The sequence below is a fragment of the Sitophilus oryzae genome, unplaced genomic scaffold (genome assembly GCF_002938485.1).
Source record: "Sitophilus oryzae breed Bouriz unplaced genomic scaffold, Soryzae_2.0 scaffold_1067_pilon_pilon, whole genome shotgun sequence".
NCBI lineage: Eukaryota > Metazoa > Arthropoda > Insecta > Coleoptera > Curculionidae > Sitophilus > Sitophilus oryzae.
This window is the reverse complement of record NW_022145690.1, coordinates 1580020-1643588: the sequence shown is the minus strand read 5'-3', so window position 1 is coordinate 1643588 and position 63569 is coordinate 1580020. Positions and strand designations below refer to the sequence as shown.

Sequence of the window (63569 nt, the reverse complement as noted above, 5' to 3'; positions counted from 1 at the left end):
TTTTTTTCGATTTTTGTCCATGGGACGAAGCACTGTGCGACGTCCTGTTCGGATTCTTATTTTTACTATCCGAAACAGCGTTACATCACAAAAACCTCGTACATGAGTGTTTTATAGTTTCAATAACTACACTATTAAAAATTAAAATATTTAAATATTATGACAAAGCCAGGATTTTAATATTATTTCAACGCTATCAACATCGGAACTACGTAAAATACACAGTGAAAACTTCTGATTTCTGCCGATGGAGCGCTCTGGTCGGAATTTTTAAAATCAACTGAAATGCACCAAGCCTATAGCTACAAAAATTATTGTAGGAGGATACAATTTGACTGATAGATAAAATTTTCAATATTTCCAATGTCAAATTTAACGAGGAAACCAAAAATCGCAAAAATATTTTTGAACCTCTCTAGTATTTTTATTTCTCTGATCATTATACGTATAAAAATATGTATTATTAACAATTTTTACATTATATAGAGAACTAACCATCAAAGTGAATTATAATGTTATCAATAAATTAAAGTTATTTAGAAAAAATATACTGTAATTTCATTGACGTAAATTTAGCAAATTTAACAAAAATTATTTTGCTATATATTTTACTACCTATTTATTTTTAATTAGTAATAATGAGGTCGTAATGTTTATAGACCGTAGAAATTGTTTATTATTGTACTTGCTTCACGCTATACAAAAGGAAGGAAAGAGTTTTATTACAAACCGTGAGTTTCCTGACATTTTTAAATAACAATAGCTCGTTGTTAGAACCAGCAATCACCATAATAGTTAAAAAAAGCACCTGGTTTGGTGTAATTTACTTTACTTTATTGTAATGTAGAAATTTTTCAAAAAAAATATGAATAGGTATTATTTTAGTATTAATTTATAGTTAAAAACACCGATTGCGTTTTTTACATTTGAAATCTAAACAGCCTTTTGTAATTATTTACTTCTATTTAATCAGATATTTAACAATTTGGATAATAGAAACTAGAAACAGAAGTTACATGAGACGTTTTTGAGGATTTTTTGAACCCCCCTTGCACTGTTGAATCGTCGGCTGGGGTTTTCTCTCAGGGGTCGGCTAAGCGAGTGGCCAAGGAAGTATATATTACATTTCAGAAATCTGCCTGGCTTAGCCCGATCCTCTCGTGTTAAGCCACACCCAAAATTGCAAACACACGTGCTTTGATTAGGCTTGATTAAAGTTTGCAGAGCTTCAGCATTTGCCATAAAATAACGAGCAATTTGTTACAAAACCATATAAATTATATATTACTGTAATCACAAAAATTCAATCTATTTCCGTATTGTAACAGAATTTTAAATTATGTCTTTATTATCGAGTAAATTTAGTCCAAACATAAGGAATATTTTATTGATGTCTGGCCATCAAAATCTTAAAAATAAAGAAATTGTCTAAAAATGTGCTACCATACGGATATGTATAATCCTTAATCTTTAATTTCCTTCTTCATTTGTGTAAAAATACCTAGCCAGTTTTACATAAAACGTTAAATGCCGAAAGCTTATTTTGCTATTTTTCTTTGCTTTTATTTTATTTTGACTATTGAAATGGACTCTTAAGAAATGGTTCAAAAAAACTTCATGCAAATATTAATAACTTTATATCTATTCATGGATTTTAATATCTATCCAAATTTTTAATTATATCATGGATTTTAATATAAATCGTGTCAAAAATTGTGTCAGATTTTGACATATTTTGGTCTAGAAACATGTTTCGCTTTGAATTATTCTGATTTTCGCACATTTTTACACTATCTTTTGCCATAAAAATTACGTGATATTTTCCGAAATCCCCTCTTTCCCCTACGTGAGATTTAGTGAGAATCGCCTTGACCCCCTCTCCCAGTGATTCCCTGATGTAGTTAATGCACTTCCCCAATGACATAAAATTTAGAATGGAATGCCCGTCAAAATTTTATGTCGCGAAATTGTTTTGGGTCGCAACCGTTGCACGCGATCTGGCGCTGCTATAGCGGTTGCTAAGAACAACCGCAAACATAAACAGAAATAATTTTCTCTTGTCAAAGTCAGAATCTTCAAAAATTATAAAATCTTTCAAAATCTAAACCGCTATCGTTGAAAAAATTCCGAACAGTGTTTAAAGCGGCCATTTTCAAAGTAATTATTGCTATCTTGTGAGTTTAATTTAAGTTTTATTTACTCAAACCAGTGATAATTGTGAAAAAGTGGCATTAAAAACTTAAAAAGCTGTGTTGTGAATTGTGAACTGCAAAAGCCATCGTGGATCGTGGCATAACGTCGGTTTCCAATGTTTCATAGGTATTTCATACAAGTCCTTGTATAAAATAGAGTTTCTTGTATGCAACACACTCTATTTTTTTTATAAAATTAAAAGAAAATATTAATAAATTTGAACAAATAATATTTGGCGATATAACTCCGGAAAAAGCCGAACCACTCCGAAATTTTCGAAAGGTTTGGGTCGCGACCGTTGCAAGAATAGCGCCAAACAGTGTTTACATTGTTCTTATGGGCACTTTCCAATCTAAAGATCTAAATAAATGTTTATTAGATGTCATTGGACGCTTCCAAATTCTAAATAATAGAAATTTAGTAGATTTTTTTTTAAATCTGTTTTATAGATGAGAAACAAATTGTCGGATTTGTAAAAGTTTATAAATGTAGCAAATATTATAAAACATTAGTCACTCGATTATTTATATAGACAAATTAATATTTAATAATAGAACATATACTTTTTAATGATAAAATATTGATAAAAAAGGTTAGGTTAGGTAATCAGTTTTAGAAATAAGTCCTCTGACCAAAAACCACAATGCATTCGCGCTTCATGATTCAACAGAGATTTCATTGAACTTAATTTAAACCATGAATTTATCATGGACAATAGATAACTAATTACGTTCAATGGTAGTAAAAAACGGATGTTTTCTGTAATAGTATTTAACAGAATTTCCTTGACGCTATATATACGGTATGTACAAAAAATACTGGCCCCAAATGGAAAAAATAAGTATAAAATTATACCAACTTGTTAAGAAAAATATTTTTTACCTTGACGTGCTTCATGAGGTACTCCAAAATGACTTCTTTCTTGGAGTTTTTTTCATCTTCGTGACAAATACCAACGTTGAGACCCCTGACCAACATCCTCATCAATCCATTTTCAAAACTGTCCCATATGACTTTTGGTGTATAACAAGCCACGGCCTAGAGGTAGAAATAAATATAACATATTACTATTACTACAAGTCTTTCAATACTCTTGTTCAAATGGTATAGAAACTTATAGTCTAAGAGCTAGCAACGTTTTTGAGAAAGTATTTTAAGAGGTCTGGCTCCTTGATATATCTTTTACTATGCTCTCTGGAACAGCATGCGGCCCGTCTGGCTGCGTTGCATTCACCCGTTGCGTTCACTACTGCGCATCGGAAGAAGATCCTATATTTTTTTAATAATTTAGTCCTATAAATTCTAGTATTGAATACAAATCGAACATGTCTCCATAGCCGAGTGCGTTTCCGACTACGAACCGATGAGTTCGAATCCGGGTCAGGGCAAAGACTTTTTTATTTTATTTTCGTTTATATTCTGATAGTAAAGTATTAAATAAATCTGGTGATTCAAAAAAAACAAATATTTAATACTTTACTATCAGAATATAAACAAAAATAAAGTAAAAAAGTCTTTATCCTGGTCCGGATTCGAACTCTGAATCATCGGTTCGTGGTCGGAAACTCTACGCACTGTGCTATGGAGACATGTTCCATTTATATTCAATTCTAGAATTTAAAGGACTAATAAAAATATAGGATCTTCTTTCAATGCGCAGTAGGGAACGCAACGTTTACCGGCAGCCAGACGGGCCGCATGCTGTTCTAGAGAGCATAGTAAAAGATATATCAAAGAGCCAGACGTCTTAAAATACTTGTTTTTCCGACGGTGCTGGCTCTCATACTATTAGAAGTTTGAATTTTTGAGGGTAGGAACCATACTTAAAATTCTTTCGTAATAATAATTTAATTCTACTTCCTAATCCCAATATTACCGGGTGCGACAATTTGATTGGTGCGGTGGGACAATTTTTGACTCGAAAGTGTGTGGTACCAAATTATTTGTAAAATAATGCTTTTTCGAAATATGCTAATAAGCCGCTCTTGTTTCATTTGAAAAAAATGAGATATGATTAAAAATACAATTTGGTCATCATTTAACCGGTCGGGATCTATATTTTCAAGACTCCTTGATTAAAAATTAGTGTTTTTAACACAGCCATGGCACTATAGATTGAAATTTAAAATGCGATTTTTTTAAGATAATACGATTTTTTAAAATTTTAATATCTGCTACCCTTAAAAATTCAACATTCTTACGTTATTGAGATGTTTCGTCGAACACAGTCATTGAGACACTCAGTAAACATAATTTTAGTGTATCTATGTATTATAAGGTTTAGAAATATAGAAAAAAAATTGTACGAAAAAAATATTTTTAAAGAAAATAATCAAAATATGTATATATTTTAACAAATAATTTACTAATTTAGTGATACTATTATACAGGGTCCTCGGGTATATATTGGTCACTAAAACTTAGAGATTTCGTTTAAGTATAGACTTAAACTGTGTACTAGGATATATTTCAGGAAAATATGTTTACAGGGTGACACAACAAAAAACTGCCTTACCCATGTGAGGCTGGATTTTTGAGACAATGGAACATCCTATGTATTTTGGGTATCTACTATCACTGTACATAAACCTAGGTTATTATTAACCTTGTTTTAATAGTCCCAGAGAAATAAATTCATAAATAAAAAAAATATATGTATATTGCCGCATTTTTTACTTCAATTTTTACTTAACAAAACAAGTTTTCACTTAAACGAAGTCCATAACTTCTCTAATATAAGAGCATTAAGAGCTATGCCTGATACACAGTTGTGGGACCCTGTATTTTGTGCAAAACAAATGAAATGTTACGACAAAAATAATTATTTAAATGCCTTATTAATTACCTGGAAAAATAATACGAAGCAGACCCATTGGTAATAAGTGTAAAATTTTTGAGCATCTGTATCACTAAAATCATTTCCTAATCCTGGATGGGCTACCTCTGTCCCAACCTGAAAAAAAAACATTATACAGTGTTGGCTAAAATTTTAGGTGCATATATTATTCTACTTAAATTACAAATCTACATTTTTTACTGTATTTAGTGTAATTTTATATTACTTGAGGTATTACAATTTGAACTGAATGATTTAACACTCTGTAGACTTAAGGTGTTAAATCTTCATGCATTTTACTACGGAGCAATGACTTGTAAGACCTATTAACCTTTTAGAAAGCTTCATTTGATTAGGCAGATCGCTAATCAAATCAACTAAAGAAGAAAGGCATGCTGGACGCGCATAGGGTGATGTTTAAATTAAGGTCAATTACTATAAATGCACGGGTAAAAGAAAAGGTCTTAAGTCACTGACACTGTCAATAATCACCTAAATGTTTTTAAGCCATAAGAACCTCCCTCTTCTTCTTAGTAATGTAAATTATAAGTTTTTTGTTGACAATTAATTGTGTAAATGATTTAATAATTATCTACTGAAAATATGTTTCAACTTTAACCATTTAATGACGTCAAACATCAAATCTGAATGTTTCACATTAAAACATCTGGTAAACTTAACGATTTAGTGGAAACAAGTTCATAAAACAAATGTGGGACACATTTAAATTTAACCTTCACAGCTCTATCTGGATAAAAAGTGATACTCATTTGTACCAGCAATAGTCGAAAAGTTAACAAACCAGTGGAGTTATTAAAAAGAATATGCGGAACCAATTCATAGCCAATGACACAAAATAATGTGATATACAGTATGTCTCCGGATTAGGGTTTTCATACCAGTTTTTAAAAATTCCGAACAAGTGATCTCTGTAATCCGGACAAAAGCTGGACTACGTCGAAATATAAATTATGAATTTATACAAGGTGGCCCATTAGTGCGAGGAAGTCCAATATCGTCCTTGTTGTCGAAGATATGAAAAAAGCTTTATACTCTATGTTGCATGCCTTTTATAATGGTGCATATCCTAAAAATATTTTGTTGTATACAGGGTATCACAAAAAAATTATGATAAAATTTCAAGTTTTTTTTAAATTGTAATTGCACCCCCCATTTTTCTGTAGATAATTAGATTCGGCATAAAATTCTTTAGGAGGTTTCCTAAAATAGGAGGTAGTAGAAGTATCGAAAGCTGGAGAATATTAAGGTCCCTTCGAAAAGAGAAGACTGAAGATATCATCTCACCAATTACATTGCCAAAATGGGACGAATACTTTGCTAAACTGTTAACCGAAGAAAGGGCCGAATACCAACAAACATCGCAGCCACAATCCGACATTCAAATAAGAACCGCAGCTTCTCCACTGAGGATCAATACCAAAGAAGTAAAACAAATTTGCCAAACCCCGAAAAATAGAAAATCGCCTGGTCCAGGTGAAATTCCTCCAGAATTACTCAAGTACGGCACGGATAAATTATATAAGCAGCTCGCTAGTCTTTTCCAAAAGTGCCTTAATGGTGAAAATATACCGAAAGAATGGAAGACATCATATATAACAACAATACACAAGAAAGGAAGTAAAGACGATTGCGATAACTATCGAGGAATTTCCGTGCTGAGCTCTGTTTCAAGGGTCTATGGAAAATTGGTCAAAAAGAGAATTGAGGAAGAATACCGGGATATGGAGGCTGAAGAACAAGCGGGATTTAGAGCTGGTAGATCCACGGTCGACCGTTTATTTACACTGACACAGATAATTGAGAAAAAGATGGCAAGAAATCAAGAAATACATTTCCTCTACGTAGACCTCAAGAAAGCATATGATAGTGTACCCCAGTCTAAATTGTGGGAAGCCCTTGAGAAAACGAATATCAGCATAACATTAATTAAGGCTGTCCAAGAACTTTATAAGAACAACACTAGCCGAGTAAAGAAAGGACAAACAGTATCAAAGGGATTCAGCATAAACAAAGGTCTTAAACAGGGCTGCTGTCTATCGCCGACACTGTTTAAAATTTATTTGGAACAAGCTCTGAAAACGTGGAAAAGGAAGTGTGAACAGATGGGGATACCACTAAACGACTCGATACTTTACACTCTTTGTTTCGCTGATGATCAAATAATACTGGCTCAAGACTACGAGGATCTGGAATATATGACCCGCAAACTTTAAGGAGATAAACCTTAAGAAGACGGAATATATGTGTATCGGCGGCGAACAACAGAACATAATCCTAGAACAGCAACAGCAAGAAATAAAACACTGCCAAAAATATAAATATCTTGGCATGCACATTACCAACGATAGTAGCCTTGATGAAGAAATTAAGTACGGAAACAACCAGGGAAGACAAGCAATTAGACAACTGAATAGTATTTTATGGGATAAGGCCGTATCAAAAGAAAACAAACACAAAATCTATAACAGCCTAGTTAAAAGTATCATTAGTTATGGTAGTGAAGTGTGGCCTTTGAAAGAAAGAAACCTTAAGTTACTCGAAGCTACAGATTTGGACTTTTGGAGGCGCGCGGCCGGAAAATCGAAACTGGATAGAGTTAGAAATGAAAGAATTCAGAACATCATGGGCGTTAAACACAGAATATCAGAAGACATCAAAATTAACCAACTCAGGTGGTACGGGCACGTACAAAGAATGGAAGAGAGCAGAATCCCGAAAAAAATACTCAATTGGACACCACAAGGTACACGAAAGAGAGGGAGGCCTAGACGGAGTTGGAGAGAAGGAAGGAATAGACGGGGACATCAGAACAAGAGGAATAGACGAAAACCTCTGGACAGACAGAGACCAATGGAGACTGGAAATCAGAAGACGGCGAAGAACGTTATAAACTAATTTGTATATATATATATATATATATATAATTCTGCATATAGTACATTATTTTTATTTAAGGTACTACCTTTAACTTTATTAATACTTATAGCTATATTTACCTAAACACCAAGGATAACAGACTAAATCCGCGAAGAAAAATTTACATTATCCTATACTGGGTATATTTTTTATGGCGTCACCAAAATGGGAATATTTAAAATGCTATATTCCTATTTTTTAAATGCAACACCCTTAATGCCGACTTATTACAATTAATCCAAATGTTTATTAACAAACGTTATAAAACACATCGGACACGGCATTAAGGAGATATATTTTTGGTTTATTTACATTTTGACAGCTCTGACATCTTCACAATTACATAGACACCGATACTATTTCGTGTTATTTGGATAATATCAAATAATAAACACACATTGTCGGCAACCTCGAACATGCTGTAGACTGATTTTGGAACGTACATCTCTCAATTATCCACTTGACTTGATTGGTTATGTCCTTCGGAGTCGGACGAAGACTTCAGTTAAATGAGGATATTGAAATTATTTAGTATGCCTACTGTAGATAATTGGAAATATGAGAAAAATGTTTGTTCATAGAAGCAAAATTCAACTAATGATTTTTTTCTGAATATTAAGTGGCCGTTCTCTGCCGGAAACACTGCGACCTGTAAGGCCTATTGTGTTTACACTAGTGATGGGAAAAACCGATTAATTTCAATAATCGAATACTCGATTATTGAATCGAGCGAAACATAGCTCGTTTTTAAAAATACGGTTTTTCGCCCGCCGCTTGTTGCTTGTTGTACTCGTAACGCCAAGCAAGTAAGTTGCGTGCGCAGAGCACATATTCTTTCGGTGATGAATGGCAAGTACCAAGCGACGAGCGATTCGCTTGAGAAATTAATGTATGTAGAAAATTCGCTCGGCTATTTATCGAGTATATCACATTAAAATCGGATTTCAATTTATTTCATTCTAGGATCGCTTGCGTTTGTCGCTTGTCACTTGCATCGCTCGTTCATAATTGAGCGATGTCGGTTATTTCAATAATCGAGTACTCGAGTGAATTTTCGCTCGAGTTATCACTAGTTTGTACCCTTCCTATGTCTGCATCCACTCTTCTATCCCTGTATCCTGCACCAACTTCTGCAGGTCCTTGATAGGATGTGAGCATAGTTTCTCTGGTTCTAGCCTTGCTTTTTCAAATAGAAAATGTTTACAATACAGATCCTCGCAGAGACATATTATGTGCTCCGTTATTTCAAAATCTTTATCGCAGAGTCTGCAGCAAAGAGTTCCCTGATACATGTTGAGCTTGTTCAGGTTGCACTTGACAGCCAGATAATGTCCTGTCAAGAGACCTGTTTGAAATCTGCACTTTATTCCTGCTAAGCATTAGCATTAGCAGTTTTTGTGGTTTTAGAATTAGATCCTGTCTGTTTCTCCAGTGGAGATTCTGCTTTTCCCTAATCTAGAGTATTCGACTGATAATTACGTAAACTAAATTGGACGTATAAGCGATACCCCCCCCCCAATTAAACTTTTAGTTACTTACTCAAGGGCGCGATTTTTAAATTCATTGTTGCCAACCGTATTCGGCGCCGGGCTGACTAACTGAAATTGAAATTTCCCGCTGGGGATTCAGGTAGTAGATCTGCTGGAAAAAATGTCAAGTTGCCACATTTATTTATTTATTTTCTGACATTGTCATTCGTTTTGACACTTTAGTTTATATAATAATAGTGTTATGATACTTTAAGCTTAAAATTGTTTACTAGCAGACCTTGCAGTCGAACATTGTTTTTTTAGAACCTTTTTTAGTGCGAAGTACACAAGATAGCTTAATAGCCGTTGCAAAAAATTCATCGCAACCTTATATAGAATATTTTGAACGGGAAAACAGTAGTAATTGCACAGGTCATACAGATTATAAACTATGTTTTTTCTTTATAGTTTTTCGTGGTTCCAATTTTCGGAATCGGGCACTAGTTAGGATACTAGTTTGCGCACATAGCACGCCCACTTATGGCCTCTAAAATTGTGCACAGCGCCTGACCGGCACAGTTATTAGAGAGATATCGGAAAACCGAATAGCGTCATGCAGTATTTACGCGTACCTTATCATGGTTACGATATGCGCGAGTCAATTTTTAACGCAACACCCGCTAATAACGTTACCGCTTGACGTAATTTGCGGATCAATTACATCAAGCGCTATTTCTAAATAACGTTCAAAAATTGCTTAAATGGGCATGTGCGGGTACATTTGACAACCGGGGCCGGCCGGCTAGCGGCAAGATCTTTTATCTTAGGTTATGTTTGAATTGTTTTGAATTATACTTTAGTTTTATTAGGTAATTTGATATTTAAGTAGCTGGGATAAGTTTTAATTAAATAAATATGGCCCAAATTTTGGATTCCACCTCTTCCATTATTAAAGAACCTATAAAGAGGCTTAGGTTTACAGCAGATGACGCTTAGCCCTTCTAAGAGAATTTGTTGCTTGTTGCCCTAAACCCACTGTCAGACGTTGAACAATGAAGCACTGGAAATAAGCACATTAGCCCTTTAGTTTTAAAATACCCAGTAAACAAAACAATTTCAAAGTTTTAAATTCAAAGTTAGGTTAAGTTTAAATAGCGGACGCGACGAGAACAGAATTCTTTCCGATCCGATAACTATAAATGAAGAGAGTTAATACCACCTCACGTAAAGGAAATAATACCCTTATTAACGTCCATGCACGCTATTCGGTTTAGCGATATCTCTCTATTACGCTGTTTATTGTTATTTTACGCGAGTTTATTTTTGCGCACAGGAAATTTTACTCGTTTGCACATCGTCATAAAAAACAATTTTCGTACCACGAATTAGGGATAACATTTTTATCTGTATACATATAGTATACCTAATCTGTGGTAATAGTAATGGCCATTTATACCCCTTAAGTGCTGTTAAGGAGCTGAGTTTTGTTGATGTAAATAATAACTGTTTATATATTTATAATTAATAATAAATATGTAAATGTCTTTATTCCCAAATAAAAATAGAACTATTACAAAATAAAAAATAACAATTATTTCTAAATAAGGAGCGAAATTTAGAACTTGAACTCTGCTCTTCCATTTAATTCCTCATTTTTATTAAAAGAAAATATGTAAAAGTGGGCAACGCTGTGCCGGTCAAACTTCCGTGGCTAAAACTTTATTTGGTATGATCTATATGTATTGCTATATAATTGGCAATGGAACCAGAAAAATCAGCCTTTTGCGCTGGTGACAATAATGACAGATCTGTTTCAGGTTTCCCGTAATAATCTTTAATAATAAATAGTCTAAGAGAGAATAGTCGCAACGTTTTCGAGAAAGTGTTTTAAGACGTCTGGCTCTTTGATATATCTCTTACTATGCTCTCTGGAACCGTCTGGCTGCCGATACCCGTTGCGTTCACTACTGCGCATCGAAAGCAGATCCTATTTTTTTTTAATTTAGACCTATAAATTCTAGTATTGAATATAAATCGAACATGTCTCCATAGCGCAGTGCGTAGAGTTTCCGAATAGGAACCGAGGATTCAGAGTTCGAATCCGGGTCAGGGCAAAGACTTTTTTTATTTTATTTTCGTTTATATTCTGATAGTAAAGTATTAAATAATTCTGGTGATTCAAAAAAAACATATATTTAATACTTTACTACCAGAATATAAACGAAAATAAAATAAAAAAGTTTTTGCCCTGACTCGGATTCGAACTCTGACTCCTCGCTTGATAGGCGAAACCTCTACGCCCTGAGCTATGGAGACTCGGTCGGTTTATATTCAATACTAGAATTTAAAGGACTAATAAAAATATAGGATCTTCTTTCAATGCGCAGTAGGGAACGCAACGTTTACTGGCAGCCAGATGGGCCGCATGCTGTTCTAGAGAGCATAGTAAAATATATATCAAAGAGCCAGACATCTTAAAATACTTGTTTTTCCGACGTTGCTAGCTCTCGTACTAAAAAATTTCAGGCAAATCGTAGAAACGGAACAGAAAACCGTAATCAAGATAAACAAAACAGAATACTGCCTTAATAACAATGCACACCGACGTGTTCGTATCATCCAGGAGTAGGTAATTATAAATAAATATGCAATAACTATTTTTAATGTCGCATTTTGAATTGTTTTATCTATTTATTTAAGCTCCACATACCTATAATGACTGTACATTTAGCCACAATAAAACATTTTAGCCGCAATAAAGAAGCCACAATAAAACATTTTATTACCTTCAGATAATGAGAAAGCATTCGGAATATTGTTGTTTAAATAAACAAATTTCACGCCACTGAGATTGCAAATTTCCTTAGCGATTTTTATTGATTTATTTTTGCGTTTAATTATTCAAATGTTTGGCACTTAAAGGTACTTAAAAGACAATGAATAAAGAATGCCAATACCTATACCGGGTGTTTTTCAAAAGTGGCTCACCTCTATAACTCTTATATTTATTCAGATAGAACAAACGAGACTTCGTATATGACATATATCAGGATGGATTGACGTATTCAATTAGTTTCGGTCGACTTCCTGTTTCACCGAAAATGACTACAACTTTTGATTGCGACAGCTTTTTAATTTCATTTAAAATTAGTTATTTGGGTCATAAATGACCTAAATACAAAATAATTTCATGGTGTTTGTCTGTCTGTCCATCTGTCTGTAACACGATAACTCAAAAACCGCTAAACCGATTTTAACAAAATTTGGCACAAAAATACTGTGGCACCCGAGAATCTGGCCATTAGTATTTGGTGGGGGTGGGGGATTGGTAAGGGGTTTATGGGTTATGGAAGGGGGTTATGGAAGGGTGTTAAAAATTTTAAAAAATCGTAACGCCAAAATTACAGTACCTAGCGAAACGTGGTTTTCAATTTAAGATTAGGAATAATATTTATTTATTTTGACGATGAATGACGATGAAAGACCCTCACCTGATATCAATAACTCACTAACCGGCCCATCGATCACTAAAGATGAGATTGAAAAAGCCATACTTAATTCGAAAAATAACAAAGCGACTGGGCCAGATGAAATTCCTGCAGAAATACTTAAGCAGCTAGATGAAAGAGGCATTACAGCATTACATGAAGTATTCAATATTATATATGACAGGTCACTACCCCAAACAGTGGTTGCGTTCTACTTTTATACCCCTGCCTAAGAAGACCAACGCCAGAAAGTGTGAAGATCACAGACTTATCAGCCTGATGAGCCATACCCTAAAAATATTTCTGAAAATAATACACCAGAGAATTTACAAAAAATGTGAAAGGGACATAAGCGATTCGCAAATGGGGTTCAGACAGGGGTTAAAGGCACCAGGGAAGCGATAGTTGCAACACAGGTGCTTGTCCAGAACTGCTACGATTAGAGAAAGTATGTGTGCCTGTTTTTCATAGACTACGAAAAGGCATTCGATCGCGTAGAGCACCACAAATTAATGCAGCTCCTGAAAAGACTTGATATAGATCATATAGACATCCAATGCATTGAGAAGTTATACTGGAACCAAACAGCACAAATAAAATTATCCAATACCATGTCCAATCCCATACAAGTTAGAAGGGGGATGCGACAGGGTTGCGTGCTGTCTCCACTCCTATTTAATTTATACTCAGAAGCTATTTTCCAAGAGGCTCTGTAGGACGTGGAAATGGGGGTCAAAGTTAATGGAGTGTGGATTAATAATATCCGCTATGCCGACTATACGGTCTTAATTGCAGACAATATACACGACCTACAACAACTGGTCAACAAGGTAGGAGAACAGAGCAAAGCAATGGGTTTAAACATCAACATCAAGAAAACCAAATTTATAAACTCCATCCTAACATTTAACTCAAGGCCCATAGAAAGAGTAGATAAATTTAAGTACTGTGGGCATCTGGCTCTCCGAAGATTGGACATCAGACAAAGAAATTAAATGTCGCATCGAACAAGCTCGGCAGGCATTCTTGAGGTTTCGAAAAGTACTTGTCTATTCTGATTTTGACCTTAGCCATAGATTAAGATTCGTAAAGTGTTATGTGTGGTCGGTGCTCCTTTATGGTATGGAAGGTTGGACATTGAAAGCAGCTACCATCAACAAATTGGAGGCTTCTGAGATGTGGCTATATCGCAGAATCCTGAAGATACCTTGGACGGCTAGATTGACAAATGAGGAAGTTCTCAGACGCGTTGACAAAGAGCGTGAATTATTTGAATTGATTAAAAAGAAAAAGTATCAATTCTTGCATTTGTTGATAGAAGGCAAGATCGAAGGCCAGAGGGGTATCGGAAGAAAATGTCTTGGCTGAGGAATATTAGACAGTGGACAGGGCTACTCGATGTTCAGTCGTTAATACACACCGCCCGGAACAGAGAAGCAATGGAAAATGTTATCGCAAACATCCATTAATGGATCTGCACTAGAAGAAGAAGAATAATATTTGCAACAAAATTTGAAATAACATCAAAATCAGTCAAAGTCGCAGTTTTTGAGATAATTGAAACTAAAAGAACTGCCTACCAACTTTTTATTAACATATTTTAGTATGGGCGGTTATACGTGCCTCCCCGCTCGATTTTTTTTTTACTTTATTTGATTGAAAATTATATTCACAATAGAAAAATGAAATACATATTCTTTTAAGAAATATATGTCTATTAAGAAATATAAATTCTACATATCATATTATCTCAACTTTGACATTTTTAATAGCATTTTAAATTTCAATCTATAGAGTGCCACGGCTGTATTAAAATAATTAGTGGCTTGCTGTATTCGTAAGGACAATCAATCTCGTTTTTTATCTGAAAAAATAAAAAATAAATATATAGGGGCCACTTTTGAAAAACACCCGGTATACACATTTTCAAAGATAAAGGCCGAATTATGTGGGATTTCAGGGCCATATCCATATACTGATTGATTCATTGTTGGCAATCACCCTGTAGATAGAGAGACATTCTACTGATGGTACTAATTACAATTAAAAAAAGATTAGTACATTAAATTAACAGTTTTTTATTAGTTCTAATGGGTAGTGATTACGACGCTTATATCGACTAACAAAGACCAAGTGCTGTATTTATCTCTGTTATTTCACAGAATATTAACTGATATTAACTATGTAAACATTATTTCCTGAAGAAAGCATTTATAAACGTGTTTATAAATGAGATACCGGAGTTTTGTACATGTTTTACTGATAATGTCAATATTTTGTCACTATTTTTATGTCTGGCACCTGGTAAGTGATATAACTTCCTTATTTCCTTTTGACATGATTTACATCTTTATGAGGCGCTTTTTTATTGTATTTTTTTTATTATTATGATGCACTTTTAGAGCCGATGCACGTATTACATTTAATACAATAAAATTACCGAATATTTTAATAAACTATTATTGTATTTTAATAAACTGTGGTAAGATTTTAATTGTAAACTAATCCAAGCTTTGTCCAAGCCTAGCATAACTGGGCCTCTAGTCTTGAAACACCAACAAAAAATACTATATTCCTTCGATATTTTAAATCTCTCAACAAATTGTTGATAAATCAAACATAGAGATGAGATAAAAAAAGTTTGTTATACACGATGTTATACAAAATATCCTATTGACATACTATTGACATGCAAGTAAAAAGCACAATCAATCAGGTTTCAACAAGCAGGTTTCAATTAGCGTAGAAGTTTGTTCCTTTAATTTCAATGTAAGCATTCAGAACGTCAAAATTAGTGGTCGACATTTTTAATTAAGCTTTATTGAGAACCTCAGAATTAGTGGAATAAATTAGTGGTTTCATTTAGCCTAGATGTTTGTTCCTTTAATTTCAATGTAAGCATTCAGAACGTCAAAATTAGTGGTAGACATTTTTAATTAAGCTTTATTGAGAATCTCAGAATTAGTGGAATAAATTCGTGGTTTCAATTAGCGTTGAAGTTTGTTCCTTTAATTTCAATATAAGCATTCAGAACGTCAAAATTAGTGGTAGACATTTTTAATTAAGCTTTATTGAGAACCTCAGAATTAGTGGAATAAATTAGTGGTTTCATTTAGCCTAGATGTCTGTTCCTTTAATTTCAATGTAAGCATTCAGAACGTCAAAATTAGTGGTCGACATTTTTAATTAAGCTTTATTGAGAACCTCAGAATTAGTGGAATAAATTAGTGGTTTCATTTAGCCTAGATGTTTGTTCCTTTAATTTCAATGTAAGCATTCAGAACGTCAAAATTAGTGGTAGACATTTTTAACTAAGCTTTATTGAAAATCTCAGAATTAGTGGAATAAATTCGTGGTTTCAATTGGCGTTGAAGTTTGTTCCTTTAATTTCAATGTAAGCATTCAGAACGTCAAAATTAGTGGTAGACATTTTTAATTAAGCTTTATTGAGAACTTCAGAATTAGTGGAATAAATTAGTGGTTTCAATTAACGTAGAAGTTTGTTCCTTTAATTTCAATGTAAGCATTCAGAACGTCAAAATTAGTGGTAGATATTTTCAATTTGTAGAAAAAGTTATCAAACTTTTAACTTTTCCACTAATTATACTTCAAAATATGCGAGAAATGTCATTTTATATATATATATGTTATAAATCAAAACTTGATTGTTTTATAAGCTAAATATTAGGTTTTCTCTATGGATACCACTTACTAACGCAAGCTGTTGCTAAGAAGATATTCTATTAATTTTAATTGTGTTTTTTAAATATCGTGAATGATCGTAAACTGAAAAATATAAAGTATAATTGAAACCACTAATTTATTCTACTAATTGCGAGGTTCTGAATGAAGCTTAAAGATGTATTCACACATGAATTATTACATAAAGACTCATCAATTTCAATAGAAATGTAGTGACCATTAAAAGAATAATCCAAACATAGATTACAAATAATTAAAAGTTAACTTTTTCTTTAATTAAATTTAATAATTATATATGGCTTTCTGTTTAGTCATACGAATTTACTTTTATTAAAGAAAAAACTCCAATCGCTTTGACGGATCATCTGCCATCTGCCATACTGGGAAAAGTTAACGTTACGTGATAATAACTGCATTTAATTCCTTCGAATCATCAACAAAATTCTACAAATAAATGATGTAATCATATTGTTCTTAGTTATAGATATTTCATATTTTATATGTTTATTAATTCTGATTTATATCTTTAAAAATACAAAGGTCATGCAGCGATCATTATGATAAAACAATGTACAACTTTAATGAATTTAATGAATAAAATTCACAATGTCTCTTTTGTCTTTATTTTACTCCATTGACAACATACACAAAGAAAAGGCTACTAATAGATTAATTAGATATTGAAGAAATTTATTACAACCATTTAAGTCAGTTTTTAATTTGAACAAATTAATTTTTATATAGCTAGATCTAGATCACGTGGATGAAAGAGACAAATAGAAATATAAAAATATAACTAGCCATATAAAACTATAAAAAAGTTTGTGAATGAAATAATAGTATGGTGGAACAAATGATTATTTAATTATGTTAATAAAATTGTTCTCGAATTGCGTGTTCTCACAGAATTGAACTGAATATAAATGAACACAAAACAAACTATTTTTTTACAAGGTTGAAAGTTTGCTATAGTTCAATCGGATATGGTTGAACGCACACTATATCGTATAGTATATGTCTGTAAGTGCTTTAGCATGTGCACTAGTAATTTATTTTTATACAGAGTGCATGGGCAAATTAAATTGTCGAGGTAAATTATTGTACAAACATTTAAATACCTATACCTATATTTAAAGTACATTATTATTTGTGCTTAAAATTTAATGTTTTAATATATGTATATAGTCTGTGAAACGAATAACTTTGAATTTGGCAGTCCCCGCGGGCTTTTCTAGTGTTAATTTTATTAGGTTAGCAACTTGCGGTCATGCTGACGCAATGCCGTCTCTAATAGAATAGCCTCGGAGAGAGATTTATGACGTCAGGCTAGTTAGATACTACGGAATAATAAATATGTTGTAGAATACATGGAAAACATAATTATTCCTCGTATTTTTGGTTTGTATTTTGAAAATGATATAGTTTACATGAAATATACAGTTAATAAATACAATATATATACCTATTTATAGTAATAAATACTTTGGCAAATAAACCATGAACCATACAAATGCAGCAAATGTTTTACAATATACAAATAATGAATAGGTACATAAGATAATGGGTAAAATGTAAAATATATTTTAAATTTTGGGGTTTGAAAATCGATCTAATTTAATAAAAAACATTCAATATCTAATAATAGTAAAAAAAAAGTTTTTTAAAGTCATGTAAACTATATCATTTTTAAAGTACAAATCAAAAATAGGAGGAATAATTATGTTTTCCATGTAATTTACAACATATTTATTAATCCGTAGTATCTAACTAGCGTGATGTCATAAATATCGCTCCGAGGCTGTTCTATTAGAGACGGCATTGGTCTGACATTTAGAAATGTCTAAAGCTGATGACATTTTACTTTTGACACTTATGACATTTTGCAAGAAGAGGAAGAACTGTCACTTGTTTTATTATTTTCCTTTTCTATTTCACGAAAGTAAAATTATGTGTATTTTTTGATGAGGAATCAATGAGTACTTATTTAAAACTTTCGCTAGTTAATGATATTAAAATTTTTTAAAGTTTGCTATTAGACTTGGATCAAGGCAAATTAATAAAATTGCGTTTATCTCATCAAGGAGGCTGAAATCGACAAAATATCAAGAGACAACTTTTAATCGGCATTAAACTGCTTACGCTATTTCGCTAATAAGAGAATAAAAATCAGTGGCGTACATGCTTTTTTTTTAGAAAAGTATCCCAATGATAACCCATATGCACGTCCCTGTCGAATATGTCGACACTTTTGTAGATTTAAAATATGTCGTATTTATAGTAACTTTTACCCTCAAAATTTCATTCGAAACGCTAACAGTACTTAGATTATTAAGACTTTAACACCCTGTAGCTACGAAACAAAGCAGAATCGGACTCTATGTTGATATGAAAATGACACATGTCTTGGAGATCTTTGAAACACCCTGTATAAGTAGACAATTTTATAGAGTTTATTTTGTTTACATAAATTCCGAGATAAATTCGGAACAAAATTTATAACTTTTGAATCGAATTTTTATCAAAATAAATTTTATTTTGAACCTATTTCAAGCATTTTGGTTTGGACTATATCTATAAGAAAAATGTCTGGGATTGTAACAGTTTCCACTAAAAGAAGCGTTCGCGTTACATATTTATAAGCTGTTTTTGGTGCATGTTTACGAATGCAAATTTATAGTTGAAGTACACCATATTAATTTAAATAAATATTCACATACGTGGTTACTGGTATGCATAATAATTAAAGTGATAGAGAATCAAAAAACGTATGTGGTATGATATGTTGTATAATGGATTATGGATGCAAGAGTATAAAAACAACCATTTTTTCCATGTGAAAAAAAATCGTTCTTATAAAATATCTTAAACGCATTTTTTTCTGTAATTTAATAGAAAATCAACAGTAGTACAAAATCAAACTGTCTAAAGTTTGAAAGCAGCCAAACTGATTTTTTTTAGCAAAACGTTATGTATAGACGGGACTTAATAGACTATACAGGGTGTTACAAATTCGAGGTTCGAGCATTGTTATCTCGGAAACCGTGATAGATACGAGGATGGTTAAATCGGGGCAAAGTTGCGCCTTGGGATGTTCACCAAGATGCCATCAAAAAAGTTTCAAAAATTTCAAGGGTTGTTGAATTTTTTAGAAAAACCCGATTTTTTTGAAAATCAATTTTATTTTTTCCTGGCGTTACTTTTTAGAAAATCAAAAAACTAATTGCATATTCTCAATTCTCATAACCACTTTATTAAGGCTATCTGATAGTATGTTTAGATTTTCAAATCAGCTGATAATTTGTGAGATACAGAGGGCAACTTAATTTTTTTAAATAAGGACCTGCATTTTTTTTGTGCCACACTTTATACTTTTTTTTGTTTTGGGTACCTTAGCAACAACAAAACTATTTAATTATTATTTAAATAAATCCAACTCTGGTTTTTTAAATTATTTAATCTGATTATATTCATCGCAACAACACTGATCAGCGCTAATTAACATTGAATTAGGAAAATCGAGCAAATTGAAATTCAGCTAAATAATATCCAGGTCAGCAATTTAAAGATATTGTTTTTATTTTTTTATTGTCAATTTGAAATGTTAGTGAACGATCTAATAATATGCATCATATTAATCGTAGTTATTATGAATAAATCAACCTCTACAAACTTATGCTTTACTAATGCTCTACATGTTCGAAAGGATTACCACCCTCCCTATTGTACAAATTTATTTTTCGTTCAATTTTATTTATAGTTCTTTGGACAGATCTTATATCTTATACTTTCGAATGCATTTTGCACACTTTATTGTAAATGTTGAGATGTATCAAGTAATCGTCGGATCAAGTAATGCCTCCCTTATCTATGTGCAAGTCCTTAGAAACATAGCCAAAAAATTATCTGAGGAACTCTCATATCGTAGGGCTCTTTGTTATATCAATTGTTATACCAATTGTTATGCTACAGGAAAGATGGAATTTGAGATAGGTCCTTTTGTTTTAAGTAATGAAAATACATGCGAGAGAGAATCGCGCATTCCGCCTAATTATTTTCTGATAGTTGCTTGGGGCAAAATAAAATTTCGATCATGGCAGCAGCTCTTTTTTACAGTGCGATTTTGAGTCTTATTTTTTGCCAAAAACCGTGCTCAGAATGAGCTAGACTCTGGACATAGCTGTATTGGGTATCCAAAAAATTGTCCGAGAATAAATGGCCGAAGGAAAATTGACCAAAAGCAAAACAACGAAACGAAGATTGCCCCAATGGAAAATTTCCCGAAATCATAATTTGCCTAAGAACCTTTTAGCGAACCAAAAAGTTGCCCGAAAAATACAATAATTTTCATCTTATTATCATTGTCAGGCCGTTGTCATTGTCATCCCTGCCAATTTTTGGAAAATTTTATTTATTGTGCCTATCATCATCGACATAAACACGTAGAATGGAAGTCGAATTTGTTATTAGTAAACAGGGAAATCAGAAACTGTTACTCCACAGTTATTTGTATCAACATTTGTAGAGTAAACGCCACGAATGTTTGGGAGTGATTCATCGCTTAATGAAGTTCGAATCGACACGCGCGCTATTATTTTTACATTAAAAACGTAAATTTTTACCGCAGATGTAGGTTTTTAAAGGCCCGGTCTAATCATCTGCCTGCGCTCCTCCTACTTATTCTAAAATGTTAGCGTGATTGACAAAGACGATACTATATCGCGTTTCTTTGATTGATTCGTTTTTGTGCGTCAGTTCATTGGTGTGCTTGGAGTGCGACCAATGGGGCATTCCATTTTATATTTATAACCAAATATATGTTTTGACAATACTTTGACAGTTAAAACAACAAATTACAACAGCTTATATATTGATTATTATATGACTTGAAAGACCACGGCACTGGAATTAAGTTTTATTTGACCTTGAACAGATTAGTTCACATGGTAGCGACCCATGATACAAAGAATACAAGGTATGATATTGCGCAGGTTGGTCACTACGTCACAGGTGATAAACGGCACCATTGGTCGACAAGCTCTGCGAGCCAATTTCAAATTGTCAAACAGATTGTGTCATCTGTGAAATTTGATTGTGTCAAAATGTGAAAATAATTTTTCAAATGTCAAGCTCGATGATTTGACATAACTTTTGGGGTTATATCCTAATTCTTCCCTATTTTAGGTCTCTTTTTATTAGTGACAACTGTACAATATGGATATTTTTTTGTATGGCGTATGACGTCACAGGTGGTATGCGCAAACTTAACGAAATTGGAGCCGCTATCGATCATACCTTGTTTTCTTTGTACCATGGTAGCGACCCATGGTACAAAGAAAACAAGGTATGATCGATAGTGGTTCCAATTTCGTTAAGTTTGCGCATACCACCTGTGACGTCATACGCCATACAAAAAATATCCATATTGTTCAATTGCCACTAATAAAAAAAGACCTAAAATAGGGAAGAATTAAGACATAACCCCCAAAAGTTATGTCAAATCATCGAGCTTGACATTTGAAAAATTATTTTCACATTTATTGTGTCAACTGTATGACAATTTGAAATTGGCGCGCGGAGCTTGCCGACCAATGGTGCCGTTTATCACCTGTGACGTAGTGACCAACCTGCGCAATATCATACCTTGTATTCTTTGTATCATGGTAGCGACCGATGAATCACTCCCAAACATTCGTGGCGTTTACTATATCAACAGGGCACGAATGACGAAACATGTTTTGTTTTTGTTTAGTTTGGTTTTTATTAAATGGACCGGTGTTTAAATGCCCCGTATTAGAACAATCTTTTACAAAAAATCGTCATTTTGGGTAATTTTTATTTCTGTTAATTGTAATTCGAAGATTTTTCTGTTCGAGTAAATATCTATTTGGTTAATGTTCTTTCCGATCAATTGTTTTCGGGTAATTCTCCTTCGGTGAATTGTTTTCGGGCAATTTTATTAAATCCGTTATATTGCCCATGCAGTAAAAATACAGGCGAAGTATTTATACCCAACCAGCTGTTACTGGTAATTCGCGAAATTTATATAACAGTAACCACTATAGCTAATTTTTTCAACATCACATTCTAAACAAAACTCAGGACCAAAACCTATAATATTACGAAAATATCAAGATCTACAACCCCTTTGCACTGGTGATAAACCTGTCATTCAACTCAATTAACTAAATAATTATTAAAAATATATTAGTTAAAATACGCATTTTTGTATAATAAACAATATTATTAAAATAATCTAGACAAGAGTATTTTAACTTATTTTGTCTTTGCTTCTAGAATGAATATTGTCTTTGTTTTCAGTTGATTTAATCTAACGCGAATAAAAGTATTTAAAAATATTTGTTTCTGATTTTTTGGTGATTTCTAGATATTTTCTTGTGGGTATGTATGTACTGTATTTTCTTGTATGTAATCCATAATGTAAATATTGTATTTTTTTTTCTTATTAGGAACACTTTACCATCATTTTTAAATTTATTTTACATGGGCGTATGTATGCTATTCGTTCGGAAATAAATTTATTATTATTATAACAAAAAGACCTATCTCTATCAAACAACTAAAAATAAATTATTTATTAGAATTTACGCTCAATTTATCTTCAGAACGTGTCCTCAAGGTTTCCGTTTAAGTGTTAATACAAAAACACTATTAAAAAATTAAAGACTTTACAGTTATTGGCCAAATAAAGCAAATTTTCTTAAAATTGCTCTCCTGAAAAGTAGCAAAAATCGAGATACGCCTTTTCGTCATAAAGCCGACGATATGAACCTGCGGCTCAAAAAAGTTTAAATCCTGTTAATTATACAGAAAGATTTAAACAATATACAAAAATTTTCATAATTTTTTACCAACAAAGTCGTAACAATAGATGTGCATACATAATAAATAATGCACTATTATTAAGCACATAGTCCTAAATAGATAACGGTTTTATTAATATTTTCTAAGAAAACAAAAACTATGTTAAGATTCTAATTTTAGATTCTCTTGCTGCTGGCTATAAATCATGTCATTAATTAAACATGTAAACATTGAATTTTACTGTAGGTATGTATATGTATCCTAAAGAACTACAAGCAATAAAGTAGGTCTTAAAATTAATTTAACAAAAACTAAAGTTATGTACCTAAAACGAACTAATAGACAGAAAAGACATTCTAACAAATAACACAACACTGAAAATAATAGAAGAATACATATATTTGGAACAACTACTACCAACACAGGATCTCTACTACCAGAAATCAACAGAAGAATTAAGTTAGCATGGAGTCATTATGGAAGAAACTCAATCATATTCACTTTTTTGCCACTTCATCTAAAGAAGAAAACATTCGACTAATGTGTATTACCATCATGAACCATGCATGCGAAACCTGGATACTTAAAACGAACATTATAAGATAATTACAGGTCGCACAACGATCAATGGAAAGAAATATGCTGGGAATACCCAATTAAGACCGTAAAAGAATAGAGTGGATACGACAAAAGATCCAGATAATTGATGTCATCAATAGAATGAAATCCCTCAAGTGGCAATGGGCAGGACACCTGGACACCACAGACAAGAGATGGACCACAAAACTTACAGCATTGTATCCACGAGGAATTAAGAGACCTAAAAGAAGACCAAACATGAGATGGGACCGTGATATTAGGAAATTAGCAGGGATAACTTGGGCCCGCATAGAAAACAATAGACAACAATGGGCCCAATTACAAAAAGAGCATCTAAATATGTGAGAGAGGCTACACCATAATTGGAAATAGATGAATAAGCTGAAAATGATGATGATAATGATGTATATGTATTGTAAGTTTTTAAAAATAATGAAACATTGGTTTTGGAGCTACGTTTACTTATGACTAAAAATCAACTACAATCAATTCTGTGTATTTGTAGTAATTCATTATCTAATTCTGAATTAAATTTAAAAATATACTTGCTATGTCATACTGGATGTTAACATTAATTCAGTGGTGACTCAGTTTTATTACTAATGCCATTGGTATAATAATTGCATAAAGCTAACATACTAAATATGGCAAAAATTGACAAATCATTTGCTATTGGAATATCTGAATTAAATGTCGTAAAAACGGGTTGCTATGTCATACTGTCGCGTTAACACTCTCTGTCGGTAAATATAGCCCGAGTCAAACGATTAATCGTACACTTGCCAAGTATACTTGGCCAGCCTGGGCCAGCCTTGTTTACACTTGCCGAGGCGCAAAAAAACGACAAATAATGTTACTGTTATAGCGTATGTCCGATTTATATCCGGATCGTAGTGTTTTTCGAGTTAATTGTGGATAATTTAAAACGTTAAAACAATAATAGATTATGTAATATCAAATTTACATTAATAACTTCAATATTGGCGGCATACCTAAATCGTTTCACAGCAATAAATGGAGTGGACAAATGAAGACTACACGGGAAAAACCAGATATGTCACATTTTCATAGAAATTAAGATACAACTTTATAGACAAATGTCACGAAAAAAGAAAGCAATAATACGCTTAGTCACAGAAATATTACAGCTTGGTTATTTTGCCGTACAAAAGAAAAACCAGAGTAGTCCACGCGTAAATGACAAAAACCAGAGATGTACTTACGCATGGGCGACAAGCATGCATCTTGCAATCAGTATTATATTATTAAAACAAGGGATATTACAGAAAATAAACGTCGAAAATCAAAAATACAAACAAATTTATTCCGCTCGAAACTTGCCGAAGCTTACAATAAACACTTGTGTCTAGCCCTAGCAGGCAACTATTAAGCCCGACCAATCACGTTAGAGTTTTTGACAAACACAAATGAATTAACACCCTCCAAATAATAACGCTAACCAACCTGATTGGTCAAGCTTAATAGTTGACTGCTAGGGCTAGACACTTCTACAATAAACAACAATAATCTCGACTGACCGAAAAACATAGATGAATCAACAAATTTCTCAAAAACATCATCTGACACGATCCATAGAAAAATATTATCCTTATGTAACAATCTTACAGGTATACACATACGTAATTAATTTATGTACGTATATGGAATATTTGTTTCGTTATCAATATGGTTATAAATTTTTGTATTGTAATAAAAACCTACTTAAATATAAATTTTCAACAAAAAAAATAATAGTTTAGATTTAGGTTTTATACAACCTTTAATTAATTGAACATCTCTGGGTTTCCCCTGTTTTGTTTTGCATTTTGACTATTTTTTTTAGATTATCTATTTAGATTTTGATTTCAATATTTCAGATGGCGATAATTCACAAAATTAATAATTCAGAATTGGTAGTAATATAAATATTTTTCTAATTATTCAACCGAAAATAACATATTTCTTTAAAAACACTAAATTGCATTTTTCTCGGTTCCACTTAAAACGGACAAAACTGGGTTTTCCGTGTAGTCTTCAAATGATGTTGTTTTGGAATTTATGGATTTATACGAAAATGAGCCCTTCATATGGATGGCCAAACATAACGAACATAGAAATCGTATTGCAGTGTACAGCAAAAGAACTTAAAAAGAAAAAAGAATCCCTAGCAACGACAATTTCGGGACGACTAGTATCCATCGATGCGACTATACTGTTTGCTTGCCAAGGATTGTAGGGGTACTTGGCAAATACGCAAATATTGGCGTACTTGCCAAGTACACTTGCCAATGTAGTACAAAGTGGGGACTGGTGGGGATACTTGCCAAGTACGCAAATATTGGCGTACTTGTCAAGTACGCCAGTCGTGAGAATCCGCCTTAACATACTAAATATGGCACAAATTCTCCAATCTTTGCTTTTTTATTTCTACCAAATGCATTTTATATAGGTATCTATATACAGTGTACGTCAAAAAGTTTTCAACAAACGTTGTAATAAATGCTAAGGAGTCTCAAATACTACCGTATGATCGAACAAAACAACGTCCAGTTGGCTTGGAAATGAACATCAATGACATTTCCCATATAAAATGACAGCGATCTTGTATCACCGCATTAGAAACGGAATCCACACCATTTTTTGACAATTTTGTTTGACGGATCACTTGACACATTTGAATAACTTGTTTTTTTGCGAATTTGTTGGGCCTTTCTGAGTTTATTTTTGTATTTTATAACTGTGTTACGTATTAATGTTTCTTGTTTTTAATTCTGAATGCAACTTTTCCCACCAAAAAAGTTAAATTCGTTTGCACTCACCCTTAATTTTTTTTATAATCTTTGGGACCTAATCTAATTCTAGCTTTGGTAATAATTATTAGATACACAATAGAAGTAGTTCTGCGGTTAATCCATTTTCTTCTTTACATTTATTTTTTATGCAGTAAACTTTCTGTCAATTCCATAGCCAAAATTTTAACAGTTTGAAGTACCTACAGAAGTACAGCCAAAACGCAATGTCGCCATTTTAATTCAACTAGCAGAAGTTTTTTGATATCCAATGTGTAAACACGGAATATTCTTTCAAGTCATTTGACTCTTAAAATGCTCCTTAACTCATTCACCAGGTTAACGTGTGTGTGTTTTTTTTATTTGCCACATGACAGTTGTCACATGTGTCAAAATTATGTATTTACATTAACCCAATAATAAAAGGATCCATCTCTTGAGGATTTGTATCATCTAAACATTGTATCATTGTACTTATGCAATTGCTTTTTAAAAATCGCGCTCAAATGCTACAGCGTCAGGTCATAGCCACAGAACTCCCGTTACAATCATTATCTCCCCCCTCTCCCTCCCCCTCCCTCAAAACATCATCCCATAACCTTAAATTAAGATGTCTTACCTGTCTTTTGAATGCATCGGGCATGGTGAACGTACTCGAGATCCAACAGTAAGTGTTGACTATATGGGTAGGCAGACCATCCACGATACACTGGATGGGATTACCCACGAACTGATTTGCAGTAATAATTAGACTGCAAGCCATCAGAAGAGCTGTGGTGAAGAGATTGTGCATCCTGAACACTGCACAATCAGTTACAATCTCTTGGTACTTGAGATAGTGTGCTAAACTGCCTAGTAACCTGTACATGATGAAGCTTGTATTGTTGGATGAGCCTTAAGGAATGTAACGAGGGTTGTAATGGATGAAAACAAGGTTTGAAAAATTTAAAAGTCAGTCGTTGTGTTTCAAAGGCTTGAAATTTGTTTTAGGGTTGTCACAGATCAATACCAAGCTTGGAATAATCAAAAAGACTGTGCGAAATTACTTTAACAGTTAGTATAAAAGTTTGAGTACTGAAATTAACAGTTTTAACGGATGAAGAACGTCCTTCAATTAATCAAATATCAAAGTCGACTCTAGGAAGGCTTGCAGATTCACTCTAACAGATCTAACAACGATATGAGCACTGATTTGACACAAAGTAAACTTCAATCCATCAAAATAACACTAATAATAGACGAAAACAATTCTTTTAACACTTAAAACTCCAGTGATAACGTTCTCAAGTCTTGCAGAAGCACTTTAACAGATAATGGAACGGTTTGAGCACTATCTGAGCGGGATTTTAACGTCAATTCACCCATAATCGTGTGCGAACCATGTTGTTTTCGATGTTTTTCAAACGGAGAACGTAAATAATCGTCCGCTTTGAGAGCGGTGGCTACTGAGTGACGGCAGGCAAGCTGGGCTTTCGTGTGCCCCTTCCTCTGCCCCCGCCTGCCGACGCCAGTGGCTTAGCGGTTGCGTTCCTACGTCTGCGTTTTACGGGGGAACGCGTGCAGACGCGGCTGAATGTCGCTGGAGGCTTCGGCTGCGACGTTGCCAGGTTTAAGGTCACTAAATTCCTTATAGTGCAATCGAATTTTTTTTGTAGCTTTATGTGCTGATTTAGAATGTATAATATCTTTATTTTCGAATGAGTATTCTGATCTACAGACGAATATTTGTAAATACTAGTGAATAAAAAGACTAAGAAAGAAAACGAAATTAGCGCGACTACGAGGGTACTTTACTATGGAAAGACAAAATATTAAGACACAACTTTTAATCGGCATTAAACGGCCTACCTATACAATTTTGTTAATAAAATAAAAAAAGTCAGTGGCGCACATGTTTTTTTAAATAGTCAAGTGAAAACCCATATGTACGTCCCTGGTAAATATTTCGATCCTTTTTTAGCACTAAAATATGTACCACATATAGTAACTTTTACCCTCAAAATTCTATTTGAATCGCTAGAATCACTTTGAAGGAAACTATAATTATTAATATGGGAGACTGGTCTTGGTTTTGCGGTCTTGGTCTGGTAAAAAAAGCAAGACTAAGACTAAGACCAGGACTATCGTTTTATCTGCAAGACCAACCGTGACAACCAAAGACCGACAGTGCAAGACCAATGTAGTACTCTTGTGGTCTTGCTTTTTTTAAGGGTTTTATTTACATTTCATTTTTCATAGATAAATTAAAAATAAATAAAGAAAATTTTATTTATTATATCCTCAACCCTATAATTTTTTAAATAAAAATATAAAAAAAAGTTTTTTCGGAAACTATTACCAGCGAATATGTAATTTTTATGGTAGCCAATTTTATATCAAATGTCCGTCACATATTGGTATAAAGTTAAGTATAATATATTTTTTGTCGAAACATACCAAATATTACCGTATTAGTTAAGTCTGTCATGTTTTTTGAATCACTAAAATAAATAGGGGAGAGTGGGGCAAGTGAGTCACAGGGGGCAAGTCCGTCTTGGCATCATTACCGACAACAATCAGTGCAGTTTACGTATCTATCAACAAGTGGATAGTGTTAATGAAAAATATTTTTCGTATTCCTTATCATGTGATGTCATATTAACAGCGCCTCCAGATGGAGCGGACCGTCCGTCGGGTTTTTTTCAAGATAGCCGTCGGACGAACTCCGTCGGACGGAGCATACGCACCCATGTGAAGTTGTTCACATAAACTCATGGTACTTGCTCGAAATCGCAGACGGTCCGCTCCATCTGAAAGCGCTGTTAAGGCGAATTACCTAGATTTTTTTCATAAATTAAGGACAATATCTGGACATTTCGTCAAACTCATAACGTAACCTACTATCTCTGTAATAGTACAATTTTGCCAAATGTACAGGGTGGGTCAAATTCGACGCTTTTAAATGGAAACACCCTTTTCTATAGGAGATAGACAAAAACTAATATCGGTGTCTGGAGCTCAATTTTTGTCAAAAACATGATGGTGAAAACCGCATATCGATATCTGTTACCGTTTCGGAGTTACGGGGTGTTTTTCAAAAATATGCATTTTTAACAAGTCGCTGTAACTTTGTTGCTATGGAAAATTTTGTATTTTTATGAAAGCATTTCCAAAGCACCTTTTTACGTAGAATTTAATGGTTTAAGTATAATTTTTTTAAAATTAATAATTTAAGAATTATCAACAGAAAATTTGATTTTTTATATGGGACACCCTGTATATTTTTAATTTATTGAAAAGAATTTTAAATTACCTTTCCAAAAATATAGCACACTTGATATTTTGCTCGATTCCTCTTCGAGATATAGAGTATATAAAAATTCGCCCGCTTTAAATAAGTAGGCTTTGAACGACACCGGCTGTAATGTAAAAAAATTCTAGCTGTGAGCATCAGTTAAAACGAAAATAATATTTGCTATGAGAGATGCAGAATTTTATAACAATTTAAAATATATTTAACCAACATCAACACATTTAAATTATATCTAATAACAATAAAAATAAATAGCAAACCAAGACATGAGATTTTGCTACACTGCTTTGTGTTCAACATATCGACCGTCTTCTGTTATGGACAGACGGGGCAGTTTTTGAACATTTCTCGCGGAATTCATTAACTCAGTAGGGTTGAAAGATACCTTCTCATAACTGCTAAGTATTTCTAATTTTTGTCTAGATTATACGGAAGAATAAGGAACCTTTGTTCTTCCGCAAATATATCCATAGGATTAGATCCATAAGCACTAAGTCAGGCGGCCTCGACGGCCAACGGCTGGGATCTTGGTTAGGTATTCAGTTATTCTTGAAATTGGCTGCAAAAATTTGCTGATAACTTCAGCGTTCAGAGGCGGTGCGTCGTCTTGCTGGAAAAATATGTTTTCGAGTTCAATTAAGGGCTTATCATCAATAAGGGGTCCAAAGCCTACTAGTTAAAACTGGCGAACTTTTAAAAATTCTGTATTTTGAAGGGGATTATAAGAAAATATCAAGTGTGCTATATTTTTGGAAAGGTAATTTTAAATTCTTTTCTGTTAATTAAAAATATAGAGGGTGTCCCAAATAAAAAATAAATTTTTCTGTTGATAATTCTTAAATTATTAATTTTAAAAAAATTATACTTAAACCATTAAATTCTACGTAAAAAGGTGCTTTAGAAATGTTTTCATAGAAATACAAAATTTTCCATAGCAAAAAAGTTACAGCGATTTGTTAAAAATGCACATTTTTGAAAAACACCCCGTAACTCCGAAACGGTAACAGATATTGATGTGCGGTTTTCACCATCATATTTGTTGTTTCCATTTAAAAGCGTCGAATTTGACCCACCCTGTACCTGTTTCGTTTTAAATGAAATATTCTTCTAAAAATAAAACGTTAAGGTGCCGCTCTTGCCCCACTCTCCCCTAAATATTATATGAAAAATTACTTATTGGTTTAAAATTTATGTTATAATTTATTGTAAAAGGTATTTTCACGACTTTTGCAAAAAAACAATTAAAAAAGTGTAAGTGTAATATACAGGGTGGTTCGAATTGTAAACGAAAAATCTCGGCAACTTATTCTGCAGGTAAAAATAAGTAAAAAGTTCGTATAACTGTATGTTTGAAAATGCTCCGTTTCAGAGATACAGGGTGGAGAAGTTTCATTTTTAAATAATTTTTTTCAAATATCTTATGAACTAACGTCGATATTTAGATGAAAATTTGTATCTGCATATTTTTTATATCAGAAATTTGATTTTGAACTTAGTAAGACTTCCACTTGTAGGGGGCGCCACCTACATGTTTTTAACTGTTTTGAGGAGTAATAACTATTCGTCCGTACTTGTACTACTAAAGTTTCATTTGTATTAAATTACTTAAAATACAATTTATTTAAAGATTTTCTATATATAGAAAGTGCCTTTAGTAAAAATTAATTAATAACTGCAAGACTTGCAACAAGACTAAGACCAAACGAATCTTGGTTTCGATCTTGCATTTGCTCATTACTAATTTATAATAAATAAAAAAAAACACGACGTACCCCGTAGCTACGAAACAAAGCAGAATCGTACCTATGTTTATATAAAAAATAAATCTTATTTTTACGTTAGGAATCTGCCCGGAAGAGATAGCACATGTTTTTTGAAACAGCCTGTATATCTTCCAAAAATTTGTTAAGTTTGGCACCGTTGCTAATGTAAGATTGGGGTCGCGTGAAATCCATCACCTGAATCTCGATTATCCTCGTTTTTATTTTAATCGACGTTTATCCCACGAATTTTTAGTGATTTCAACGATAGGTAGCAAAAGAAAACGATTTACTTTTGTAGAAAATCGCTCTTGGTTCTCTATTTTTTGTCTTGATTTGGTTTTATTACACCATTTTATGTAATAGTCTTAGAAATTTTAAATGAGTAAATATGAAGCAATTTATTTCTTATTCTGCAAATCATTCTATATAAGTAGAATTCTTTCTACTAAGTATGATCATTCATACCTTTAAGATTCGTGTCTTTTGATATTTCAAAACTGGGCTATAGTTTGTTAGCTTAGCTTTATACAGGGTGTTCAAAAACGCACTACTAAATTTCAAGGGGTGATTTCTTATGAAATACTATATGAAAAAAGTTCCTATTAAACATAGACCCGAAAATGCATAATTTTCGGGTAACTATGTACTGTGTAATTTTTCCAATAACTCTAATCTTAAATACCATTTTTTTTAATTTGCTCTAAGTGTCATTGAACATCAATATTATAAATTGTAATTTGTTATCAAATATTTTAAAGCTTCATACAGAACTTAGAAATTAGAGGATAAATTAGCAGTTTAATTAACGTAGAAGTTTGTTCTTCTAATTTCAATGTAGGCATTTAGAACGTCAAAATTAGTGATGGTATTAATTTTCAAGTACTAGAAAAAGTTAACAAAACTTTAACTTTTGTCACTAATTATGCTTCAAAATTTTCGAGGCATGTCATTTTGGCTTTTGAAGTCCCGTCCAGAGAAATTGCAGTAAGAAATGAAAAGTTTATTGTTTTATTTTAGTCAATTAATAAAATAATCCATAGAAAAACCTAATATACCGATCAGGTTACAATTTCAAAAAGATACAAATGCAAAAATACAAAGAAAAAAAAAGTTATATTTTTAGTTGCTTAATCTAATAAAACATAAAAATTGCCGAAAAAGTCAGTGGGGTATATTTTTTCACAATTATTTTTGATAAGGTGTCGATAAGTTAATAATTTTAATTTATTTCAGCCTTAATTAGGCTATTAATATTAGTAAAAATAAATAAATAACACTAACAAATTTCAAGAAAGTCAGCTATAAAATAAATAGATTATTTTAAATGTTTAACCTCCTGTAACAGCCCATTTCCGGAACCGTATTTCTAGAAACATATTTTTTCTCCACATGGGCGCCGGAAGAATGAAATTTAGGGGGGGGCAAGGTAAAAATGAATAAAAAATTGACATTTTTGGTAATTATTGGGAAAACTGTATTTTGAAGTCGTAGATTACGAATCTGAACTTTTTTCTTGGCGGTCTCTTACCGTTTTTCAGAAAAACGGAAAATAATTTCAATATCGAATTTTTCTTAATTTCTCATATTTTTAAGGTTTTCTAGCACATATTTTGTTAGGTATTCAATAATCAATAATGTTTTTGCTATTTTCTGTTACTTGTTAAACCAATTCTATGCATAATAGAGGAAAATTTGCTAAAATAAATTTGTAAACAATCTGAAAATGTTAGATTATAGCTTTGTTCGGGTTCTTGTTATTACCGATTCTAAACCGTCCAAGAACTTTGCAGCGCATGCGCAAATGAAATAATGTCTTCATATTTTCTTCTGCGCATACGCATCACAGTTCTAGGACGGTTCAGAATCGGTAATAAGAGAAACCCGAAGTAAGTTTATGTGTTTCTGGCATTTAAAGCAACGTTGCCAATGCTAAACCTAAATTTGGCGTGTTTTTTTCGCTCATTCTGGAATTACGAAAGGCGGTCGCCAGAAGAACGGCTCCTTCCCATAACTGCTATTTTACCAACGAGATCTGACTATTTATACCCACGAAGTTGCACGAAACAGTTTTGATTGCATTGGTTACAACTTCCATGCAGAGGGTGTTAATCTTTTGTTGTTATATTATTAGATTAACTAAAAAAAGATTAACCCCCTCCGCAAAGAAGTTAAAACCAATGCAATCAAAACTCTTCCGCGTAATTTTGTGGATATAGGTGTATATTTAATTATTGTCGATCTCATAATAGGTAATTTATTTAAAATCCCTAATCACCCGAAAAAATAGAAGATATGGCAACGTTGTAAATTTTCAAATTTCTAGATTAGGTCTAGAATATATTTGTCTCTCTTATTACATAGGAGAGAGAAAGAAGGATATATCAAATGTCAAACTTCCATCTGGTCTCAATTTTCTTTGCTATTTTGTTAAGAAAAGTGTTTTTCAGTAAAATGTTGGACACTTTTCTATCCCCAATCAAGTGTGGCTTTTAGATAAACTATAATATAATGAAAATATAGTGAAATTATTACTTTATAGGGCCGAAATAAAGAAAAATTCAATGTTGAAATAATTTTCCGTTTTTCTGAAAAACGGTAAGAGACCATAAAGAAAAAATAGATTCGTAATCTACGACCTCAAAATAGTGTGTATACCAATTTTGGTGAAAATCGGACGATTTCCAGTTTTCCCAATAATTACCACATTTTTTATTATTTTACAGGTAACACCTAACAATTTCATAATAATGATTATTTTTTTTACAGATGGATGTAAGAAGATAGCTTTTATTTTTATTGTTTCAGTGATCCAGGGGGGGGGGCAAATGCCCCCTCTTGCCCCCCCTGTCCGGCGCCCATGTTTCTCCATATTTTTTATAAGGAAACACCCCCTCAAATTTGGCTGTGCATTATTATTTGTTTCAACAACATTCATTTGTTTCATTGTCTTATTCCAAAAAAAAATAAAGTAATTTTAAAATTCGATATTTTTGCTTTATATTTATATTTCAGGTGTCATTTTTTCCGCCTTTACTTTGTTTCTTATTAATCTATTAATAACTATACAGCGTGAGTCTTAACCAAGTGCAAATATATGTATATTTTAGGTGAGTAATATTTCGACCTCAGAAACACATAAAATATATAATACCTATCTTGATAATATGACAACATACAAGGTACCGTATGATCGAAAAAAAAACGGCGTCTAGTTGGCTTGAAAATGAACATTGATGACATTGATCTTCATTTCATAGCCATCGCTGACGCCGTTTTTTTTTTGATCACATTGTAGTAAGTTGTTCTAGGTAGTAAATTAAAGTCCGTTAAAATATATAATTAAGATTTTTTTTAATTTTTAAAGTAAAACAACTGGGCTATTTTAGAGTTATTTGAAAAACGGCAAAGAGAATATTTTTCTTATCGGGATGTACCAGCGGCAGCGCTGAAAATATTTGCACTTATTTAAGACTCACCCTGTATAGTTATTAATAGATTATCACTAACAAACAAATTTTCTAATGGTTATTCACCAATAAAATTATCATCTTTGTTTTCATTTGCATTAAACATAACTTGGGATATTTATATCCTCTTAACTCAAAATGTCTACCTACTTTTACCTTTACAATAACACGATAATTACGAAAATACATTCTGACCTCCTATTATCCAATAAATTATCAATTCCATCCTAATAAATACTTAATGTGGATTTAGCGTGTCTCATTGCAAGATATTCGATACAAAACAAATATACAGGGTGTTCTATATTTTTTTAATACCCTTGTTTGTAATGGGTACCTAAGATTTTGGGTCTACTTCAGATACTGCTAAGCTTAATCAGGAAATTTCATGTTTAAGTAAAATCTAGGGTTAAAATAACCTTTACTAATAAGTAAGAAGTTTAAAATATTCCGAATCGATAGAAATATGCTGTAAAAGTATCGATATAAGGTGGTATATACAGGGTGCTACAAATTCGAGGTACGAGTATTGGTATCTCGGTAACCGTGATAGATACGAACATGGTTAAATTGGGGCAAAGTTGCCGCTTTGGGATGTTCACCGAGATGCCATCAAAATACTTTTAAAAATCTCAAGGATTGCCGAGTTTTTTGGAAAAAACTGATTTCTTTAAAAATCAATTTTATTTTTTCCTGTCGTTGCTTTTTAGAAAATCAAAAAACTAATTGCACATTCTCATAGCCACTTTATTAGGGCTATCTGGTAGTATTTTTAGATTTTCAAATTAGCTGATAATTTGTAAGGTATAGAGGCCAACTTAATTTTTTTAAATACGGACCTGCATTTTTTATTTCAGAGTTTGAAAGAACTCGGTCTCCTGAGTACAATGATATGCCACACTTAATATTTTTTGTTTGGGACCACCCTGTATAATATTCGTTTTTCTTCTTGTCGAGATATAGGTATCCAGGTAGATAGGTATAATAGGCACTATTAGTTGATTTCTCAGATGATTAGATAGAGAGCCTAAATCCTATATAAATATGTTTTTCTCATGTATTTTGGGTCAAAATGTTGATTTTAGAATAGAGTTTTGACGAACTTTTTTGGAAAAAACACTATTTACAAAATCAATGTCAATAACAAATAAAGCCATCATCAACTTCTGAAACTTTGTTATATTCTTTTATATATATTTCATTTTTTATACAATGCAGTACAGACTTACAAGACTTCATTTTGAGGATAGCAAACCGATAGCAAAATACTAACTTGTAAAATGTTTTCATTTTTGTTGTAATTTCTATTATGAATTATTGATACAGACACGATATAGATAACAATCTTTTAAATACGGCGGTTTTGGAGTGTGGTGAAAAAATCTTTATAATATAGTGAAATGATATTATAATCATTAGATCTTCCTTAATTTTTTTTATAATAAGTAAGCGGCAACACAGCATTTTTCTGTTTACATCAGTTTTGTCATCCAATTTTCCATTTTAACTGACAGCTCAAATGTAAGATAAAAAGTTGCTCTGTGTAGAAGGGGCTTTATACACTTATTAAGGCTCCTTCCGACTAAGTCAACTGAATTATGTTGAAAATTCTAGGAAATTCCTGATATTTGTCACGTTTCGCATTTTGTGGGTGGCTGTCAGGGTAATTTACGATCTTCTTACAACTTCTGGCCTTCCAAGAATTTTTATTTAAAGATGAACTCACATTTTCGTTAAATATACAGAGCGTTATTTACAGACACATTAATTTATTTAAAAATTTATTACAGTTCTATGAGTAATAAGATTTGCAGAAAATATTAATTATATAAATGAAAGATTACTGTAGGATGCTATTTGTCACCAGATTTTTTACATAAAAAATCAGTGTTAATTTTACTATCAATATCAGACTGCTGTAGAGCCGTTAAATCAAACTGCCGAGGTATCACTTTTAAAATCACACTGTACCTACTGTATTTATTAAATTATAATAAAAATTAGTAAGTACTACTTAATTTTTCTTCTATAACATTTTATGGCCAAATTTGTTTATTTTTGAGAAAGCAACATTACCTCGCAACTAATCACTTACATCCTTATATGTTTTTTTATATTAATCAAATACAAATACACCCTGTATATCACAGAACTGTATAGACTAAATGTTGCACAAAAATACATAGGCATAAATCAGATAAATCGTTTTCTATAAGCGCACCCAACATGCAATCAATCTTATTTTTTTCAATGAGAAAAAGTATCTCTTTTTGACGTACGCAATGTGTGTAACAGTAAACGGCTAGGTAGTACCATAACCAGTGGACCTTGTCCCAGTACCAATTTCTATGTCGCAATGTTGCGACCAAACGTGAAAATTGAACCGAAATTAGAGAAATAATTCGTCTCGTTTTAACCATGTTAATCTTTTGCAGGCTTTCTAGAAATACTTTCACTTAAGTGGAATAAGAAAAGTGTGCCTTCAAATTATCACAAGTTTGTTAAAAAGTAGTTAGTCATCTCGTTTACTTTCTATAACGAGAAAACAATATTTTTGCGAAAAAAAGATGTTTATGTTGAGATTTCTAATTATCTTAGAAAAATATAAATAATTTTCCAAAAAAAATGATATATTATAATATTTTTAATAAGAAAGTTGTAAAAATAAGATATTTAATTTACATAGTTTCACAAAAAAATGTAATTTTTCAAAACACTTTATTAATATTAAATGATTATTACAAAACGATATTATTTTCACAATGAGTTTTGTGAGTTTAAAAATTAAATTTAAATCAGAAATACAATCTTGTAGTAAAATTGCATGTGTCTAGACATATTCAAAAAAATTGTGTAAATTTACCATAAAATATTTAGTAAAAAATGACGCCATATCACGCAACTTCTTGTAAAGCTGATGCGCATCCAGAAATCGATTGAAAACGTAGTTAGGAGCAGCCCGTTCCTGAGGTATCTGGCGCTTACGTGCAGCATTCTTTGGTGCGCCCTTTTTGTATTTAAATCAATTATATATTTTAATCTTAATCTCCAAAATTTAAAGAATTTATATTCTGCGACAAACGGGCAATATGTAATTGGAAATGTAAAAAAAAATCTAATTAAAGTATAGAAATATTTATTAAATAAATAAAACAAATAAAACCACAAAAATATTTAGTAACAAAAATAGTACCCTAAAGAAAAAAAACTGACCCATTTTAAATGAAATAGGTACATAAAAACAATAAACTAAAAATCGGAAATAATATACATGTACTGATTTCTTTCGAAAATAGACAACTATGAAACTATGATCCCTTCCCCGACACAAACAGTAATTTGTGAGACAGAAAATTGTAGAGAGAAACAAGCCCTATAACATAGGATACAACATTTTAATGAACAGTGCTTTCCATAAAATCAATGAAATGAAAAATATACGAAATAATATACATGTACTGATTTCTTTCGAAAATCGACAACTATGAAACTATGATCCCTTCCCCGACACAAACAGTAATTTGTGAGACAGGAAATTGTAGAGAGAAACAAGCCCTATAACATAGGATACAACATTTTAATGAACAGTGCTTTCCATAAAATCAATGAAATGAAAAATATACGAAATAATATACATGTACTGATTTCTTTCGAAAATCGACAACTATGAAACTATGATCCCTTCCCCGACACAAACGGTACATTGTGAGACAGAAAATTGTAGAGAGAAACAAGCCCTATAACATAGGATTCAACATTTTAATGAACAGTGCTTTCCATAAAATCAATAAAATGAAAAATATACGAAATAATATACATGTACTGATTTCTTTCGAAAATCGACAACTATGAAACTATGATCCCTTCCCCGACACAAACGGTACATTGTGAGACAGAAAGTTGTAGAGAGAAACAAGCCCTATAACATAGGATACAACATTTTAATGAACAGTGCTTTCCATAAAATCAATGAAATGAAAATATACGAAATAACATACATGTACTGATTTCTTTCGAAAATCGACAACTATGAAACTTTGATCCCTTCCCCGACACAAACGGTACATTGTGAGAGAGAAAATTGTAGAGAGAAACAAGCCCTATAAGATAGGATACAACATTTTAATGAACAGTGCTTTCCATAAAATCAATGAAATGAAAAATATACGAAATAATATATACATGTACTGATTTCTTTCGAAAATCGACAACTATGAAACTATGATCCCTTCCCCGACACAAACGGTACATTGTGAGACAGAAAATTGTAGAGAGAAACAAGCCCTATAACATAGGATACAACATTTTAATGAACAGTGCTTTCCATAAAATGAATAAAATGAAAAATATACGAAATACTATACATGTACTGATTTCTTTCGAAAATCGACAACTATGAAACTATGATCCCTTCCCCGATCCCCGACACAAACGGTAATTTGTAAGACAGAGGAAATTGTAGAGAGAAACAAGCCCTATAACATAGGATACAACATTTTAATGAACAGTGCTTTCCATAAAATCAATGAAATGAAAAATATATGAAATAATATACATGTACTGATTTCTTTCGAAAATCGACAACTATGAAACTATGATCCCTTCCCCGACACAAACGGTACATTGTGAGACAGGAAATTGTAGAGAGAAACAAGCCCTATAACATAGGATACAACATTTTAATGAACATTGCTTTCCATAAAATGAATAAAATGAAAAATAAATAGATGAGATCAATATGTTGCCGACAGATTGCCCTAGACTTGTTTATTCGGTGCGGCCAACGCCAAAAAAGACGCTAAGCAAACTTTATCCTATGTTTAAGTATTTGTTTATTGGCAAGAAAGCGTATCGGTTTTTGTTACAAAGTACCGATTGACCCCTTCGACTTTGCGCCCCAAAATAATAAAATGAAAAATATACGAAATAATATACATGTACTGATTTCTTTCGAAAATCGACAACTATGAAACTATGATCCCTTCCCCGACACAAACGGTACATTGTGAGACAGAAAATTGTAGAGAGAAACAAGCCCTATAACATAGGATACAACATTTTAATGAACAGTGCTTTCCATAAAATCAATGAAATGAAAAATATACGAAATAACATACATGTACTGATTTCTTTCGAAAATCGACAACTATGAAACTTTGATCCCTTCCCCGACACAAACGGTACATTGTGAGAGAGAAAATTGTAGAGAGAAACAAGCCCTATAAGATAGGATACAACATTTTAATGAACAGTGCTTTCCATAAAATCAATGAAATGAAAAATATACGAAATAATATATACATGTACTGATTTCTTTCGAAAATCGACAACTATGAAACTATGATCCCTTCCCCGACACAAACGGTACATTGTGAGACAGAAAATTGTAGAGAGAAACAAGCCCTATAACATAGGATACAACATTTTAATGAACATTGCTTTCCATAAAATGAATAAAATGAAAAATAAATAGATGAGATCAATGTGTTGCCGACAGATTGCCCTAGACTTGTTTATTCGGTGCGGCCAACGCCAAAAAGACGCCAAGCAAACTTTATCCTATGTTTAAGTATTTGTTTATTGGCAAGAAAGCGTATCGGTTTTTTGTTACAAAGTACCGATTGACCCTTCGACTTTGCGCCCCCAAAATGTTGCACCTACGTGCGTGCACGCACTGCACGCTCGCCAGGAACGGCCCTGGTTAGGAGGAAAGACGAAGAACGAAGAACATTTCAGGAGAAAGTCTCAGAGCGTGGGTGATTAGTGTTTTTATAATTTAAGGGTTAGTATTTATATTAATTACTTTTATATGCATGTCATTATGTAAACAGAATTGTTCCATGATCTCTTTATTATCTCTATACCTCAAATATTATTTATTCTTTCAGACTGTGTTTCGGAGGACAAATTTAATAGAGAACCGGAGTAGAGGACTCTATACACATCCATAGTCTGTAAGTTGATAAGTTGACTGTTTTGATTAGATACCTTTTTCTTGTAGTTTTTTTTTATTTTGTATCTAATGGCAATTTTGTTCCTATTTTGGTTATTAAAATTATCTTGGGTTACTTGAATTCTGAGCCTATATAGGCTCAGAATTCCAGTAAGGTTCTTCTAGACAAGAAGAGATGGCAATGAATATCTTTGAAACAAAAGTCTGTTTAGTGACTTTTTATTAACCTTTATAATAAATATTATAATTATAAACACGTGTTTTATTAAATTTATTAATATTTACTAACGCTTTCTGAATTTACAAAAGTAATTTTATTGTAAATTCACTATAGTTTTGTGAGTTTAAAAATTAAATTTAAATCAGAAATACAATCTTGTAGTACAATTGCATGTGTCTAGACATATTTAAAAAATTGTGTAAATTTACCATAAACTATTTAGTAAAAAATGACGCAACGTCACGCAACTTCTTGTAAAGCTGATGCGCATCAAGAAATCGATTGAAAACGTAGTTAGGAGCAGGCCCGTTCCTGGGGTATCTGGCGCTTATGTGCAGCATTCTTTGGTGCGCCCTTTTTGTATTTAAATCAATTATATATTTTAATCTTAATCTCCAAAATTTAAAGAATTTATATTCTGCGACAAACGGGCAATATGTAATTGGAAATGTAAAAAAAATCTAATTAAAGTATAAAAATATTTATTAAATAAATAAAACAAACAAAACCACAAAAATATTTAGTAACAAAAATAGTACCCTAAAGAAAAAAACTGACCCATTTTAAATGAAATACATAAAAACAATAAACTAAAAATCGGAAATAATATACATGTACTGATTTCTTTCGAAAATAGACAACTATGAAACTATGATCCCTTCCCCGACACAAACAGTAATTTGTGAGACAGAAAATTGTAGAGAGAAACAAGCCCTATAACATAGGATACAACATTTTAATGAACAGTGCTTTCCATAAAATGAATGAAATGAAAAATATACGAAATACTAACATGTACTGATTTCTTTCGAAAATCGACAACTATGAAACTATGATCCCTTCCCCGACACAAACAGTAATTTGTGAGACAGGAAAATGTAGAGAGAAACAAGCCCTATAACATAGGATACAACATTTTAATGAACAGTGCTTTCCATATAATCAATAAAATTAAAAATATACGAAATAATATACATGTACTGATTTCTTTCGAAAATCGACAACTATGAAAATATGATCCTTTCCCCAACAGAAACGGTACATTGTGAGACAGAAAATTGTAGAGAGAAACAAGCCCTATAACATAGGATACAATATTTTAATGAACAGTGCTTTCCATAAAATCAGTGAAATGAAAAATATACGAAATAATATACATGTACTGATTTCTTTCGAAAATCGACAACTATGAAACTATGATCCCTTCCCCGACAGAAACGGTATATTGTGAGACAGAAAATTGTAGAGAGAAACAAGCCCTATAACATAGGATACAACATTTTAATGAACAGTGCTTTCCATATAATCAATAAAATTAAAAATATACGAAATAATATACATGTACTGATTTCTTTCGAAAATCGACAACTATGAAACTATGATCCCTTACCCGACAGAAACGGTACATTGTGAGACAGGAAATTGTAGAGAGAAACAAGCCCTATAACATAGGATACAACATTTTAATGAACATTGCTTTCCATAAAATGAATAAAATGAAAAATAAATAAATGAGATCAATATGTTGCCGACAGATTGCCCTAGACTTGTTTATTCGGTGCGGCCAACGCCAAAAAGACGATAAGCAAACTTTATCCTATGTTTAAGTATTTGTTTATTGGCAAGAAAGCGTATCGGTTTTTTGTTACAAAGTACCGATTGACCCTTCGATTTTGCGCCCCCAAAATGTTGCGCCTACGTGCGTGCACGCACTGCACGCTTCCAGGAACGGCACTGGTTAGGAGGAAAGACGAAGAATGAAGAACATTTCAGGAGAAAGTCTCAGAGCGTGGGTGATTAGTGTTTTTATAATTTAAGGGTAAGTATTTATATTAATTACTTTTATATGCATGCCCTTATGTAAACAGAATTGTTCCATGATCTCTCTATTATCTCTATATCTCAAATATTATTTATTCTTTCAGACTGTGTTTCGGAGGACAAATTTAATAGAGAATCGGAGTAGAGGACTCTATACACATCCATGGTCTGTAAGTTGGTAAGTTGACTGTTTTGATTAGATACCTTTTTCTTGTAGTTTTTTTTATTTTGTATCTAATGGCAATTTTGTTCCTATTTTGGTTATTAAAATTATCGATTGTATTTATATTTGGTTATTAAGAACCTTACTTGAATTCTGAGCCTATATAGGCTCAGAATTCCAGTAAGGTTCTTCTAGACAAGAAGAGATGGCAATGAGTATCTTTCAAACAAAAGTCTGTTTAGTGACTTTTTATTATAACCTTTATAATAAATATTATAATTATAAACACGTGTTTTATTAAATTTATTAATATTTACTAACGCTTTGTGAATTTACAAAAGTAATTTTATTGTAAATTCACTATAATAAAATGTTTTAATATATTGTTACTTTATAGTAATAGTACAAGGTACAAGAAGTTAACGATTTTAAAAGATAAATTTACAATGAATAAGTTAAATTTACTATGAGATACACATATTTTAAATAAATTCACAAAAATATTAGTGGGGTCGGATAGCATAAAAATATTTCAGTGCTGGCGGCGAATTTGAATTTTTGGATATGGATAGTACATATACCATGTATCAAAAAACGCCTCAGACCCCAAAATTTTGGTGCCCCCACCACCGGTATGACGTTATTATAGCGGGGGTCAAAAAAACGGCTTTTAGACATATAAATACTTTTTTTTCTTTGTAAAAACCCATTTTAATTTAATTTTTTATACTAAAACAACTTCTTTGAAAATATTTTCAACTGTTTTTAATTATATGGCGGCCATCTTGTTATATAAATGTCAAAATTTTGACATTTTATCTGAAATTTCGAGTTTGATATCAATTTATAGGTTTTTGGGGTCGACAAATTTAGTGATGATATTAAAATTTTAATACGATAGATCTACAACTAGATGCTACCCCAAACAACCCCACAAAATTTTTCTTTTATACATCCCTTACCCAACACCTCCCTATACACCAACCTTTATACTAAAATATAAACTTCTATTTATGTTCATAATATATTTTATTTCATGAAACGTATGAATAAAAACGACTTGAAAATTAAAAATAAGTTAACATTCTAAATAAAGATAACATTTTAATAAAATAAGTTAATACATGTTTTCAGAATAATGTCCTTCCCATGCACACAGCCGTGTACACCGAAGACCGTTTGTTACACATTTACATGCTAAACACCGTTGTTCCATATAAGGGCTTGTAGACTGGCTCGCTTGATATGTTGAATCAAAGCATTTTGCGTTGGAGGGATATTCTCAATTGCCCTATTTTTTTTGAAAAGGCAACGTCGTTAACAGTACTACACTCGTTAACAGTACTCAAGTCGCAACAGTACTCATGTCGCATCATATAATAGAACCACAAATCTTTCCATAGTACGCAAAATATCTTCATCTGGATCTCTTCCCATAAGCAGTTGTTCAAAAGCCGAATTAACATTAGAATCTGCTATCCAAACCTTCCAAGCTCCTTTCTTGTCCACCCCACAGAATGATGACACAGTATCGCAACCTGTTATAGAATGAAATATTGGTAGATATCTGCAAGTCTCATGTGAAAGTTGGGAACATAAGCCATGGATGCTAATTAATCTTTGATGTTTCCCAGTTCCAAAGTCAATCCAGAGTTGTTGAATGTTTTTAATTTTAAAAAATGTTGACACTGCAATGACAACATCTGAATCGACCGTTCGAATGGTGACGCAGTTGTGGTCATTATCGACTGCATGTTTAGCATACAGAAGAAGACGACCGTCTGCTTCTTCATGCCACGATGGCAAAATATCTGAAAGATCCAATTTTGCTGAAGAAAATATTACTGATTCTTGGAGCGTACAAACTATTGTTTTTCCAATAAAAGTTTGGCTTGTTAGCTGTTTTGTCAAAAAGCTAAATAACTGCTGTTTGTTTTCATCTACTCGTAAAAATTCTGATTTTCTACGAGTTCTATTAGTAATATTACGCATTTTTCACTTGCCACAAGGTTGAACGATCAGGTGCGGTAGTTGCTAGATAGCTGTTCTGTGACTTGTGCGTTGAAGTTCTTCTCAATATCGTTAAACTGACTCACAATAGAATTTCCAAAAATACCAGCCCAACCGTTCAATTTATGAGGGTTTTGTGTGTGCACCTCGAGAAAAACCCTGGGGTTGTTTTCAGCCCAGTACCGACCAGTTGTGCCGATTAACTACACCGTTCAAAAAGACAGTACACTCATCCAAAAAACACACATTAAATAGAAAATTGTTACCATTCGCCACTCGTTCACTCATAGTTTCACAAAATTGCAAGCGACGATCAAAATCGTCTTCGTTGAGTTCTTGTACCAACTGAATTTTGTACGGGTGAAACTTCCGTTTTTTTAATATCCTTTGGACACTTTGCTACTAACTCGCGAACAATTTTGCCATAAAGGTATTTGTCAGGATGGCGTTCTTTGAATATCTGCGCAACCCGATTGCCACATTCATTATTTTTAAAATAAAGTTCGATTATTTCCACTTTTTCTGCAAGTGAGTACACTATAATAATTGTTAAAAAATTTAACGACATTGAGAAGAACTTCAACGCATAAGTCACAGAACAGAATCTACCAACTACCGCACCTGATCGTTCAACCTTGTGGCAAGTGAAAAAATGCGTCAATATCTAGAAATAATAAGAAAAAACAGCAAATTGGTCGAAGGAATTTACCCTTATCATTTACTCTGATAAATGTTTAAATAAACTTTTCAAATTTCAATCCTTCATATTTTCTCAATAACTCGACCGATTTTCAAAAACGAAGCCGGAAAGTATAGAGGATGACACCCCCGCTCAGAGGGTTGAAGATTTTGCAATCGTTTTTGGGGCAAAAGTTGTCCCCCTCACAAACAAAATTGACGTGTTTTTGGATTATTTGAAAAAAAGAATACCCTGGCTGTTATGCCTTGCGGAACGTTTTCGATGGGCCACCTTGTATTATAACATATTTGGATACATGCCACAAATTAGCCATACACCGATTTTACAAACGAGTTGTAAAACTAAAGAACGGATGGTAAATAATTTACTACAATAATCTGTGGCAAGAAATAACCATCAATATTGTTATTAAATTCACAAATTAATTTTTTCAGTGTACCTACTCGAGTTGTGGTAAAACCACAAGAGAGTCATTATAGGGTGTTAGTTATTTGTAAAAGTTGTTAGCTTATTTTTCCTAAAACAGTTAGCTTATTTATGTAAATAATTTAAATGCAGTGCTGCACTCATATCCATCGAAAGGAACACTTGTAAATAAGTGTAAATTAAGGTTATTAATGGTGCTAAACTAGATAACGGTACAAAAACTTACGTTACTCTATATACAGAGTGTTGCACTTATCAGTAGATTATTTTATTCCCAAATTCTGAATTTTGCCCCCTTTACAAATGTTTTTGTAGTTTTTTGGCAAAAACGTCCAAGTTTCGGATGCACGTAGATGTGGATGTAGATTGTATAGGAGATAGGAAGTTAATCACCGCGACCTTAAGGCTTATTGTGAGCCCCTTTCTTGAGTTATAACTCAGTATACAGTCTCAGGGTTTTGACAAGAGTCAGTATCTGAAACGTTTTTACAGAGGTTAGTTCTCCATCTCCTATAACAGTTATCAAAGTTCATGGCACGAATGGTTGTCGTCTCGGCGCACTCAGTGATAAGGTGCTCTGGTGTTTCCCCATTTTCCCCACAGAATCTGCATTCGCCGTTGTTTCTTAGCTTCAATCTACTGAGGTGTTCGTTGAGGAGACAATGTCCAAACAAGAAGTCCAGTTTGAGGAGACAGTGTGTTAAAAATCCCGTGACAAATCCGCAGATTGTTGTTATTTAATTCAAGGAAAATCTTTGATTTTTCTCGATCGTAAGTCCTGAGAAATTTCTGCGAGTGCCTTAGGCCGTTGGAGGATTCCCTATCCACGTTAGGGATGGAGTCTTCCAGGTCCTTAAGTTCCGCTTTAAGTTGATTTCCACTTGGGAAACAGAATGGTTCTAGTCCAATAAGTGGAGTGTTGGCTTCTTTTCTAGTTATAGATCGTTTGCTTTTTCATTACCTTTCCTTTGGTGGGCTAGCACTCAGAGTAGGTTCGGATGCACGTAAACTATATTGTTCGGGTTACTTTTCATATAGCAAGGAGTTGTGAATCTTCCTGATGAATATTTCAACAAATGAAATATGAAATCCGTCTAAAATCATATGAAAACCAAAGTCAATGAACTTGAATCCTTTAAAACAATTCTTTTAAAACAATGTTTCATAAATTAAAACAACTACAGACAAATCTCTATGATTTTGAGTAAATATTTATGTAGATACATCCGAAAATACTGAATTTTTACATCTGTGTGTCTTTAAAGACCTATTTTGGATGCTAATGCAATATGTCTTTAAACTCCAACAATTACAAAAGGCATGTGTACATTTTTCAGTAAATATTTAGATACATCCTGTAATACTGAATTTTTACATCTGTAAATTCTAAATTTAGCATCGGAATAGAGTAATTTTACTGAGAGGATAATAAAAGCCGTTTTATTCCCTTGTTGTTTCGTTAAGGCCAAATTGGCATCGTGCTACAGCTTGTCTTTATTTAAAGCCTCAACTTCTTGACGTCGTTTTGTACCTGTATGATACACCGTTGCCGTATCTTATGAAAATGAACAGACTCTATAACTTATAAAAAATGTCAATACCAATGTTGCGGATTCATCGCTCCAAAAAATCCTATATGGGTATTTCGCCACTGCAACAAAATCTACAATATAAAATAGTTATTTTTTGTAAACACTTCTGCGTTAATCCAAACGGAAACTACTTGTCAAAAGTTAGGTTTACAGATATACAAATTTGCGTAACGAACAAAAAATGCTTAACGTTTCGGAAAGTTTATATATTTCTCTTGCCGTCGTCGGAAGCAAAAAAATACAAAGAATAATAAAAACTATTTAAAATATTTAAATTCAACTATTCGAGAACACTTTAGTTTTTTTAAAACAAATACGTCTAAAAAAACCATTGACGTTCTGTTAAAATGACATTCAATAAAAAATGTTCTGAAATACCAGTAGTTTTGGGCTTGCCAAGACCCAGCTTTTGCAGGGTCTAGTCTTGATCTTTTCCTTGCTGTAAGACTTTTGCCACTTTTTTAATATATTTTTACTAAAGACACTTTCTACATAGAAAATCTTTAAATTCAAATAAAACTTTAAGGAAAGAAATTATTAGAAAATTTGGCTGACAATTTTTTTTTTATTTTTCAATATAACGGCGTCCAGTTGGCTTGGAAATGATCAACTGATGATATATTATTTTCCTATAATTCCCCATATAATTTGACATATAAAATGACAGCGATCCTCCTCCTTTATAGCCATCGCTGACGCTGTTTTTTTTTCGGTCATATTGTATTTTATTGAATCAGCATTTTTTTTTTGGGTTAGGTTTTCGCACCAACCGCGGCACCGTCGATTCCATATTTTTCATCCGCCAACTACAGGAAAAAGTAAAAGAGCAATAGTCTAAACTTTATGTTGCATTCATTGACCTAATAAAAGCCTTCGACTCTGTGAACAGAGATGCACTTTAGGCAATTTTGAAAAAGTTCGGAGTACCCAACAAATTTCTTACAGTGTTTAAAAGCCTCCATAACAACAAGTCAAGAGTGTCACCATCATGGATCACTGAGCGATCCCTTCCTAACAAGTACAGGAGTTAGGCAGGGATGTGTCTTAGCGCCTCTCCTATTCAACATATTCATGGCAGCGCTCTCCATTATAGTGGAGCAATTGCTCCATCAATGCAATCTCCTGCAAATTGCAGGAGAGAGGATTGGGCATTAGATACAGATGCGACGGCGGTCTGTTCAATATAAAAAGACTCAGGAGACTCAATACGCTGATAACTGCGCTCTAGTTGCAAACATGTTACAACAATTACAAGAAATGTTGAACACATATACCTGGGCATACGAAGCTTTGGGCTTTAAGCTAAACATCAACAAAATCAAAATTATGTGCACTACCCCGGAGGATCACAACAATGCTATAAAAATCGTAGAAGAACTATTGGAATATGTAGCGGAATTCAATTACCTCGGCAGTTTGATTTCGGAAAAGGCCAATATCGACTCTAAAATTCAGCACAGGGTTAGCAGCGCCTCAAGAGCATTCTGGAAATTAAAAGACAGGGTTTTCTACAATTATGACTTGAGTGCAAAAACGAAACTTGTGTACCGAGCAATTATAATCCCCACCATGTTATATGGGAGCGAAACCTGGGTGCCGTACCGCTAACACATAAACGCATTAAACAAGTTGCAACAGAGATACTTTAGGCGACTCTTAAAAATCCTATGGTTCTAGCATGTCTCAAACGTATCGGTCCTTGAGAAAGCTAACTGCGAGAGTATTGAAGTCATGGTTACAAAATCCCGCTTAAGATGGGCTGGTCACGTATATATGCAGAATACAAGAAAACCGCACACCAAAATCTCTGCTTTATGGTAAGCTTGTAGAGGGTAAGAGAAGGCCGGGTGGACAACTCAAAAGATACAAGAACATTTTCCATGAAAACTTAAAAGGGATTAATATGCAGAATGAGTGGGAAGAAGCAGCTCACAATAGAACTCAATGGGGAAGAATTGTAAACTCCGTTAACAGCGAAGAGGCAACAAAGCAATGAGATTTTTGAATGTCCGAAGTGCGGTAGGCAGATAACATCACGTATCGGGCTTTTCAGTCACAGAAAAGTTCATGAAAGAAAATGCCTTGCGTGACCATCTTCTGATGCGTGTCAGCGAGTAATGGCTGTATGTACAGTACGTCTGCTGGATCTGTATCTATGACGAGTACGTCACCGCAAATCGCTCCGCCCACTCATTTTATTGGCTACTTGCAAATTTGTCCAATTTTTATTGATGGGACGCGTCGTCTAATTTTTTACGAAAAACATCGAGAGAATATCGTTTCCCCTCCCACGGATACGCCGTAGCCCCAGAACGGACAGACGTACTGTATGTATGTATGTAATGTCGACTTTAACAGATTACTTATACATTATAAATATATTTAAGACATAATATGTATATGTAGTATGTACGTATTTCTTTTTTTTTAATTGTATGCAATAGTCGGGAGCACACTACTTGTAATAAATTAGAACAATAATTTTGAACAAATACTAAGTAATTTCTTATATCTTATATCACATAAACGCGGAAAAATTGCAAGATTGAAATATACTCGTACCTAATTTAATCCAAAAACTGAATGCTCCTTGCATGCCAAGCTTTTAAGAAGGCTGAGTCAAGGAATGTCAGAGTTTTAGCTTTCAGCCCTACCAATAATTTACCTGACTTGAGAGTGAAACGGAAGTAATTTTATAATAATTTTTACTTTACCTACCTGTAATATTTGAAACCATAAAACTAAATGGTATATTCTAACTAATCTGATGACTTCATTATATCCGTATTACATCCATTCTAGCAGTCAATCTCATTATTTTTCTTTAAGTATCATTTAAATAATTTTTAATTTATTTTCTTAGACTATTCAAGACCATGAAAACACAGTACTAATTGGAAACAATGTCGTTAAAAGTGTATTTACTATGTTAGTGATTGTATAGGGTGTCCCAATTAATATGTGTAGCGATGTGTAAGTAAGATGTGATTAAAATGAGCAAGAGCTCATTGCTAAGGTTATAAATTATTTTTGTCGATAATAAGACGCTGGTAGAACACTCTTGCCCGTATGATGCCGTATATGAAGTAAGTACAATCCTTGTATATGGTTTTTAATTTTTTTAAAATAATATAGCGGGTTGCTGATGCTTTAGAAATAAGAATTTCAACAGTCCAAAGTATTGGAACTAAATGGATCGTAACTAATAAAGAGTTCAAGAAAAAATTAATAAATGCGGGAAAAAACGGAACTCGCTCAGTCAATAATATAGGAACATACTTAAAATTTTCTAAACAATATGAACTGATCTCAGACACACCCTATAAAACACATATTTGACATATAATGATGACGTAACGGTGAACGATTGCTAAACAGTCTTTACCTATACAAAATTAGAAGACGTGATAATCCAAATTAACACTAGCTTTAATTGGGCCGGATTATCGAGTCTCTACTGTATTTCCAAACGATATACTATTTCAACAATGACAGTTTTTAACATTTTGTCATTTAACCCCACTGTTAACATATTTAAAGATCAATGTCACTCGCCGCAATGACAAATGTCAAGATTATTTTTGAAGTGAAACTTCTTTACGCGCGCTAGGAGTAAAAATTCAAGGCCATGACACACGAGCTGGCGTCTCGAAACGCGTCACGAAAAGTGGTAACAATTGAAAAAGTGGTAAGCCAATGAGGAAGTTGAGATGGATTTTTGGAGTGTCGTAACTGGTGCCCTATGTGAGCTAGGAGATTGAAACTCGGAATGTAGATTCCTAGATCTTTTCATATTATTTTGGCGACGTTTCGTGCACTATGAAAATGAAACCCGTCATCAGTGGCAAAAAAATTGTCCGATTTAAATGAAACTTGGTATGTCGATAGATTGTATCACTGTGACAATTAGTTTTGACTTAGGAAACGTCAAAGTCGTCAAGTATATGTGAGCGACGGTGCACACGGTTCCATATTGCAAAGTTGGATACGTTTCGTTTACATCTTCATCAGGGTGGGACTAAGGATTTGATATTGAAGGAAAATGTGGGTCAATTTCGGCATAATTGGGGTCGGGCTACTGGATGACGCCCTCGACGTTTCGAACCTTTGAAGAAGTTTCGAACCGATGCCTCTAAATCGACGAAATCATCAGGATTTTTCTTAATTATTTGTCGATTGGAACCATGGAACCAAACTCGGTATGTGGATAGAGGTACCCGAATGGGGTCCTCAGACGGACAGACGGTCATTTTAATATAAATTTTGTGAAAGTGGACCAAATTATTTATTAATTAAACGCTCTCCAACTCAGTGTGAGTACATATCAATATAAAACCTCTGACGAGGGGTAGGGGACTCAAAAAATTATTATTATTATACTAATTAATTTTTAATTTATTACTTTTTCAACATTTCAAACTACACTTTTTCAAACATGTCCTTCAAATCCTTCAATTTAATAGCTGTTAGTAAGAAGTTTCACTTCTACTATGCGCACATAGTGCACACAATTTTTTTTTGTTACAAACTTCTTGTCGTTTACTGCCCCGGCACATTTTTAATACGCATAGTCCTATTATTTCCCAGGAGTGTTACACCCTGTATTTGCCTCCCGGTTATTAATAATTTATTACCTACCTATGTATTTTACCTGTATTACTGCAGGGGACATACTGTAATTGTCAAGGTTAACTTGGTATATTGTATATTTCTGCTTTAAAAAGAAAAAGTAATTACACAGACAACGTAGAAGAATTTGTTATTAAAAATCCATTAAATGTTAATGCATAGTTCTATATTATGAAGTCCTTTTCCGTTCTAAAATATAACGACAATGAAAATCATAGAATCAGGGATATATTGATTGATATGGAAATTAAATAGATTTTTGTATATTGACAACTAATAGTCCAGTGGAGATATTAAGTTTCGAGTTTTTTTAGAGGGCCTTTTTTATGATTCTAAATAATTTTTAAGACGTTAACGTTGAAATTAAGCTTGAAAGTCACTTCGAAAATTTTGGCGTTTGGTTGCTACATTAAATTATACCAGCAGAAAAAAAAATAAAGGCGTAAATAGAAATAAAATGTTTCCTTTCGGAAACTGTAAGTAGCTAAACGACCAGTGAAGCCTCTACTGATAGACCTAGTGGAGCTCTATATTCGCCCCATTTAAACTTTTTTCGAAAGTGCACAATGTGGGTCAAATTCAACGCTTTAAATGGAAACACTCTTTTCTATAGGAGATAGACAAAAACTAATATCGGTGTCTGGAGCTCAATTTTTGTCAAAAATATGATGGTGAAAACCGCATATCGATGTCTGTTACCGTTTCGGAGTTACGGGGTGTTTTTCAAAAATATGCATTTTTAACAAATCGCTGTAACTTTTTGCTATGGAAAATTTTGTATTTTATGAAAATATTTCCAAAGCACCTTTTTACGTAAATGGTTTAAGTATATTTTTTTTAAAATTAATAATTTAAGAATTATCAACAGAAAATTTGATTTTTTATATGGGACACCCTGTATATTTTTAATTTATTGAAAAGAATTTAAAATTACCTTTCCAAAAATATAACACACTTGATATTTTGCTCTATTCCTCTTCAAGATATTGAGTATATAAAAATTCGCCCGCTTTAAATAAGTAGGCTTTGAACGGCACCGGTTGTAATGCAAAAAAATTCTAGCTGTGAGCATCAATTAAAACGAAAATAATTTTTGCTATGAGAGATGCAGAATTTTATAACAATTTAAGATATATTTAACCAACATCAACACATTTAAACTATATCTAATAACAATAAAAATAAATAGCAAACCAAGACGTGAGATTTTGCTACAGGTGTTCGACATACCGACGTCTGTTATGGACAGACGGGGCAGTTTTTGAACATTTCTCGCGGAATTCATTAACTCAGTGTGGGTGAAAGATACCCTCTCATAACTACTAAGTATTTCTAATTCTTGTCTAGATTGGAAGAATAAGGAACATTTATTCTTCCGCAAATATATCCATAGGATTAGATCCATGGGCACTAAGTCAGGCGGCCTCGACGGCCAACGGCTGGGATCTTGGTTAGCTATTGAATTATTCTTGAAATTGGCTGCAAAAATTTGCTGGTAACTTCAGCGTTCAGAGGCGGTGAGTCGTCTTGCTGGAAAAATATGTTTTCGTGTTCCATTAAGGGCATATCATCAATAAGGGGTTCAAAGCCTACTAGTTAAAAGTGGCGAACTTTGAAAAATTCTGTATTTCGAAGGGGATTATAACAAAATATCAAGTGTGCTATATTTTTGGAAAGGTAATTTTAAATTCTTTTCAGTTAATTAAAAATATAGAGGGTGTCCCAAATAAAAAATAAATTTTTCTGTTGATAACTCTTAAATTATTAATTTTAAAAAAAATATACTTAAACCATTAAATTCTACGTAAAAAGGTGCTTTGGAAATATTTTCATAAAAATACAAAATTTTCCATAGCAAAAAAGTTACAGCGATTTGTTAAAAATGCATATTTTTGAAAAACACCCCGTAACTCCGAAACGGTAACAGACATCGATATGCGGTTTTCACCATCATATTTTTGACAAAAATTGAGCTCCAGACACCGATATTAGTTTTCGTCTATCTTCTATAGAAAAGGGTGTTTCCATTTAAAAGCGTCGAATTTGACCCACCCTGTACTTTTTATATACTGTGTATACTAAAAAATTTAAGTGAAAAAGCTCGATATTGACCGCGAAATTTTTTGGAAATGCAGATGAATCTTAGATGTTTTTTGAGACACTCTTATAAAGTCTGTAGTCAAACAAATTGTAAATAAAAAAATAACAAACGGTTGGGTCAAAACACATCAATTTAATCTATATTTTATACCTATAGGTATCTTGCATATGTTTCTTATATTTATATTTATACTAATACAATTATTTATATACGTCGTTATTACCATCATCATCATCATTATCATCATTATATGCAGTGCTAAAGAGCGTTAAAGAGACTGCCACAATACAGAAGCCGAAAAACCTTCCTTTTACTTGGCAACACCGCACTGCATTCTCGCCATCCAGTTCTTTTACCTACCCACCGCTATCCTATCTCCTTTTTTGTTCCATCTTCGTCCCACTCTACCTTGTTTAATCTCCTTCTCTCTCTCTTTTCTTCGCGAACCGTTGTTGAATAAAATTTATTTCGAATTCCTTTAGCGTCCCTACCAGTCCTGAAGCGCGCTTCGTGGGACTTCGGGTAGCTTCGACTCGAAGACTGTCCTTATTGCAAAGGCATGTGCTTGGTGGACCTTGGTACGAGGCTAGTAGAAGGTAAGTTTGATGGTCTGTGGAAGTTTGAAGGGTGTTTTTTGGATACGTAGAAGAAAGAATGTATTAAGAGATGTTTGCGTAAAATGTAAAGGGTGTTTTTAGAGTATAAAAATGCTGTCTGTTAGTAGAAAGTAATAGAACCATGGAACCATGGTCCCAGGGAAGTAACAACATTACTCACCAAGCTAGTGACAACTAGTATATAGACACTATCGTGAACATATACAGAAAAGCTAAAGCAGCAGTAAAGATATACCATATTAGACTACCATCGTAACCAAATCTCAGAATTTCCTACAAGCAAAGAAGCCAGATAAGGAGGCATAATTTCTCCAAAGTTGTTCACACTAACTTTAGAGAATGCCTTCAACATATTATATTGAAAGAATAAAGATTATCATGTATCTTTAGATAGATCATAATAACCCAATCCATGTAAGATTTGCTGATGATATTGCTCTAATCAACAGCCCTGAAGAGCTAGAAGTACAAATAAATAAGCTTACTGTGGTTAACAGTGACGCAGGACTAAAGATGAAACTCAATAAAATGAAGATCATTCATAATGAACTGGTAAACATTAAGCCAATAAATTGAAAGTAACAGATGAATACATATACTGGCTGGTAAACCCTGGTTTACTATCTCCGGAAATTAGCTGAATAATATAATTGACATGGAGTACATTCTAGTGAAATGCCATCGTCTTGAGATCTAGAATGCAACTTCATCTAATGAAAGGAAGCTTTTGATGAGTTAATTCATAAAAAAAGATCAGTCATGACATTGGATATTGAAACAAGAATTCATAAGAAACTCTCAGATAATAGAAATGTCTATGCAACGATGCATGCTTAGAATCACACAGAGAGTCCACAATAAGACAGAGTGGTTAAAACAGGATATCCAAGTAACAGATTTGATGGTGATCCTCCTACTTTGAGGGACAGAGTGAGAGAAGAAGGTAATGAAAAGAAAAACGATCTAGCTAGAAAAGGAGAATACTTCACTAACTGGATCAAGACCGTTCTGCTTCCCATATGGAAACGAACTTAAAGAACCTTGAAGACTCCATCCATAATTCTCAGGACTTAGGATTCAGGACAAAGAAATGACAATAACTTTCTAAAGAAAGATAGTAGATCAAAAATAAAAATAAAGATAATTAATAGATATAGTAATACTAGACAGTGTAGTGTAGATCTGCCCATGCAAAAAAGGTGAATATTAGCCTGAATGAAACATGCAGAATACTGACAGGTTGTATGAAACCCACCCCCTTAGAAAAAACAAAGCGACAGGTTTTACAAACCCCGATTTACGCAGAAAAAGCTCATGAACATACTCAGAAGCTAAAACAAACCTTTGATGTTCGTCACTCCATTTTTGGCCAAGAGGCTCAAGTACACTTAAATTCAGATTCCGTTAGAGAGGACCAATCAAATTGTATTTCTAGCGACTGGAAAACATGGAGAATGCTCAACCGTATCAGAACTGGGATGGTCCCAGTAAAATCCAACCTGATCAAATGGGGTTTGCTGGACAGAAATGGCGACAAATGCGACTGCGGCGCCTTTCAGGACATGAAACATCTTCAATGTCCTGCCTACCCCCACAGATGTATCCTCGACGACCTATGGTTGGCTAAACGGAAAGCATTGGACGTAGCCCATTACTGGGCTAACAAACTATAATCCGCATACGAAAAAGTAAAGTAAGTAAGTAAAGAAAGATGACAATAATCTGAACCATATCAGATATTGATATAATCGTCAACAGCTTCGAGCTAGAAGTACAAATAAATACTTACTATGCTTACTAGTTCAGCAGTGAAACAGGACTAAAGATGAAATTAAATGAAATGAAAATAATTTACAATAATAAACTGGAAGAAATATATTAGTCCGGCAGCAGAACCCGGATTTTTCTCTGAAGTGCCAATTGTGGGATTAAGTTTTTTTTTTATGACGGATTATTATAGATCCATATGTCTATTTTCCATATCCGGCTGATGACAAGCTGTGACCCTTGGGGAAATCCAGATGTACAGAGTGTCCCAAAATATAGGACATAAAAATGTATTCGATAGGTTTTTAAGCTTTAGGCCTTAATTTTTGTGTGGGTTGGCTTACCTTTATAGCATAAAAATAATAATCATTATTATTTGCAATATACAGAGTGATTAAAAAAAATAAAACTTACATCTACATTTTTCCGATTAACATTTTTCTTGTATTTAGAACTTTGTATCTTAAATTCAATTCAACCATCATTATTGGTATTAATAATGTTAGGCTAAGGTTCGAAGGTCTTTGAATTACCGATGATTTTGTGTTTCCATTTCAATGATTCTGTGAAATGTTTAATAACACACTAATAATGTTTAACACACATTTTTAATAATTTAGAATAAAGCAATAACATTGAGTTAATGAAGCCTCAAGAAAAATGTTAGCATAGAAATAGAACTTTTCATTACAGTTGCCAACAAACCAACAACAAAAGACAGTTGATAAATCTTATTTGTCACAGCTTAGTAAACGACCATGCAGGTGTACATTATAAAGAATAATGTGCATCATAAATTAGTTATAACTGGTGAAGAAGGTGAACCTTGCGAACTGTATAATGGTAAAGTATCTCGAGGAAAGGACCTAAGAAGCTGAAATAATAGTTATCTCAGACGATACAGATGTTTTTTTGTTACTTTTGTATTTCTGTAACTTAACCCAAATTACCAATCACGTTTTCTGGAGTCACTAGTTGCTGGCCGTGACGTAATAAATATAAAAGCGTCGCTCTTAGCTCATCAGGACATAATACCAGATGTTTTGGCAGTTCATGCCATTAGCGGTTGTGACACCACTGCAATGTATTATGGAATAGGCAAAAACAAGGTTATCAAAATTCTTAAAAAAAGACACAGTCCTTTGTCTTATTTAGACCAATGAAACAAAAATATGGATGAAATCGCAAGTCAGGCTGCTAAATTGATAACAGCATGTTATGGAAGAGCATCTTGTTATTCCACATCCGAGACTCGTGTACAACTTTGGGTAGAAAGAACTGCGTGCGGAGGGTCACAATTGTCTCTTTTACGCTCGCTTCCGCCAACGAACGAGACATTCGTAGAAAATGTGAAACGGGCGCACCTACAGACTTGTATATGGCTACATGCTATAGAACCTAATCCGCCAAACCTACAACCGACGGATTATGGACTTTTCAAAGATGCCAACGGAAAGCATTTGTTACCAGTCACCTTACCAGAAAGGGCCGAGGTGGCACCTTCCGATATATTACAATTGATTCGTTGCTCTTGTTCAAGTGCCAGTCCATGTAGCACAAAAAGATGTGGGTGTCAAGGTGCTAGATTGCCCTGCACAATGTTTTGTATGTGCCACGGGAACGAACATTGTTGCAACGAACTGACCCCCGCTGTACCGGCGGCTAATGAGGATGAAGATGTTGTGGTTTCCGATAAAGAAGTTGATTCTGAGGTTGATACCGACTGATAAACGTTAATGTTTTATGATATGCGTGTTTAAAATATTTACCATAGTCCTTCAACGGAAGTAATGTTATTTTTGAAATACCCTGTATAAAAAATGTGTTTGTTATTCTTTTACTCATACATTAGGTATATACGTACCTACAAAGTATACAAAATGCAAAAATTTAATTTTTCGCTTTACCTTCAATTAACGTGAAAATATATTATGTTTTTTTTAATCACCCTGTATATAAGATGTTTCGTTATCACTTAATCCTATGAAAAAACCTACATTATTAAATAAATCGATGTAAAACATATTTTTTTCGCGTTAAAACAACACAAAATAACTCGATAACTCGAATAACACTCGAATTTCACATAATTGATAATGAATCACCCTGTATCTTAATTTCCCCAAAGATGCCACTTTGTCATCACTCGTATATCAAAAGTAGGATACCTATAGATGATAAATCCGTTTTCTAAAAAACTTAATCCCATAATTTTGGGTTTACCCCAACGGCTGCCGGACTTTATGGAGATATATACATAATATATTTAGACCAAATGACCACAACTCTGGTTTACTATCTAAGAGATAATATAACACACATGGACATGATGATTCACAACATTCTGGTGAAATACCATCATCTTTAGTCTAGAATGCAACTTAATACATCTAAAAAAGAAGCTTTTAATGATTTGATGTTTCTATATCTGTCATAACATACGGTTGTGAAACTGGGATATTGAAACAAGCATTCATAAGAAGCGATGCATGCTCAGAATCACACAGGGGATTCATAATAAGATAGAGTGGTTAAAACAGGATATCCAAGTAACAGATGATGATACAGCATTAACGTTTTCAAACAGCAATATGGGCAGGTTACCTAGCAAGAAGGCCTATAATGGGAAGCGTAAAAAAGATCAAGGAATTATAACAATAAAAAAGAAGCAGGAACAAAATGACATCAAACAGCAAAACAACTAATCACATGAATGCAAATAATAAAAGAATATGCAAAAGAGGTGTTACTCCAATAATTAAAGTTCGACTCAAACTGAATATGATAAGAATGAAGAAAATATTAATAAATTCAATTACAATACGGTAGGGCAACGGCCCAGCTACGTCGAAACACCGGTTCCCATTAGAACACCAAAGTTAAGCGACGTAAGGCGATGCTAGTTGATGGACGGGTGACCGGTTCGAAACTTTGCATCGTGCTGTTGTCCAAGGGAAAAGTGTAAAATCTATTGATACACACTGCTCATTCACGCCGGTTCGAGGCCGGATGAGATCGGATATCTCGTGAGTAAGAGTTAATTTAGACACTTCCTAAGTCGGTAGGCCATTGACCATGATATGGCCGAGGACCGCGGTTCGGATTCCGCGTAAACAAAGTAGATCCCGTTCAGTTTAGCCATTGCAGCAGAAAGGAGACGTTAACTTGAACCTCACACAATTACAATACGGTAAGACTTAAAATATTACCATATAACTGTAATTATCAAGTATAAAGATATTTGCAGTAATGTAACTCCTTGAATTGGAAGTAATAAAACTGTCAGACTTATTGAGACTAAAGAACTAAACTTTTTAGAATCGCACGATGTTTATTTAAAGGACAAATAGTTTTTCAAACGTCTTCAGAATGCTAAATATTCCTTTCTTAGAACACGTAGGCAAACCTTGTTATTAGCATGTTCAAACAGGAATACTAAAGGAATTAAATGAATACCTTTACGTGGAAAAACGGCAAAACGTGCAGGTATAAGAATGGATTGTAAAGTATTTAACTTTTAAAGACAGGTTTTGTCATTTTGCACTTGCCGAATAGAAACTGCCATTTAACACTTAACTAATAATAGTAAAAATGATATTTACTACATTTTTTATTTAACAAAAGAGGTGTGGAAAAAAGCATACACTCGCGAGATAGCACCAAAGCGCTCGATTCTTCCAATATAGAGTTGCTTATGGATACATCCAGTCTTTGACAACTATTATACAGGGTGGTCCGAACTGTATTCCGGAAACTTCGGTAACATATTCTGTAGATATAAATAAGTAAAAAAGTTCGTATAAATATATGTCCTAAAATACTTAGTTTCGGAGATACAGGGTGTAGAAGTTTCATTTTTATTAGAATTTTTCCAAATTTTTTTTTTGGAAAACATAAATATGAATATAATAATTTGGAAAAAATAAAAATGAAACTTCTACACCCTGTATCTCCGAAACTAAGCATTTAAGAGCATACGTTTATAAGACGTTTTTTCTTATTTTTATCTGCAGAATATGCTGCCAAAGTTTCCGGAATACAGTTCGGACCACCCTGTATACTGTATATCTTTGATACCAGATATGCGGTATACAGGGTGGTCCCAACTGTATTCCGGAAACTTCGGCAGCATATTCAACCAAATATGATCTGCAAAACTCTTCGAAACATGCATTTCGATTTATTTCCAGTTGTCTTGAACCACTTCGGTTTGCCTCGACCTACTTTTGATTCTTAAAAGCGCCTGAAAACTACCCGTGAGTATTGACGTGGGGTCATTTTTTGGCCTTTTTTGTTGCCTCGATCAATTTTGTTTTGTTTTGAGCTATTTCCAAAACGTGGCGGTATCTGTATCCGAGGCAAAGGATTTTTTTTTCATAAATCTCAGTGAAATAAGTAAACCTAGACGTTTCTAAAATAGCTGTTATTACGATGATATTTCGTTAATTACATCTCGTTTTAAGTTATATTGATATACAGGGTGGTCCGAACTGTATTCCGGAAACTTCGGCAGCATATTCTGCAGATAAAAATATGTAAACAAAATCCTATAAATGAATGTCCTAAAATGCTTAGGTTCGGAGATACAGGGTGTAGAAATTTCATTTTTATTTCAATTTTTTCCAAATAATTTCTGAAGTAACATGAATATTTGGATAAAATTTAGTGTCTGGGAGTTTTTTGATATAAAAAATTTGATTTCCACATAATTAATATTTGAATACGCGTTTTCACTTAAACTGTAAGAATATAATTAGAATATTTTTATGGTTTAATTTTATATAATATAACATTGTATATGATGTTTGTTAACGGCTTTAATTGATTAATATAACAGTGGTAATATTGGTAACATTATCAATATATCCGCTTGGGAAAATTATTAATTGACCCGATTTCAATAAAAGTATGATGTTAATATAAATGACGCAAATACTGGATACTGGTCTACGTGATACGTGATAGATATATGACCAGATCTTTGTACTTAAATAGTTTAATTATTTTAAGAGATACAGATTGAATCAAGCGAAAAAACATCGAAGCGCGTGATAAGTTGGCATGCAAATATTATTAATTTTTGATAAGAGGATAATAATATAAAATAAACTTTGATAAGAGAATAATAATATGTATGTATACACATATGCGTAATGATATACAGGGTGAGTCCTAAAAAAGTGCAAATATTTTCAGGGCTGGTAGATCTCGATAAAAGAAACATATTTTCTCTATATCTTTTTTTAAATATAACCGAGTTATTTTAATTTGAAAATTTCCAAAAAAATGATTATTTGCTTAAATTTTGAGAACCACTGGAGCTGTTCTGGGTTTTCTTTCTTGTAAATTTAATCTACTACATATGTTGCCATATTATCAAGAAATCGTGTTTTTTAATTAAAAACTAAAAAAATCCAAAATTTGGTTTAATTTTTTTTTCACGAAAAGAACCAGTTCATACAGTTCAGACCACCCTGTATATTAAAATGTATAATACTAGACAAACTATAAGTAATAATATTAAATTTAGAGTTTTTGGATAAAATTTTTGCTTTTTTAAAGTTTTTTAATCGCATTTCTGCCGTAGCTTCACATCCGATGGTCGGACAGAACCACGACAGTACTAATAAATAAACAACGCTTTATTGTACAAAAAGCCAAAATAGCTTCATCAGCAAAGCATTTACAAAACAAACAAAAGCACAAAAACAAATATATAAATAATAAAAAATGTCATACGATACAAATCAATTCAAAAAAAAAATACGTCATTAAAATTACAAATAAAACAAACATGGACATTGCAGAACACAGGCGTATCAATAAAATTTTACAAAAGGAAAATTGTAAATGGATAAAATAATGTAAGAGTTATAAAATATTAAATATTAAATACTGAACCTTTAACCAGTGTGTGAGATGATCAAAATTTCACAATTCAAAATTTTTCATGATTAAACATCAACAAAAAAGTCGTTTATTCTCGGGCTCTCGGGTAGTCGGGCTCTCTCCAGTAAGTATGATTTCAGAGCTTTGCGAAATGCGGGAAAGAATGAAAGTGACTTGATATTCAAAGGCAAATGATTGTACATTTTTTTGGCATTGTACAGGGTGTTTGAAATTGGTCTGTTTTAACAGAGAAAACCTATTTCCTGACTAGATAGAGTAAAATCGACATAGATGTCATGGGCTCGATTTCCGAGACACGTTTA

General features: G+C 33.0%; 1 protein-coding gene across 1 annotated transcript; it reads right to left on the bottom strand.

Moving 5' to 3' along the window:
• Positions 1-3072: 3072 nt before the first annotated feature.
• Positions 3073-28349, bottom strand: LOC115879775 (innexin inx1-like; the record flags this gene model as incomplete). The annotated part of the gene is made up of 3 exons (XM_030896765.1): positions 27456-28349; positions 5039-5146; positions 3073-3231 (listed from the first exon to the last, which is right to left on the bottom strand). Coding segments are annotated over exons 1-3 (516 nt in total), but the record flags the coding sequence as incomplete, so codon positions are not given.
• Between the last annotated feature and the right edge of the window lie 35220 nt (positions 28350-63569).